Source organism: Dermacentor variabilis, chromosome 4 (assembly GCF_050947875.1).
Source record: "Dermacentor variabilis isolate Ectoservices chromosome 4, ASM5094787v1, whole genome shotgun sequence".
NCBI classification, from domain to species: Eukaryota; Metazoa; Arthropoda; class Arachnida; order Ixodida; family Ixodidae; genus Dermacentor; species Dermacentor variabilis.
Window position 1 is genome coordinate 4647912 of NC_134571.1, and position 72089 is coordinate 4720000.

General features: G+C 49.2%; 2 long non-coding RNA genes and 1 pseudogene across 2 annotated transcripts; 1 reads left to right on the forward strand and 2 right to left on the reverse strand.

The window, feature by feature from the left end:
* Positions 1-24188: 24188 nt before the first annotated feature.
* LOC142578592 (uncharacterized) lies at positions 24189-25958 on the forward strand. Its single transcript, XR_012827265.1, has 2 exons — positions 24189-24628; positions 25831-25958. It is a non-coding gene; the product is annotated as an uncharacterized LOC142578592 (long non-coding RNA).
* Positions 25959-59052: 33094 nt separating this feature from the next.
* LOC142580654 (U2 spliceosomal RNA) lies at positions 59053-59201 on the reverse strand (annotated as a pseudogene).
* A 5550-nt stretch (positions 59202-64751) lies between these two features.
* On the reverse strand, positions 64752-66663 carry LOC142577699 (uncharacterized). The gene is made up of 3 exons (XR_012827048.1): positions 66539-66663; positions 66310-66405; positions 64752-65738 (listed from the first exon to the last, which is right to left on the reverse strand). It is a non-coding gene; the product is annotated as an uncharacterized LOC142577699 (long non-coding RNA).
* Between the last annotated feature and the right edge of the window lie 5426 nt (positions 66664-72089).

Consider the following 72089-nt stretch of genomic DNA (forward strand, 5'->3'; position numbering starts at 1 on the left):
GCATTGGTGAAGTTATAAATGGTGAAAGTTGCAAAAGCTCTCCGTCCACTACTTTATGGGCTCCATTCACTGAAAGATGTCTGCAACGACGAAAGCGTCAAACAGGGAATGACACCCCACTGCACAATGTTATTCGTGTTGAAAATTTTTACCACCATATGTGATGGGCAGCGAAACCGTCTGTTTACTAAGACTGAAAGCATGAAAAATGCAACAGCATAGATGGTGTTGTTTCACAATATGCAGCCTTTCATGCGACTTCTGGCGAGCTAGCACAAGCACTGATACATAAACATGAACAGAGGTAAGAGGCAAAGTTACTGTGCAGCCCACATGACGCTTTTTAAAAAATGTGTCTGTCAACCTTTCTGTTTTCATAGGCGATCAAAATTTGTTTTGAGCAAGTTGGTTAATCACATTGCGGCAACAACACAAGAAGCGAGGACAGAAAACACAGCGAGTAGGCAGATTGAGAAGACGAGGTAGACCAGTGAGAAAGGTTTTAATGAGATGGAAGAGGCCAGCCCTGCAGTCTACAGGAGTTAGTGCTGTGAATGAGATTGGTTAATGAAAATGTGTAAAAACACTTTGCTAAATGAAAACTAGCAAAAAGAAATTCTAATATAAAATAAAAGTACAAAAATAAGAGTAAGCGCAAATGCGCATGGAAGCAGGCACGTATTCACACACAAACGCGAAGACTAAGAAAATCTCAAATATAAAGAAATGTGGGAAATAAAAAAAATTGACAAATGCAAGAAAACATACACACATTTACAAACAGACGCGGGTAGGGGTATTATAGGAGCGGGTTCACAAGCTGCTATGCCTACCTTCTCGCATGCTTTTTTTTTTTACCGTTCTCTTAACACTGTCTTGGGAATTTGTAATTGCAACATATCACGAGGATCAAAAAGCAGCGCGAAGATGTGTTGTGGGAAACCATATCGAGCACTGGCAACACAACTTATGCGTGACTGTGCCATAGAGAGAGAGAGTAAACGTTTATTTTAAAAGAGACTGTTTGGTTATAGTGGGTGGAGCCCCTCCTCCAGGGCCCCACTGGTTACAGCGGCTCGCCGGGCCTGGTCAAGGGTCGCCAGTTGGCTTCCCAATTCCACTTCCGCGAGTCGCGCCTCCCACGACCAGTTATGTGGAGTGTTGTCTAGCAGCGGCGAGGTGGCAGCCGCCGGACGTGACGCGCACTGGAATGTTATGTGTTCCAATGTCGGTGTTCCTTCGCCACGGGCATGTGTTGCTGTATTTGTCTGGTTACATTTTGTGTAGCCTGTATAAATGTGGGGAAGTGTTTGTTTGCAGGCGGCGCCAGTCCCGTGCTTGCCTCCTGTCTAGGTCTGGGTGAGGAAGGGCTTTGGTTCGCCTACTGAGCCGTTGTAACTCGAGGATTTCTCTTGGCGCACCGGGTGTCATAGCGCGCATGCTACAGCTTGCGCGCGCGGTGAGCACTGGTGGACAGCAATCAATCGACGGTGGTACACAACGCTCGAACACCGCCGGTAGACGCTCGGCTATCTCACTGCTGACAACGATCGTTCACGCTAAGTTGACGGCGACAAATCTTTGCGTTGGAGGTTTATTTTGCAAATAATTTCTGTTGAGACGCTCGTAGGTTTGTTTCATGCACGCACGCTTTTCTTTCTCCTGAGAATGGTATTGCTCCATCACTTCACCCCGTCCGACGAGAAACGCAGCGACATAGTATACGAACATAATCGCCGCTGACAGTAGGCACCAAACTTTGGCAAACTTTTCTCGTTGTAACTTCACTCGGGAGCGAAATAAAAAACGCATGGAACAAACACGCAGGTTGTGTGTTTCCAGCGGTCGCCGCGGGATCCTGTTTTGAGGCAAAGCGTGGCGCAGCGTCAGCGATGCTCGCTGCAATATTTCTTCGCCGGATCACGGCTTAGAATAAACGCCCCCTTTTTCTAAAGTTGCATCCGACTATAGTTACAGTGCCGACTCCAGAACTGTAGCCACTAATTCATTTTCATTTCATTTCATTCATGAAATGAAAATTTTCATTCATTGATACTGTCAGCCCAACTTTGGGCTATTACAGGAGTGGTAGGGGACAATACAAGCAACAATATATTTAGAGGATAAAGAAAAAAGTACATTTTAGGGAATGCACTGATAGTAATATCATGGCAAATACAGCATGCAATACAATGCCGGGGTGATTACAGCATTAACTTTTGGCAGAGTCATGGTATGCGTACACATGTGCTTTTGACATTTTCAAGAAATTGGCGTATAGGTGATGTCCTTACTATTGAGTATGATAGTAGATTTCATTGTTTTATTGCTCTCGGAAAGAAGCTATATTTAAAACAATCATTGCAAGTAGTAGGAGGAGAGATATACATGCTATGGCGATGACGAAAATAGCTGCTAGGAGAGAACTGAATATAGTCATCTTTATCAATTTTAACATGGCCATAAATAGTAAGAAAAAGAAACTTGAAACGGTCATACTCCGTTCTCGACTCTAGAAGTTCAGCAAGTTCACACGACTGGGCAGGAGAGTGGGAACGACGATATTTGTTAAAAATAAATCGTGCCGCTGAATTTTATCCAGCTTAGACTGATTAGATGAAGTGTATGGGTCCGGCACAATTTTTGCGTACTCCATAACCGGTCGAATAAAAGTTTGATATGCCAGGCATTTTACTTCAGGGGTAGCGTTATGCACATTTCTTCTAAGCGACCACAAGGCTTTCCGGGCCTTAGTAGATACGTAATCAACGTGTTCATTCCAACGCAAATAATAATAATTATGGGGTTTTACGTGCCAAAACCACTTTCTGATTATGAGGCACGCCATAGGGGGGGACTCCGGAAATTTCGACCACCTGGGGTTCTTTAACGTGCACCTAAATCTAAGTACACGGGTGTTTTCGCATTTCGCCCCCATCGAAATGCGGCCGCCGTGGCCGGGATTCGATCCCGCGACCTCGTGCTCAGCAGCCTAACACCATAGCCACTGAGCAACCACGGCGGGTTCCAACGCAAATCCGAAGTAAGCTTTAAACCCAAGTATTTAAATGTTGATGCTCTTTTTAACGCGACACCTTCAGGGGAATAAGCGTAATCAATAATACTTCGTTTTCTTGTGATAGACACGTAAACCGTTTTTTCAGAGTTGAAAACCATTTGCCAGGTGTCACACCAATTGTTTTACCTTTTGCCAATTTGAATTTAAATTGGTCTGATCGGCAGGCGATTCAATGCGGTTATATAGTCCGCAATCATATGTGAAGAGTCTGATGGGAACTGTAATGTCTTACGGCATGTCATTGATAAATAATAAAAATAACAGGGGGCCCAATACACTTCCCTGGGGCACTCCAGACTCTACAGGCGAAAAGGAAGACCGGTGCCCCTCACATGCGACAAATTGGTCTCTATGGCAGCGCAAATGGAAAACCACTCGGATAAGCGAGAGTTTTTGAATATAGTTTTAATCTTTAATAGCAACTTTGGGTGCGACACCTTATCGAAAGCCTTGGCCAGATCTGAGAATATTATATCTGTTTGGGCCTCGGTTATTTATCGTATATGCGAGATCATGAACACTCTCTATTAGTTGAGTCACTGTAGAGAGTCCCTGACGGAACCCGTGTTGGCATTTGTTTAGGATATGGCAGTTGTCAAGGTAGACCAATAATTGCTTAGATATTATATGTTCAAGTAGTTTCGAACAAGTGCTAGTGAGGGAGATCGGCCTATAATTTTTAACGTCTGATTTGCTGCCACTATTATGAATTGGGATAACTTTAGCACGCTTGCATGCGCTGGGAAAGGAACAATGGCCAATAGATGCCTGAAAAATCATAGTTAGAAATTTTAGGAACCCACTCTGCGTACTTTTGTAAAATTCATTAGGAATTCCGCCAGGCCCCGTACTTTCTTTAGTATTCATGTTGAGTAAGAGAGTTGCTTATTCCACAAATATATTTACACTAATAAACGAACCCGGTTGCAATTACAAATACCCCACTCTTTTTCACGCAGATTACATAATCAGTTCAGTTTCATGCGCATATACGGTAAAACAAATGCATTTAATTCATCGGCACTACCACGTGCCATCCGTCTCTGGAATGACCTCCCTGATAACATAGCCTCCATATCTAATCCTGACACGTTCCGCTTTCAGTTACTCATGCTTTTCCCATTTAATACCGTTAACGAGTGACCAATCTAGTGTATGTTATCGTGCATTTTTGCCATGTTGTATATCATTTTCATGAACAGTATTCCTTGCTCTGTTAACAGTAACAAGTGTTCGTGTGCCTTCATATATTGCTTTGTATTCCTAGTGCCTTCAATATTGTGTAACACGGTAATCTTCTTATAGCACTGTTCCTGTTGGCAATTTGTACTTTTTATACATTTTACTGTTTAGTATGCCCCCCTTACTTTATGCCCTGCCATAGGGCCTGTAAGGTGCTTTTGAATAAATAAATAAATAAATAAGAGGTTAAATACACCCTGTTGGTCAATTTTTATATCTTAAAAAGGCGGCCTTCCAGATTCATCTGTAAAATCGGGCAGGAAGCCGTTATCGCGTGTGAAGGCTGAGGAGAAGAAAGAGTTGAAATCCTGTGCCTTCTTTAGAGCCTATCTCCAGTTTCATGCGAACGAGACGCAGCGGAGGGGGGGGGGGGGGGGGGGGGGTTAATATATCACCAAAATTTTCCGGGGGCGTTTTTCAGAAAAGATTGTAATGTGACATCACAGAACCTATATTTATATTCTTTGATTAGCCCTTTTAATTCGCGACTCATACTAGAAATACAGCTTTTGTCAGTTGGCCGGCAATTCCTTGAAGACGGCTCTGGCTTCCGTTTTAGCTTTCTTTTTGCGTGAATTATCTCTCCGGTTATCCAGGGATTTTTTCGTTTAGTTGTTTTTAAACGTTCCGGGACAAAGCTTTCCACACAGTGCTCGATCATGTTTGAAAAGAAATTCCATAGCTCATCCACGCTTCCACCAGAGTGGACAAGACCTAGGAACATTATCTAACGAGACTTCGACGTAATCTAAGATAGATGCATCATCGGCTAATGTAAAATTCAAGGCCGGTATTTCGATGCATGAAGCAGTTTGCGCACAGACAAACTTAAAGGCGTCACTACCATGTTATGGTCAGAAATACTATCCTCGATGTCACAGCTCATAATAAACGAACATAGGCGATTTGAAACGATAACAAGATCTAATATCGTTGAAGTTTCCGCGCCCACTCTTGTGAAGCCGGACACAATTTGAGTTAGGTTATAATTACATGCAATATTTAATAACTGATCACAACTCCATACTTCGGTTCCTCCTGTAGAATTCGACACCCCAATCGATTCCAGCCAAATTAACATCGCCCGCAAGACATATGTTGTCATCTGGATGCAAGTGGAAGTTCATAAATTTTTCCAAGTTTTCTAGTACCTCTACAGAAGAGTTGGGAGGCCGGTACACATCACCGATTAGCAAATTACGGTCATTCAAGGTAGTTTTAATCCAGACTGTTTCGAGATTGCTTGTATCATTAGGTACCGCAAAAGGAATGTCGCTTTTCACAAGTATAGCTACCCCACCCTCTCTAGTGCGCCGATCCTTTCTTATTATGGAGTATCCGAGGGTCGCTACTTCGACATCAGTCACATCCAGATGCAGCCATGTTTATGTTATTACCATTGCATCTGGATCGTGCTCTATTACAATGCTTTCTAGGCTATCTTGTTTGTCAAGTACGCTCCTTGCATTCAGGTTAATGATCTTAAAGCATGCAGATTTATTTTGGTTGGGTCCGTCGGTACCCGAAGCGGAAGGAAGCGCGGCCGCAGGAGTTTATCGCCGCGTATCGGCGACTGTTAACATCATCCCAGGCGTAGAGCACATTGTTAACTTTTATCGTCTCAAAAGCCCATGTCACCTGGGCTCCGGTTTTCCTCTCCTCAGCTGTCGACTTTCACAAGTTTTTCCGAGCAGTAGCAACTCTTTTAGAAAAATCTTCTTGCGCACTGAACGGGGCTCCCTTTAATTTCGAGCAGTTTTTAAATATTTTAGATTTTTCCCTGAAGTCCCCTACTCGGAGTATGACTGGTTGACTTGTTTCTGGGTCCTTCTTGCCCAACCGATGAATTCTTTCGATAGATTTAGGTTTTTGTTTTAAATGTTTCCAAACAAATCGTCATTAACTTTTCGTCGGAGTATTTCCTCAGTTTCAAGTGTGGCCTCTTCTATTCCTCTAACAATAATGTTATTGCGCTTTGAACGATTTTCGACATCGTCAATTCGTTCTGACATTTGAAGGAATTGATCATCAAGTTTTCTCACACAACCTTCAACATGGTTGATATGGTTTATATTGCATGGTTATCTGCAAGCCTTTTCTAAATCCATGTCGAAAATGTAGAAAAGATTATTTTATATACATATTGCACTATGTAATTGGTAACGACATGTTCCATTATGTAAGCGGCGAATGTTACAATCACAAGCATTTAATTAATCGCCTTTCTTAAACATGGATGCTCATGAGACAAGAGGCAATAATTTTGAACACGTTTCGAGTGAAAGGTAACCAGCTTGGTGAGAATATATTGCATATTTGTTCAGCACAGCGACGCAGAAACGCATTTCTTATTTCATCTGAGCTCAGAATTTTGTATCACACAAAGAATGCCTTCGGAGCTTATAAAGCCTGCAGGAGTTTGAAGACAAAAGCTGAATGCAATAGCACCTGCAGAAAACACCAACTAAAAACAGTGATTAAAATAGCTTACAATCTCAGTTCCGTTCTTGATTACGCAACCATTTACCTGATGACTCATTTGATGGATTAAAATTTCCACAGCGTCAGAACATGTCAGTGTTATTCTTGGCCACGTCCTAGATAGGTATCGCTTCTGCTGACATACCTCTTAATGGAATTGTGCACCATATCAACCAGCTTTCTTGAATTTCTTCAATATCTTAGATTTGCCTTTCCCCATGCTAGGGAAACTATGCGTGCCAGGGAATGTTCTTCGCGAATCCCCCAGAATGGGAATGCAGCCTGTGAGGCAAAAGAAGTAAATTTAGGCACCTCTCTCTGCTCCTTACCATTCTTCTCTCGAGGAGCATTGCTTTCTCCAAGCGACGTTTTACGCTGTGGATCAGCCCAAACTGCGGTTTGCGTTTAGACATAACTTGCGAACGATGTTGTGCACAAACATAAACCTTGTGTGACATCAAAGTTGCAACCTGTGCGGTGAATAAACGTTGCACGACACTACACGTTGCATATGATGAAAATAAAGGCAACTGCATGCATCGCATCTTGTTTCTTTGCAGCATTGCACTACCCGCTTCAGAAAAGCTTCGTTCCGCATAGCTCATACAACTAGTGCTTCGTATCTGGATAATTCTTTTCCTGTCCCCACCTGAGGACCTGATCTCCGTGCGCTTTCTTGCCGGATGCGTAAAAACAATGCGATTCGCCCTAATTAACTATGCAACGATATTGTAGGAGTGAAGCCCTGCGATAAAGAACAAACCTGCCACAGTGGAATTCGTTCATCAACCGCCACGAAACTAATTTCTTAGTTTAGGTTCCTAGTTGTTCTGATTCAATTCGTGCACATCATGTTTCTACAAGTATACTCGCACTAATCAGCTCGGAAGAACTGGCGCACCGCAGCAGCGCCCTCGAACAATGGTTAAATAAATCAAATTAAACTCTCACGTGCTAAAACCTCGATCTGATTATGAGACACCCTGTAGTGGGGGACACCGGATTGATTTTGGCCACCTGGGGTTTCCTTATCGTGTTCCCAATGCATGGGACACGAGCGTTTTTAAATTTCGTCCCCATCGCAATGCGGCCGCGTTGCCGGTATTTGTCCCCGCGACCTCTTGCTTAGCAGCACAGCACCACAGCCGCTAAGTCACCGCGGCGGGTGGTGATCACGGTGCATTCTGATGGCTGGGATGCGTGCGCTGAAGCAATAGGACAGCACAAACGCACCAGTTCATCTACTCGAGCACTTCAGACCTTGAAGGAGGAAGACGAAGTGATTCTTTGATAGAACGCTTCTACGTTTGTCTCCGCTTTTTCGCTTTGTTTTCCTGCATTTCTGGGAGCTGCCGCTCCCTCCTTGCGGCAATGGATGAAGAAATCTCCGAGGACTTTCCTGATGTGCAGCCGTCAGGTCGGCTAGCGTCCAGGAAACGTGGAAGTGCGTCAAGCGCTACAGACAGCGAGGCCACTGAGATATGTTCGGACAGCTACGACTCATCGGACGATGACTTCCAGGTCGTGATGAGTAGATCAGCGAAAAGAAGACTACTGCAGGCATCTTCGTCGCCAAGTGCTTCTACCGTGAAGAGTGCACCGCTGCGCTGGCCGCACACTGTGCTCTTCATGCCCGTGGACCCGACGACCAATTTGCGGCTCCTCAACAGGCAGGTCCTCTCTTCCTTACTTGAGAGAATCGCACCAAATGAGATTAAAGACGTGCGAATAAACTCGCGGAAGAATGTCCTGGCAGTTGATGTTTTACATCGCAGCGCCCTACAACACCTACGTAATATAACTGATATCGACAATGTAAAGGTGCGATCAATGATCCCCACAGGCGGCGATGGTACTGCGGGCGTCATTTATGACGTCGACGTTGCCATTTCTAATGACGACTTGCCAACGTTGATAAAGCCAACGACAGAAGGCACTTTCATTACCAGAATTTCTAGATTGGGAAACACACGCTGTGTGAAGATTTTGTTTGAAGGAGACAGCCTTCCTTCCCACGTCAAAGTAGGACATGTCCGCCATCCAGTACGACCATTCGTACCGAAGCCCCTCCAGTGTTTCAAATGTTGCAAGATTGGCCACGTGAAGGGTGTCTGTGTGAACAACGTCGTGTGCCCGCGGTGCTCTGAGTCTCATTCAGAAGACGCCTGCAACGCACATGTTCTAAAATGCCCTAACTGCAGTGGTCCTCACAAGGCCTCATCAAAGGATTGCCCGCGGATGCGGACGGAATTCACCATTCTAAAACGAATGGTGCGGGACAATTCAACGCATCGAGAGGCTGCTACCGCTGTACGGCGACGTCGGCATCGACACAGAAAACGTTCGCGAAATTCCGAAACTGCAGATAGGTACACGCCAGCTACCGTCAGAAGGACTGCCGCATCACCACACTGCGCCACCAAGACAGATACAAGGAAAGAAAACAAAGCGGGGAGGCTCGCCCGTTCTGAAGAATGGCCTGAGCTACCGAGCGCACATCTCCCTGCTAAGTTACCTCAAAACGCACCGACTTCCACGGCTTCTGCACCTGTTGAAGCGACGCTGATTGATGATCTCCAGGTCATCAACATTCTGCGGTCGCTCATGAATGCCATTCGCGTTATACTTACCAACATGAATTCTTCGTCTGCGCAAAGCGCACTACAGGTGCTGGACACTTTGAGTCCAGTACTTGCAGCTCTTGGTTAAAATCATGGCTCTCCAGAAGCCGTCGTTTCGTGACGAAGTCCGAAACGCGTCGATATTTCAGTGGAACGCCAGAGGACTGAAGTCACGCATGTCGGACTTTCGACAGTTTGTGTTCACGAATAAGTTCCCAATCATCGTCATCTGCGAGCCCTTATCAGATAACATCAGACTGTCCGGGTATGAGTGTTTCATGTCAGCCACCCACGGAGAATGCAGCAAGATCATCGTATTCATGCGACGTGATCTTACGTATGTCCATCACCCATTGTCGCCTGACCAAGAAAACCAATACGTATGTCTGACAGTAAAGAAAGGCAAGCTCACTTTCACATTAATTGGAGCCTACATATCGCCCTCAAGTCGGCTGGACTGCGAGAGATTACGGCGAATCACGACGGCGACTCCGCAGCCTTTGGTGATTACTGGAGATTTTAATGCCCACCACCATCTCTGGGGAAGTTCTAAGATAAACTCGAGAGGCAGAAAATTAGTGTCATTTGCCTCCGAACAAGAACTGTGCTTGTTAAATGATGGAAGCCCCACCTTCCTGCGTGGAACTGCCTACTGTAGCTGCCTGGACCTGACCTTTGTTTCACGCTCTTTCACTAGAAAGGTCAGGTGGTTTCCGGATATTGAAACGCGGGGAAGTGACCACCTACCCACTTATCTTAGGGTTGAAGGGTTGACGGACTCCAGGTTAGCCGGCGTCACACAATGTATCGACTGGCCAATGTTCAAGTCAATTGTCGAAGACGGCTGTCGTGATGACTTGTCCTCTAGCCTAGAGGACATCATAAAAGGTGCCCTAGAGGTTGCGAAACATTCGCTTCTGAGAACGTCTACACGCACCGAATACGACATCGAGCTAGAGAAGCTTCGTGCAATTCGTCGTCGTGCAGAGCGAAGATACAGGCGCACGAAGTCTGTACATGACTTGAGGTTGGCCAGAAGAACTCAAAAGAAGATTCAGCGTCGCATGGACAAACTCGCATCGCAAAGATGGAAATCATTCTGCGAATCTTTGGATCCACGAAAACCTTTGTCTCACATATGGAGAACTGTTCGTGGTCTCCGTGGAACCCCTCAGCAGCGCCACCCTTTTAAGTCTTTGGCCCTTCACCAACAATGCAGCGAGATTGACGTAGCGGAAGCTTTCTGCAGGAGGATTGCTGGCGAAACTAGTTCCGCTAGAACATCGACGCTCCACCACTCACCGGTTTCACGCGACCTCCGCATGGATAGTCCTTTCTCCATGGACGAGCTCGAAGCTGCACTGGCCTTGTGCAAGCGTTCATCTTCACCAGGACCCGACGGTATAACCTACCGTGCCCTATGTAATCTTGGCGAAGAGGCTCGAAAAGAGCTCCTGCTCTTGTTCAACAGCTCCTGGCAGACAGGTACGGTTCCGCAGGAATGGAAGACCAGTCGCCTAATTCCACTACTCAAGCCTGGCAAGTCGCCTGTAGACATTGCATCATACCGACCAATTGCGCTTGCCAGTTGCATCGGAAAACTAATGGAGAGGATGGTTCTAGCACGGCTAGAATGGTACCTCGAACATTACCAGGTATATCCAGATGCAGTGGCCGGCTTCAGGCGTGGCCGTTCTTCCATAGACAACGTTATCGACTTAGTGACGTACGTCGAGCACCAGAAGTCCTGCAAAAGATTATCTGCTGCCCTGTTTCTGGATGTTAAAGGAGCGTACGATAACGTAACGCACGAAGCGATTTTCAACGCGTTAGAGGCAGTAGGACTTGGCGGCAAAGTCTATCTCTGGATAAGTAGCTATCTACATAAGAGATCCTTTTTCGTGCTTACCGAGGATGGCCCGACCTCACAGCATTACAGTAACCGTGGGGTGCCTCAGGGCGGAGTACTCAGCCCAACGCTCTTCAGTCTAACACTCATTGGACTCTCCGACATCCTGCCAGGCACCGTTAGGCTCTCCATCTATGCCGACGACATTTGCATTTGGACGTCGGCTGTGACGCGACTGCAGCTTCGCGCGCGGCTTCAAAAGTCAGCCACTTTAACATCATCCTACCTTAGAGAACAAGGACTTCGTATATCATACGAAAAGTGCGCAGCGGTGGCATTTACCAGGAAATCAATGTCTCCATACATGATATCCGTCGACAGACACATGATCTCGTACAACACGAGTCACAGATTTTTGGGGGTGGTCCTTGATAAAAATCTCTCCTTGACCCCTCATGTGAATTATGTGAAAAAGCGCCTGACAGGAATTTGTCATATGTTTAAGTTCCTTGCAGGAAAGACCTGGGGAGTACCAATACACTCTATGCTGCAACTGTACAGGGTCCTCTTTATTGGATTCCTACGGTACAGTCTACCGGTCATGTCCAACACCTGCAGAACTAACCTGAATATAATTCAAAGCATCCAAGCCCAAGCCCTCAAGATATGTCTCGGTCTACCGCAGAGTGCGTCAACGACTGAGGTTATTGCAGTCGCTCAAGATTTCACTATTAAAACGCACATTATCATTGAAACAATGCGTGTGCACATACGACACTTTGCCCGGACCCCTACCCACCACCTAGCAAGTCTCCCAGTAGATAGGCCCCACACGACATTCAGTGCGACTGTCTTCGCGCACTGTGCCTCTTTCAGGTCAGGTTACACACCTGCGGCAAGGCCTTCCATTCCTCCATGGTGTATGCGCCGTACTCAAGTGAACCTTACAATCCCAGGCCTTCAGAAGAAGTCGGACTTGCCATCATCAGCGCTCAAGCAACTAACTTTACTTCTCTTGTACGAGAAATACAGCGACTGCACACACGTCTACACTGATGGATCAACTACATCAACCAGTTCCGGCGGCGCTCTAGTTATACCAGCAATGAGAATAACCAAGCGGTTCAAGACTTCCCATGTCACTACGTCCACAGCTGCAGAGCTCGCGGCTCTCCGCGACGCGCTTCAAGTGATAAACGCTGAAAGTCCTAGAAAATGGGCCGTCTTCTGCGATTCAAGGCCGGCCTTGCAATGTGTGCAGTCGTTTCTCCGACATGGAACTCACGATCAGCTCACGTGCGAAATCGCGGAACTTGTTCATCACTTAATAGCAAAAGGACATGATATCTCTTTTCAGTGGATACCAGGTCATTGCGGTATCCTTGGAAATGATGACGCCGATAAGGCAGCTCGGACGTCAAACCAAGAAGACCGCTGCGTCCCCATTCCTCTCTCAAGGACCGACGCCGCGAGGCAACTTGGCATTCTAGCACGCACGATCTCCTTGGCAGAGTGGAACACCGCACATACAAGGCGCACAAGACTGCACAGACTAAACCCGTCACTTCAACTCAAACCTCCAGCGGGTCTACACCGACGTGAAGCGTCTCTTCTGTGTCGGTTATGGCTTGGAGTTGCCTTCACGAATGCCTACTCAGCACTAATTGGAATGGCTAATACTCCTGCATGTGATGTTTGCGGATGCGAGGAGAACATTGACCACTTATTGTGCCATTGTCCACAATTTCAAGCACAAAGACAGTCTTTGTCCAACACATTGAGGAAACTAGACGATCGTCCTCTGAGTGAACAGACCATATTAGAGCACCGTCCCGACCGATCATCGGCTCAGAAGGCAGTGAAGGCACTTTTGTGTTTTCTCAGAACTTCTGGTTTGCTCGAGCGACTCTAACTGAAGTGCTCTCCGTACGCGTATCTACGCCTTCTCTCTCCCTTCTTTCTCTTCCCCTTCTCCCATCCCCCTGTGTAGGGTAGCCAACCAGACTATTGACTGGTGTTTGGATCGCACCGCTCGTACGATCTGTTGGGAACTCGGCGCTGACGCCCGTGGTTGTACCTGGGTCGCAAGCCCCAAGGGTAGCGTTGGCCTGGCGGCCTGGGGTACAACTGGAAGCATCCGAAGGTCCCGGCAAAGCATGAGTCGACTGGTAACAACAAAACAACTTGTTTATTTTAACATCGCAAAGAGTTGGCGGTCAGGTTGACCGAAGTAGAGAGACGGGAGAGCACTTTACTCAACAGAAGAAATCGGAGCCCTCCTTTTGGCGTCCGGGGCAGCTGTTTTTATACTCTCGCAGTTGAGGGCAAGAAGGAACCCCTCAAAAGACGAGCACGTGAATGTACAATGGGCTAATGGTGACGCACACTGTCGTAGCGCTGCCGTAGCACCATGTCGAGCACGATCTCGTAGCACCCTGTTGTAGCGATGCCGTAGCACCATGTCGAGCACGATCTCGTAGCACCCTGTTGTAGCGATGCCGTAGCACCATGTCGGGCACGATCTCGTAGCACCCTGTTGTAGCGCTGCCGGTCGGGCACAATGACTGTAATGAGAGGATGATCCCTGCTTTCGCATCGCCTGGTTCTGGCACAATGACTGGAATGCGAGGATGATCCCTATGCGGTCGCATCGCCGCAGTCGCGCCAGGAAACACCTGGCGGGGAGCGTTGCGGCGACGACGATCGGGCCAAAATGTCTGCCGCCCCGCCGCAGTCGCGCCGGCAAAACCACGTGTCGCAGGCGAAACGCAACAGACCGCCCCGCCGGGGGAAGGAGATCCCGATGGACAGGGGACTGCATCCGCTGTCCGGAGGGATGTCGCTCGATGATGCTCATAACCGAAGTCGGGCGTCCCTCGACGTTTCTTGAGCGCAGCGCACAGAGAAGGCCTCGTTCTCTCGTTCAGGTTCGCACGGGACACTGCAAAGTGACTTCGGGAGAGTTCACATTTTTGTTCTCGTTCCCGGCAAGCGTTAGAACTACGCTGAAACTCAACCGCTCAGTCAGCAAGCACGGCACAACCCTCACTAAGCCCTGCCAGGCTCTTTCCCCTTTTTATACCACTGCCTAGTTCCTTACAGTAGTCTAGCATCACTCAGAACGCGTCCACAAATTGAAAAATTGCACTAGAAAGCATATCGTCACTTTGAAACACTAAACAAAAGCAATATGTTAAAAAAAATCCTGCCTCAGGAAGAAAAACATCAGTAACAAATTTTGAGGCTGATTCCTACGTTAGGGGCTTCGACTTAAGCCATCGGCGTTACCGTTGAGACTCCCCTTTTTGTAACGCACCTCAAAGGAATATTGTTGTAAAGCGAGGCTCCAGCGCAGGAGGCGGCCATTTTTGGGAGAGATGGTCTGCAGCCATTGGAGAGGGCAGTGATCCGTCTCAATGATAAACCTCGAGCCGGCTAGATAGCATGACAATTTCTGAACGGCCCACACGAGACACGCACACTCTTTCTCGGTGGCGCTATACGCCTGCTCACGACTGGACAGCTTACGACTAGCATACAGGACGGGGTGTTCTACTTCTCCATTTTCCCGTTGGCACAGTACAACGCCCATGCCTCGCTCACTAGCATCGCACTGAACAACGAACCCTTTTGTATAGTCTGGCGATCGTAGCACAGGCTGGCTTGTTAGGGCACTCTTTAGGGCGCTAAAAGCTCTTTCCTTTGTCTCGTCCCAGACGACTGTTTGAGGCTCTGTCTTTCTTAGAGCATCCGTCAGGGGAGCCGCGATATCAGAGTACCTAGGGATGTACCTCTGATAGTAGCCGGCGACACCCAAGAACGACCGAATATCGGTCTTGGTGCGCGGTTGCGGAAAGTCTCGCACAGCGGCCACTTTTATTTCAGAGGGGCGGCGACGACCCTGACCAATCACGTGACCGAGGTAGACAACCTCGGCCTGTGCTAACTGGCACTTAGGAGCCTTGACTGTCAAGCCCGCTTCGCGCAGGCGGGTTAGCACTGCCCGCAAGTGTGTCATATGCTCAGACCAGGATGCGGAGAATATCGCTACGTCGTCTAGATACGGTAAAGCGAATTCTTGCTGTCCCCGCAACACTTTATCCATGAGACTTGAAAAACAGTATGGCGCGTTCTTCAAACCAAAACTCAACACTTTAGGACGGAATGTTCCCATTGGTGAAATGAACGCCGCATACCTACTAGCCTCTTCTGTAAGTGGAACCTGCCAATAACCCCTGACAAGATCTAGGGTGGAAATAAACTGAGCGCTACTAACTTTCTCAAGGCGCTCCTCGATGTTAGGGATCGGATAAATTTGATCCTTAGTGATGGAATTAAGCCTGCGGTAGTCGACGCAAGGACGAGGTTCCTTGCCCGGTACCTCAACTAAAATCAAAGGGGAGGTATAATCACTCTCACCTGCCTCAATAACACCGAGCTGTAGCATTTTCTTTACCTCAGCCTCCATAATATCGCTCTGGCGGGGTGACACCCGATACGCCTTGGATCGTACTGGCTCTGTGGAGGTAAGTTCTATATCATGAGTAAGTACAGAAGTCCTACCAGGCCTCTCAGAGAACAGACCTTGAAACTCTTGTAATAGCTGGTGTAGTTCGGTTTTCTGCTCAGGCGACAGCGGTGCTTTACTGATAAGGTCACTAATGACTTGACCGGTGTCTTCCCTGTTCGTCACTGAGCCTAGTCCCGGAAGCTCGACCGGAAGCTCTTCAGGAACGTTTACCATCATGCACACCACTGCTTCCCTTTGTCTATAAGGTTTGAGCAGATTACAGTGGTAAACTTGCTGTGCTTTCCGCTTTCCTGGCAGACTTACCACGTAGTTAACGTCCGACAGTTTCTGAACAATTCGTGCTGGGCCCTCCCACTGCACGTCTAGTTTGTTGTTTAGCGATGTGCGCAATATCATGACCTCATCGCCCACCTCAAAACGACGGGCCCTGGCTGTCCGATCATAATAAACCTTGGCCCTCTGCTGGGCCTTTGTCATTGCTTCACCTGACAACTCCTGTGCCCTTCTTAAGCGTTCGAGGAGCTTAAGCACGTACTCCACCACGACTGGGTCGTCGCCCCTACCTTCCCACGATTCTCGAAGCATGCGAAGCGGAGATCGAAGCGAGCGACCGTACACCAGTTCAGCTGGCGAAAACCCCGTAGCCGCATGCGGCGCGGTCCTTAAAGCAAACATCACCCCAGGCAGACACAGCTCCCAGTCAGTTCGATGTTCAAAACACAACGCTCTCAACACGCGCTTCATGACGGAGTGGAGCTTCTCAACGGAATTCGACTGTGGGTGGTACACTGAGCTGTGTAACAGCTTTACCCCACACCTTTCGAGAAAAGTTGTCGTCAAAGCGCTAGTAAACACTGTGCCCTGATCTGATTGGATTTCCGCAGGGAAACCAACTCGCGCAAATATGGACAGTAGTGCATTAACTATCTCAACTGAGCTGAGTTCTTTAAGCGGCACTGCTTCAGGGAACTTTGTCGCTGGGCAGATCACAGTCAAAATGTGTCTGTACCCCGTGGCTGTTACCGGCAGAGGTCCCACTGTATCAATAACGAGCCGTCTAAAAGGCTCCGTAATGATAGGTACCAATTTCAACGGCGCCCTCGATTTGTCCCCTGGTTTGCCCACCCGCTGACAAGTGTCACATGTCCTCACGAAATGGTCTGCGTCCCGAAAACACCCTGGCCAATAGTACTCTTGCAAGAGACGGTCCTTAGTTTTCTTAACTCCTAGGTGTCCGGACCACGAACCCCCGTGTGACAAGCGCAACAGATCCTGACGATAGCATTGAGGCACGATCAGCTGATCGAACTCCACTCCTCTGCGGTCTAGATACTTCCGGTACAGGACTCCACCTCTTTCCACAAAACGCGCATTTTTCCTGGCGATACCTTCCTTAACATTGCAGCGTATGTTTTCCAGGCTGCCATCCTTTTTTTGCTCGGCTAACAAAGCCGACCGGCTGACTTTTAGCAACCTATCAAGTCCGTCTGACGTAGGCGCGATGAGCAAATCAGTAGATAGCTCTTCTAACTTTCCCGTGTCGGGCGTTTCCTCTCCAGTATCTGGCGCCTTCAACGCTACAGACTCAATTTTATTCTGTTCGGGCGTGCTCTGAATATCAGCTTGCTGCGCCTCTGACCCTTTTTCGTTGTTTGATAACGTCGGCCCCGCAACTACCGCCTTTGCAGCGAGCTCCCGAACCTTCGATCTGGTTAAGGCCTGAACACTAGCTTCACCAAACAAAAGCCCCTTCTCGCGCAGGAGGTGATCGGACCTGTTTGAAAATAGGTACGGGTACTGGGGGGGCAGCATAGATGACACTGCCGCCTCCGTCTCAAGCGCTCCGAAAGGTCCTTCAATAAGCACTTTTGCTACCGGCAGACACACGCTATGAGCTTCCACGGCTTGCTTGATCCATGCGCACTCGCCCGTGAACATATGGGGTTCTACGTAAGACGGGTGAACTACATCCATCGTAGCTGCGGAATCGCGAAGCACTCGGTACTCTTTCCCGTTCACGAGGAGGTCTCGCATGTAAGGCTCGAGAAGCTTCATGTTCTCGTCAGTGCTGCCTATTGAAAAAAACACAACTTTTGGTGTTGTTTCCGGACACTGCGCCGAAAAGTGACCCGGCTTCTGGCACGTATAACAAACGCGCGCTTGCCTCATCTCGAACCGCTTTCTGCGTTCGGCTTCGGCTGCTGCCGTCTCCTTAGGTTCGGTCGCACTGCTTCCACTCGCATCCGCACTACGCGTGTTCCCCTTTGCTCTCATGGGTGTGAACTTCGGCCTCTCAAACTTCGAGCCAAATTCACCCTTTTGACCGTCCTTAGCTCCGCGAGCCCGACGCGTCACAAACTCTTCGGCTAGCTCAGCGGCTTTAGCCACCGTACAAACGTCTGGCCTATCCAAGACCCAGTATCGCACGTTCTCCGGTAACCGACTATAAAACTGTTCTAGCCCGAAACACTGCAGAACTTTATCGTGGTCACCAAACGCTTTCTCTTCTTTGAGCCACTCCTGCATGTTCGACATAAGCCTATACGCAAACTCTGTATATGACTCACTTCTGCCTTTCTCATTTTCCCGAAACTTCCGACGGAACGCCTCCGCAGACAGCCGGTACTTTTTTAGCAGACTCGATTTTACTTTGTCGAAATCCTCTGCTTCCTCTCTATCCAAGCGAGCGACTACGTCGGCCGCCTCGCCGGGTAACAAAGTGAGCAAGCGCTGTGGCCACGTTTCCCGAGAGAACCCCTGCTTCTCGCACGTTCGCTCAAAGTTAACCAGGAACAAACCAATGTCCTCTCCAAGCTTAAACGGCCGCATCAGGTCAGTCATTTTGAACAATACTCGTTCTCCTGCACCGTGTGCCTGACTTCCATTACGAGCGCGTTCCATCTCAATCTCGAGACGCTTCATTTCCAACGCGTGTTGACGGTCGCGCTCTTCTTTTTTTTCTTGTTGCTCTCGCTCTTTTTGTTCTTTAAGTTCGCTATCCTGTCTTTTTGCAGTCTCCCTCTCCTCAATAGTCTCAAGGCATTCCGACAGCTCGTCATCCTCAGCCTCTAACTCAAGAATAGCCTTTAGCAGTTCAGGTTTTCTTAGTTTGTCTGAGACATCCAGACCCAACTCTCTTGCAAGCTCCAACAATTTCGGTTTGCGCAACGACTTCAAATCCATGGCTGCTCTGAATGCTGCTTTCTCTACTGCTTACTATTGTCTTGCCGCAAACTAACCCGGCAGCAACGACAACCACAATTACCAGCTCTGTTTCTGACACTAACAAAAGCCTGGCAAAGCTCAGAAGAAGAAAGTCCCGCACTCACCAAACCTCGCAGCCAAGAGTTCCGCGCAGTCGTTCCGCTGCAGGCAACCAGTCATCACACAGGGCTCGTTGCACTGCTCCCGGATCGTCGTTGAGCTGCTCAGTATACAGTCAACTGCATCTCTTCGCTGCTGGCCTCCGTTGTCGCGATCTCACCGCTGGCAGACAGTTGTTTGAAGTCGGAGGCGATCCCACCGCTGCCACCAGATGTTTTGATCCCACCGCTGCCACCAGATGTTTGGATCGCACCGCTCGTACGATCTGTTGGGAACTCGGCGCTGACGCCCGTGGTTGTACCTGGGTCGCAAGCCCCAAGGGTAGCGTTGGCCTGGCGGCCTGGGGTACAACTGGAAGCATCCGAAGGTCCCGGCAAAGCATGAGTCGACTGGTAACAACAAAACAACTTGTTTATTTTAACATCGCAAAGAGTTGGCGGTCAGGTTGACCGAAGTAGAGAGACGGGAGAGCACTTTACTCAACAGAAGAAATCGGAGCCCTCCTTTTGGCGTCCGGGGCAGCTGTTTTTATACTCTCGCAGTTGAGGGCAAGAAGGAACCCCTCAAAAGACGAGCACGTGAATGTACAATGGGCTAATGGTGACGCACACTGTCGTAGCGCTGCCGTAGCACCATGTCGAGCACGATCTCGTAGCACCCTGTTGTAGCGATGCCGTAGCACCATGTCGAGCACGATCTCGTAGCACCCTGTTGTAGCGATGCCGTAGCACCATGTCGGGCACGATCTCGTAGCACCCTGTTGTAGCGCTGCCGGTCGGGCACAATGACTGTAATGAGAGGATGATCCCTGCTTTCGCATCGCCTGGTTCTGGCACAATGACTGGAATGCGAGGATGATCCCTATGCGGTCGCCTCGCCGCAGTCGCGCCTGGAAACACCTGGCGGGGAGCGTTGCGGCGACGACGATCGGGCCAAAATGTCTGCCGCCCCGCCGCAGTCGCGCCGGCAAAACCACGTGTCGCAGGCGAAACGCAACACTGGTTAACATCCCTGCCTTTCCTGAATTCTCCTCTCTCTCTCTCTCTCTCAGACCTTGCGCTATATGACGCCCCTTGCCGGAGGCCTTGAATATGGCAGAGACTTGCGCCAATTAGGGGGGTGGGGGGGCGAGGTAGAGAAAGGAGAGAGCACTGATCACAATATTCCATACTGAAAAATTGGAGGCAGAGGGGAAATCTTAGCAAGTGCGCAGAAAAGGTCTGCCTCCTCCTGACATATTGTTTCAGTAGTTTCTGAACAAGTTTAGCTTCGCATCGACTACTGGACGAAAACACTTCCTCGAGTCACATGACTGTGCACTGAGCTTCAGGAGCGGCATTCGGGAACCACGCTCAACTACTTACGCTCAACACTGGGCAAAGCCCCGCCAGAAATTTCTCATTAGCTCCGAAGGTCACCTGGGGCGCGACAGAGGCACTCAAGAACATCGTCGTTGCTGAGGAATTCGGGAAACTTTCATGACTTTTGTCGGAGACACGAGAACCGCTAGTGTGTGCCGCCTTTTTCAGCACATGTGACCGACTCGCAGGGTCGTTGACTCGTGTCATTTCAGTCGGCGTACCAAGCGAACTTGCAGACGAAGTTTAGTTATCCTGTGCAAGACAAACGCGGTGGTGTTTACGCTTTGTAAGCGCATGCTATAGCCACTAGTCTAGTAAGGAATGGACTGCAGTCGGTGGGTCATATGCTGGACGTACTAACAGCGCGAAAGTAAACATTGTGGAAATGACTGTATACGAACGTCAGGCGCGTAGTGAGTCATGGGATGGGCTTGTGCATAATGACTAGCAAGGGTCCTGAGCGTTCGCGGAAGCTCACTAACTATTTGGTGGCTGCACGTAGTAGAACAGAACATGCGACAGAGGCTAAACAGTCAGAAAAAGTTAAGCGCACGCAGATATCAAAGACTGCGTGAGCACAGTATCCGTTTTGCTTTGCGATGAGGAAGAAAAGTATATGTTTGGGACGTAGTGTGGGTTTTGCTGTTTAGGCTTCCCTATTCAACACTCGTATCTTGTTCTTAGTAGAATTGAAATATGTATGACTTTCTCCTTTCTGCGTCTTGTCGATGCTTGAGCCCTTCATTACACTGTAAATTAATAAAGCACGATATTTTCTGTGTGTATGCAAAAACTCTTTTTCTCTCTCTCTTTCGGTTCCGCGATTAACACGTCCGCCTGTACACGAAGCGTACTCTCCTGCACAGTTATCTGGTCGCGCGGCCCTTTTTCGTAGGCTTTCTTTCGGGCTTGTGAAGAACTCTTATGTAACATGTACTGCGCAACCGAAAGCTGGATCAGGAATTCGCCATGTTGGTCTATGTGGTATCCTGTGTTAACTTCTGGTTTCGGTTTTGGGTCTTTACATCAGGGCGCCACTCAGCGCCAAACGCTGTAAGTTGCCTTCCTGCTTCCCCTCGGAGAAATAAAAGGGCATTTCTTTGTCTGGTCCCCGACTGGAGCAGTCCGGCTCTTCTGTTGCGGCGCTGCGCGCCCCGGCCGTTTAGGCCTCATGCCGTAACCCTTTCGTCCGGCCGCCCCGTCGAAGCTACAACAAACTGGCGACGAGGTAAACCATTGCTCTGCTTCCTACGTGCCCTTGCCGTACTTCTGCTCCTGCTTCCGGCATGCAAGACGCCGCAGCTACGTCTCCTCCGTCAACTGCAACTCCTCCGCCTTTGTTTTCGGTGCCCGGCATGGCTTTCGTGCCCCACATGCCGCCTTTCCTGGCGCTACCCGGCACTCCTGCGGTGCCGTGGCTCACGTGGAAACGGTACTTTCGCACGTTTCTCGAGGCAACCGGAGGCGAGGCACTACAAGACGAGAGGCCATTTTACTGAGCAACTTAGGCTTCGAGGGGCAGCGTCTTTACTACGACCTAGCGTCGCAAACGGCCCAGACGGCTACTACGTTCGAAGACGTTCTCCGCAACTTGGACCAGCACTACGAAGAAAGCACCAACCCCCCCTGGTGCACCGTATTATCTTCCGGGAAAGGAAGCAACTACCCAGAGAAACCTTCCAGGACTTCGTCACCGCGCTACAAAGGCTAGCGCCTGCTTGTGCGTTCGGCGCTTGGCACGACGAGTCCCTTCACGACCAAATCCTCCAAGGCGTCGCATCAACAAGAATTAGAGAAAGGTTACTTTACGAAGGAGCGTCCCTCACGCTCAAGAAGGCCCAGGAAATCGGACGAGCCGTACAGCAAGTCCACAAATACCTTCAAGCCTTTAACAGCTCGTCTGTTCAGCGCGTCTCGACGCAACGCCAAGATGGCGTCGACAGCCATCACCTTCCTCGCCCGGACGCGCAAGATGGCGGTTCCCGCCACCCTTCTCCCTCGACCCGGCGGTTTCAAAATGGCGCTCGGCGGCATGGCGGAAAGTCGCGACCTGGGGAGGCTGGCCAACATGGCGCGCGGCCCGAACTCCGCGAAGCCAGTCGACACATCGCAGGCTATTGCTACCGATGTGGTTCACCTCACCAAGTCGCATCCGATCCAGGCTGTCCAGCCAAGCATGTTTCCTGCTGTGCGTGCAGAAAAGTAGGACATTTCGCTTCAGTTTGCCGTTCGAGCAACGGAAAGCATCGACAGTCCCCTGCTCGTACGCAGCTTGTTTTCGCTGCATGCCAACAAGTGTCAGAAGTTCCAGCTGACCCAAGCGTTCAGCTTCCGTCTCTTCCGCATAACGCTCCCTCGGAGTTCGCCCAGCCGTACTCAAGACAATCGGGACTTGCAAATGATTTCATCCACGACGTTCATCTTCGAGCGTCAGTGCAACCAGTCTCCGCGAAACTGCGTCCTCAACCTCGGGTTCACCGTGAGCAAGTCTGCACCGCAAACGGTATTTCGCCGCGGGAAAACAAAGTTCAGTCAGTTGTTAAGGCACCGCAGCCAATTGACAAGAAGTCGCTGCATTCATTTCTCGGTGTCACGCGATACTACGCTAAACTGATCCCGCAGTACGATGAATTGGTAGAGCCGCTTAAGAAACTGCTAAAGCAAAAACAACCGTTTGTCTGGGATCAGGATACCGAGTATAGCTTCCAGACCATTAAGGAGGTGATTGCATGCGAATTACGCCAAAAGTGTTCAGACGTACGTGGACCGTCGTCGCGCCGCAAAATATCTTCAATTTCGTCCAGGAGATCTTGTTCGAGTACGCAACTCGAGAAAGTCCGATCCTAAATACTCGGGTCCATTTAAGATTTGCCGTAGGGTAGGTCGTAATACTTTCACGCTTGAAAATGGCAAACGATGGAATGCATCCGAACTTGTGAAATGCCCTGCACTACAGGATTTTCTTGGAAAATTCACTGAAAAGAATCACTCCAGTGACTACCCTTCCCTTGATTGTCTCCCACCTTTTCTTCCAGTTACTACTGGTATAAGGGATACATTACGTTTCTTGTAGCGTAATCGTGCAGTACGCACATAATTACTGCGGTGCTGACCGCCATACTAATTTGTCTTTCATGCCAAAAAAGGTTTTTAACATTAAAGTCGTTACCATTCTTACGGGGGGACTATGGAGTGTAAAGTGCTTTTACGCACAATGCCAAATCCACGACAGATACAGAGACTGTCTCGAGTCAGGCTCAGGGCGAATGAGCCACCCATCAGTGCTGTCCCAGGGGGCACACAGATGTTTGTTACTATCTACTTTTGTACTTCGTGAATTCTTTGTGTTATCGGTGTGTGCAAGGCTGCATCTCATCATCCTCCCAAGACGGGTACTGAAAGTGCAGAACTGGAGTGCAATAATTCATTCAGTTTTCATGTTGTGCGTTTTTAAAGGGGGAAGCCAAAGATATCATTTTCTATTGTGTAAAGATGACATCACTATCATGTTACAGTGCTAACATGTGTTCTTTGACTCGTGACTTTTGTTGCGAGGAGAGCGAGTAGAGCAGTTTTTCCTTTCAAGGGAGAGGTGATGTGGTATCCTGTGTTAACTTCTGGTTTCGGTTTTGGGTCTTTACAGCAGGGCGCCACTCAGCGCCAAACGCTGTAAGTTGCCTTCCTGCTTCCCCCATAGAGAAAGAAATTCAACAAGAGGGGACACTCTTCAAAAACTGGCAACAGGAAACACGTCACGCCTAGTTTCAACAACAACCGTCAGTTGACGCGAGCATCAGAAAAAAAAGAATGTGAAATAAACTTCCAGACAACGTTTTATTTTTTTTATTCCTTCCCACTAAAAGTGAAAAAGTTTTGCGTGTAAATGAACTTATACTTTGCAACTTTTTGTTTCGTTGCCTAGCAACAAGCTAGCGGCACGCCAGACGCGCGTGCATACGTCATGCGCCAGACAAGCCGCAGGAGTGAGCGAGGCTGGTCGTACGTACGAAGCTCGCGTGCTCGCCGACCCGTCTGTTTTGGATATAGCCCATGTTTTTGGGCTCCCGGCCTTCTCTATGCTTTTCTTGCGTATCGTCTGCATTTCGACACGGCACCACTGCACTACCGGACTACGGCAAGGTGAGAAATTGTGTTTGACAGTGTGCGGCGCATTTTAAGCACATTTAGGCTTAGTTCGAGTGGCGCAGTTAGCGAAAAACAGCTCCGCCGTCCTGGCGCAGTTAATTTGAGTTAATGCCTCGTCCTGGGAGACGTTTGCGGCGCTTTCTATGAGCGCCAACATTACTGTAACTTATTTCGGTAGTTTTGGAGCACGCTTGCCGCACCCGGCTTATTGACGCAGTAAGCGAAAACCGGCTCGGCCGTGTGACGCATTTGCGCGTGTACATGCGTGTACTACGTCGTAGCGCCTAAGACAGACAAGTTTTCGCGCATTCTGTGGCCCCCAACATTATTGTAACTAACGTCGTTATATTTGGGGTAATTTAGAAGCACGGTTGCCGCGCCCGGCTTATTGACGCAGTTAGCGAAAAGCAGCTCGGCTGTGTGCCGCAGTTTCGCGTGTACTGAATCTTACTGGTAGAAGTTCGTTACGCATTCTCTGACCCGAAAAAGTATTGTAATTTATTTGGTAACTCTTTAGGATATCTTGAGGCTTGCTCGCCGCGCCTGGGGTTGTGAAGGTATTATCAAAAAAGCAAGCCGGCCATAGTGAGTTGGTTTTGCGTGTACTGAATTTTAGTGGGACAAGTTTGCGAAGCATTTTATAGCCCTGCAACAACATATACCTTATTTCGGTACTCGCGCTTCTCGAAAACGCGACGAGCGATTGCCGAGAGTGATAACACGGGAGTGTTGCATGCGCCGGCAGGACGCGTAAAAGATAACAAGGAGGAGCTCAAGAACATGACATTTATGTATTCTGAGCGACTGAAAACTGGCTATGCACCCACGAGTCTGACTTCAGTGCGATTAGAAGGCATTCTGCGAGCGTGTAACATGGTCTGGCTGAGCCTGTGTTGTAGCCACCTTTGTGTACTTGGCGTACCATCGTGTCGACTGAGGCCAAGTTGCTTTGGAAACGCGCAGTCACCCGTGTATTTGTGCACTTGAAGTGCAGGAAATAATGCCCGGGAAAGGAGGGCTGCTTGAAAATTTTGTAGCATTGTTTGGGAGGAGTCTTTGCTGCGAAATATACGTAAAAGTGAATTTATCTGTAATGCCGCTCATTCACCACTTACGCACGTTTCGCCTCTACACGAAATACTCCTGTTAGGTCAATATACCAATATGATACATGCTTGTAATTTACTTTCTTTCAGCTGATGGCATCCGGTGGAGCATCGTACGGCAACGACTGCTGCTTACCTGGTGCCACAACTTTGGATGAATGCAGAAGCCCGGAACGAGCATTTATATAGAGCAAAATAAATGTTTCATCATTTCAGAAGGCGTCTTTCGTTTTCTTTATGAAATTGCACCTGACAGATTCGGTGCAGTCTTGTAAAAGTCAATCGCAATCATTTCTACTTAATAATGAAACGATTCCACGCCAAGGCCACGCGAGGCTCAGCAGAAGCGAAAAGAAAGAAAAAATGAATGCCGCGCCGAGCAGCGGAGCCGGCGCGGCGTGTACCAAGTGGTGTTCAAAACGCGCGCGCCCAAAACCGAAACCGGAAGGAGTCAACAACAACCGCTTGGTGTGCTACAGTCAATTCGGCCGCTGGGCTCTATGGGAGTGTCCGCTCTTGTTGAAATTTCTTTCTCTGTGCTTCCCCTCGGAGAAATAAAAGGGCATTCTTTGTCTGGTCCCCGACTGGAGCAGTCCGGCTCTTTATTGCGGCGCTGCGCGCTCCGGCCGTTTCGGCCTCATGCCGTAACCCTTTCGTCCGGCCGCCCCGTCGAAGCAGCTTCGACCTCTAGTTGACGTCGATGAAAGACAATTCCCTCTTAAGCGAGTTTTGGATGAGAATGGGGTTTACGGGCGTCGTCGCATATCCGTCTTCGACCTGAGGCGCAGCGTGTTAACGACGTCTCCCAATGCTATCTGACACGAGGGAAGAACGCGAGAACGCTCTCCCATTGCAGGGTACCGATACTACCAGTGACACCGTTGTCGCCCCACATTCTTGTACTGCGTTATCTCCGCGATCGGTTAACCTACATTTATAGGTAAGGGAACGGAGCATTCTACTATAGACCTTGCGATATCAACGAGAGATGTGTGCTTAGCCTGGTCACGCGAAGTTCGCAGGTGGGGCTCAGATCACCTACTCATTTCGTAAACACCAACACATACTGTGGGCCGCCAGACTGCCGTGTACAGAGTGACAAACTGGGACAAGTTCTGTCAGCTGATTTCAGAGGCACTATCTAAGACATCGTGTTCCAATTGATGAGTGAGTGCTTACGAGAAGCTACAGTATAACGACGGCAGAGTATCAGCAAGCCAAATCCCGACCTTAAGCTTTCGCGGCTTCGTGCATGTCGACGCCGCGTTTATAGGCGGACACACTGCTCTCAACAATACACCGACTGGACTGTGTATAGTCGCATTGATGCCACCATACGGCAGCATACAACACAGCTTCGCCCCAAGAGCTGGGCAGCCTTATGTAGTTCAAGGCATACTGTAAGTGGTTTTGGAAGTGCACGGTGCCTACTCAAGGCTCTCCGCACTCCCGAAATCCGCAAGAATCCTACTGCTGCATTGTGCATAGCGACAAGCCAGCCATCCAAAGTTTTACCGAAGGTATTTGCAGAGCTTTTCGTCTGTCTTGTATCCAGTGACACCAAAAATGGCGACCTTCCTTTTTCGACAAGTTAGAGTACCATAACCGATCCCTACAGTCCAGCCTGCTAGATGGATGAGGCAGGTTTCACTTTTTGGGAGCTACGACACGGTCTCAGCCTCTCTAAACGCCGCACTGCCCCAGGTGAATACGGCGTGACGTATCAAGGATTGCGGAACATTGATAAGGGCTTTCATTAGCGTATACTGGACGCGTATAACGAAGTATTCATAACCGGTGTACTCCCTGCTGAATGGAAATGGTCCGTGGTAATACGAGTTTTATAGGAAGGGCACCCTGCAAGACACTTCAAGTCCTACCGGCCAATATGCCGAACTTCAAATCTCATCAATTTAATGGAGCGAATGGTCCTGCTTCGCCTAGATACCAGACTAGAGAAACTGAATTCTTTCCCTGAGGTCATGAGTGGCTTTCGTCGCCACCGTTCAGCTCTGGACGGCATCTCAGACCTTGTATCAGTGCTTGAATTTGCCAGAAGAAACAAGAAGTCTGCATATAGCTACGCGCTCTTCCTAGACATGCGGCAAGGTCTCGACTCGTTGCCGCATAAAGCGATTATTTTCGCTCTTGCAACCGCGGGAATTTCGGGTCTTCTGCTCCTCTTGGTGCAGAATTTTCTATCGCAGGGATGGATGAAAGTGCGTATCGGAGGAATAACGAGTGAATCCCGCTCTGTGAAGTGATGTGCCCCACGGCGCAACGTTTTATCGCCGTTTCTGTTTAACACCGTACTCGCCGCGCTTCCAAGTCGCTTGTCTTGGTACAGTGACTTCCCTGTGAGAAAAGCTATCTAAGCAGATGACATTGCTCTGTGGATAAGCGGCCCTTCGCACCTTGGTCAGCGGCTTCGTGCAAGCTTGCAAAGAGCTCTTAACGCTACTGTGGAGTACTTGGGTGAACTTGGTCTGCACATATCAGCTGCTAAGTCGGCTCCAATAGCATATCACCCTAAACAACGCGCTCGTCGAACAATGAGTCCACTGTAGCTGGACGAAGTACCGTTAAGCTGGGTGCGACGACACCGTTATTTGGGCTTAATTGGGGATGATCGCAGCTCTGGCGTCCTGCAATTAAATTGGTACCACGTAAATCGCAAGCCTTCCTTAAGTATGTGGCCGCCGTGACTGCTAGAGGTGCTGCCCGCGACCAAACAACGGCTCTGCAGGTGTATCAGTCATCTCTACTCTCAGGCATGATGTAGACGTTACCAGTCCTGAGCGTACCACCTAATTTGTTTGCCTGACTGGAACGAGATCATCACGATGCAGCACTGAAATGCGTGCAAGAGGAGCTGACTACGTCGAAGATTGCCATCTTTACTGACTATCGCGCCGCCCTTAGCAGATTACAACGCAGTCAAATTGATATTCCAGTTTTGCGCAACATTCCTAACTCTGCAAACAAAATTTCATCACGTCAGGAAACTCGTGTTGCTCAATGAATACCTTCACGCGTAGGAATCGCCGAAAATGAAGAGGCTGATCAGCTGGCTTCACCTTGCGCTCATAACAACCACGTCTGCCCTGAAATGATGTGCAAGCTTGATGACACTCGCCTGCTGATTCGTCGCCTTCTACTCAAGCCACACCCAGGCCAGCGCGTCGCAAATGGAACGTTCCCGCCCCGTGTTCGCAGTCGAGGCCTGCCTCGTCGCGCTACAGCGCAGCTACTCAAGCTAAGGTTGGCTGTGTGAACGTTTTCGAACGCTTATACGAACGATGACGTGTGGCCAGCACATGGTGTACGTCTTGCGGCTGCTGCGAGACACTTCAGCACCTGATATTGGAGTGTGCCCCTTTCAGTGCGCAGCACACGTCGCTAGTGAAGGACTACCATCTCCTTGGCCTGCGGTGCACGACACTTGACGAAAGTTTGTACCCCGTGGTTGCACATCTCGACGCAATCAGGCTCATCGCGCTCTACTTACGTTTCTATAATTTACTATCTTAAGTTCATGTTTCTTGCTCAGACACAATTTCTCCTATTTAACCTTCTGTACTATTTAACAACCTGCAGTGACCGACCCTACTGCGCGCGACCAGTAGTGTGTGTTCTACTTTATTCTTTGAGATTTGTCATCCTGATCTTTCTTTACTCCTTGCTCCCCTCCTTCCTACCTTCCATTTTTATGTTTCTGGAAGCGTAGGGAGGCGTTGTGCCTCTTCCGGTGGGAGTTGCCAGCCTGCTCCTCGTTTTCTCTTTTTTGTCAAATATATATATTTTCAAAACAAATAACAACAAAGAATGCTAGCTACACATAAACCCGATACGGAAAATGAAAGGGGTTATTTCGCCAAGCAAGACATCATCTTTAAAAAGCCCGCATACGGATGCGCAAACGAATGGTGATTGGCGTGCAGCCGGCAGGAGGTTCCCCGTGTTTTACGCCTGGTCAGGAATCGGCCTCCCGATCGTTGGCCTCCTCTCGTGCCGGTGCGCGCCCCGACGGCTGGACGTGTTTTCGGTGAAAGCGCGCACCGTCGTCGCTTATCGCAACAGGAAGGCGGTCGTGCCGTGCGCGCTTGCGAGTTGCCGGTCATCGACACCGCGTGCGGACAGGACAGCGGTAGGCGTGCATGCGGCGCAAACATTTCGACAAGATTGAGGGCCAAACTTGCTTTGTGGGTGAGTCTGCGAATTTACGCTTTGAGTTGAGCACGCCAGACCAAGACAGATAGCGTTAACTTGCAAGTTTACTTTTACGCCTACACGCATACGCGACAAAGCCGCGAGCGTCGGAAGGGGATAAAATAGTCGACCGCGCTCCACGCCGGAAGACGCCACGTGCAAAACTAAGCTGCGCTAATCACTGCACAGCGCGTAGATCCGAGAGCAGCGGCCGCTGACCCCAATATGACGAAAAAAGTGCATTTCTACTTGTCTGCTTTCGTTACTGTGCTGGAATTGCATTTTTGTTTCAAAATACTGTCGCGAAAAGAGTATAGCACGGGCCTCTTTGCTTGCTTTCCGGGAATTTTGTGGGCTCCTTGACGCGGGGCAAACCTTTGTACACAAATAACCTCGACGGCGCCGCGGACAGTGCTGCCGCGCTGTCGCCGCCACCACCGCGCCTGACGTCACACGTGCACATGTCGCGTCGTCTTCCCACACTCGGCTGTCAAAAGCTGATTAGTTATGGTCAGAGTGCTTTTATGTACGGAGTGTTGACGCGACCATTTCTTGACGCCTTGAACTCTGCCGCTTATAGACCTTTGCACCGGAAGCCTCGAACCAGAGAGTGGGAAACGGATATCAGGCCCCCGGTAGCAAGAGTAGCTAGCGCCTCATAGTTGCCATCTCTTGCTGGACTGTCACGCGCGCAGTTCCCGCATTGGCTGCTCGACGTTTTCGCGATTTTATGCTTATCCGCACAGGCTATGCGAACATCCGGGCAGCATTGCGCTGTGTACGGTTGTTCGAACAACCAGAAGAAGCGCAATGCAGCAAGTGCAGTGCAGCACGCACAATGTTCTGCAAGAGGACTGCGGCTGCATCATGTACCTGTTGTATCGCTTTCCTTGCGACGCGGTACTGAAGCATCGCTGGATTAGCGATGTAAATAGTAGAGGATTCCTCCCTGCGGAGTCGTCGCGCGTCTGCTCGATTCATTTTATCGACGGGAAGCGGACATCTGAGAATCGAGAGCCGATGCTTCAGCTCGGATACGCGAGGTACGTAAGATGCGCTGTGTGTGTCTCCATCGTCAGCCCCTAATGTTTAGATGGGCTATAAATATGCAAATATGAACGAACGGGGTCAATTAAGTTTTGGCCTTGTTGGGTCTCCTTTTTTATTGAAATGAAAATAAAAGAAAGAGACGTAGTCACCTTACAATGGTGACGGCTACTCCTTTTCTCATAGCAGAAACAGCAATATGAAAATATAATGCAGAAAAATGAAAAAAAATTATGAAAAAATGACTTCATAGGCTGAGAAAGCCACAGCACAGTCCTATACGACTATGAACATCACAGTGTAAAAGTCAATTGCAAGTTGCACCACAATTAGTTCGTAAACAGTTACAAACACACACAAACGGCCATGATGTAGACTTCGATGAGCATATAAACAGATGAAGAATTACAGTGCTAAAATATTTCATGCACAACAACAAAAATTGTATAACACGTAATATACAAGCACTAGTAATTACAAATAGAAGAATGTTTTAGTGACATCGTGTGATTATTCAATGCAATGCCTAGTATTTGTTGAGGACGCCTGTGTCTGCACAAAAATTTTCAATTGCGTTCAATGCTTTTCGCTGTGCTATTTTCGATGGCCATGGGCCCAGCAATTTTGCGAGTGAGAAAGGCCGGTGAGGATCGATGAAGTGTAGCTCTTGTTCTAGCTGCTGTCTTTGCATCTCGTATATGGGACATTCGGGGAGTAGATGGCGAACATCCTCATCGTCGTGGCCACAGGAGCCAGCCGGGGAAGGAGCCCGTTTGATGCGATGTCGGCTCACGGCGACAAGCCGACAGTGGCTGACGTCGACGCCATTCCGCAATCGTACGGACTGATTCGCAGCCACGGGCGCTCAAAACAGGAAAGCATTCGCCGTAATGCGTAAAGCGACACCTCTCAACACTGGTGATACTTGCACTAAAGGTCCAAAACGACGCTGAGAAGCCCTAAGATATAGAGAATCATGGGTGAAAGCAGCTGCAGCGCTGAGCTGACGCTTGCCGGCGCCATCCGGCAGTCGCGTGCAGTCGTACGGCCGCCGCCAGCAGGAAAGTTTCCGTCTCGATGCGTAGCCGATGCCTCTCGACACTGGTGAGAATAGCACGAAAGTGGCAAGACGACTCTGTGAAGGCCGAAGATACGGAGATACACAGATGTAGATAGCAACCAACGTTTTTAGATCTGTTTCTTGGTAGCAAGAGCAGCGCTGAGCCGGCTGAGGCTGGCGTCGCCAGTATGGCGTCGCCGCCAAGCAGACGCTAGGCGGCGCCAGTAGTCCAAATATGGTGGCGCCTGTGGAAGCCTCAGTGCAAAGGTCTATTGGATGATGTCGGCTTGCCTGATTGGTCGGAGTAACGAAGTACCCCATTGGTGGAGAAAAGTGTCTCTTGGATGCTGTGTAAACTTATTTAAGGAGTAGTTCGAGTAGTTTTGGAGTGAGCAAGTAGACAGCAGCAGACGGCGCATCTTCACCAGGGGAGACCAGGCCGGTCAGGCAGGCCGACGACGACGGGTATGACATCGTTCTGCTTGTAGATATTTTTGTACAGTGTAAACTTAAGGTAAAATACCAAGTGAATAAACCTAGTTATTGGAATGCCACTATCGTCGTCGTACCTGCGGATTTGGACTTTCCCCTGCCAGAGCTCATCCCCATTCATCTTCTGTCTCCCTGGTGAGCTGATGCGTCTGATATCTAACGGCTGCGTCACTTCGCTACAATACGACAAGCATTCGGAATTAGAATGAAATTTAGTATTCTCACATGTTTCCGTTTCAAATCGTTAAATACGTAAGGAGGCACACGATTCAGGCCTTCTGAGCATAGTAAACGTTAAAGAAGTAAGCATGAGTTTATTAGCAACGGTAACAAAACACCCAACTTGTATATGCTCAGAAATGTGAAAGATATACACACATAGAATACATAACTATCCATCGATTAAATAAATATGTTATATACAAAATCGAACTCGAATGCAAAAGGAAGGAAAGAAAGCGATAAATAAACATTTGGCATACTTCCAAGGCCCGAGGACATTACAGGAAGGACTAGTAAATACAAATATTTGAACGATGAAACAGAAAAAAGAATACGGTTATAACAAGTAAAGAAAAACACGTTAGCAACCTTTTGCTAACATGAATGGCAGTCTTGAAGCTGTTGATGTCGGTGATGGCGGCGATGGAAGCGGGAAGGCGGTTCCATTCTTTGCTAGCCTTTGTAATGAAATATTCGCTGTAGTTATTAGTCCGACAAGATGGCACACTAACTTTATGTTATGGTCTGAATGCGATGACAGCGGAAAAAAGAACGTCTTGTAGAGTCGAATTATAACGATAGATTTTGTGCAACAATGGAAGACGAGAGCACTCGCTGCGCAAATATACCAAGGCAGATGTTGCCTTCGTCGATGATACGCTGGCATTCCGAGAGTAGCCTGACCGAATGAAACGTGCTGCGCGCTTCTGAACGGATTCAATCATTTCTGAAAGTGTAGTGTTTTGGGGTCCCGGACAGGGCATACGTAACCTAATTTATGGTGAACAAGAGTTTTATATAGATGTAGTTTTACTGACGAAGCATGCAGTTTGCGTTGCTAGTAACATAGTTAACATGTATGCGCCAAGAAAGATCAGAACTGATGTGGATGCCGAGGTACTTGTATGAAATCACAGGATCTAGTAAGATGCCGTCAAGAAAATACGCGCTGCTAAGATGTGTGGCTCTATGGAGATATTCCCATAATAAGCATAAAATAGTGTCATGCTGAAATCACGTCTTTAACAGAAATCTTTTTAACCTCTTCAAACCTTGACCATAAAGGCTTGAATGCTGCCTAATCAATCGCCGACAGTATGTTTCTGTCAACGGTCATGATTCACCCTTATTTAACGCAGCATCAGGAGCTCCGCCGATCTCTGTTTTAGGTCCTTTACTTTTTCTAATATACATTAACGACTTTCCCGATTGTGTGCCATCTTCAGTTCACCTATACGCCGATGATTACGTACTGTATCGTGAGATTCGTTATGATAAGGACCAGGAAATTCTACAGTCTAATCTAAATAACATCGCCGCTAGGTGTAAAAACTGGCTCACGGAACGAAACCCCAAGAGTTGCAAGCTGATGACTGTCACAAGACGCGATTTGTGTGTGGCTGCATATGTGCTTAACCACGTCCAGCTAGAACAAGTTTCATCCTGCCGTTATTTAGGTGTAACTATATCCCTGGAAATGTCACATCGACTCAATAATCAATGCGCTCGGTAGCTGTGTGAAAGCACAGTCTACCAATCCGTTCATCTTTACCATGCAGACACTCACCGTCGTCGCCAGCCCGCTCCTGGTGGCTCTCCTGCCTGCTTACGCCGGACCTACACCGAATCCTGCCACCAACTACTTCGAGGATGGCTGTCACAACTGGCGCCATCTATTGACAGATCTGCACGTCACTGTCCCGCCAAAAGATATCTCGATCTCCGATCCTACCTGGACAATCCCATCGAAGCAAACGTCAACCTCAGCCGCCATAAGAGAGTGCCACCCGTCTGCGCCGCTCTGTGGGCTCGGTAGCTGTGTGACAGCACAGTCTACCAATCCGTTCATCTTTACCATGCAGGTTGGTAATTCCCAGGTTCTGTTTTGTAAAAAATCAAAGAATTACTTTTTTAGTACAGTTGCCGAGCCCGCAGTGCTGCGTTGTTATTATTGTCGAATGTTCGCGAGTGATCCGTTCTTTAATACTTTTGGCAGGGGATATTGAAACTAACCCGGGACCCACGCTAGATTCTGTGCTCGCTGTACTACGAATTGTGTCCGCAGGCCAAACCAAACTAATCTCCGAACTTCAGACTGTTAAAAATTACCTGCTGTCTACGGACGTAACACTGACTGACATATGCAAGCGTTTGACTGACCTTGAAGCACATTACAACTGGCTCTCAAGCATGCGCACTGAAATAGATGACCTGAAAACTTTAAGCGCTGAACTAACCCGTCAGTACCACGACCATGAATCCCGTGTGAACGACACCGAAAACCACTCGCACCGAAACAATCTGATATTTTATGGCATTCATGATCTCAATTCCAAAAAATCCTTGGCTGATTCTGAAGCAATAGTCATTCGTCAGAACAGCGATAACCTTCAACTAACAACCGATCCTTCTCATACAGAACGCGCACACCGCCTTGGACGCCCTTCGCCTGATCGCGTCCGGCCTTTGATCGTAAAATTGAACTCAGGTAAAGCCAAACAGTCGATGTCATCAGAAGGCAAGAAATTTAGACACAAATTACAGCGTTGGTGAAGATTTCTCACCTTCAGTCCAGCATGCCCCCCCCCCGAGATCATATAGTAACCTTCGCCAAAACAATATCTACAGCATTTAAATTGAGCTTCAAAAAATTGTTCATTGGTTCAAAACGTTACGTATTTGATGAATCCTCCCAGACAGTAAAGGAACAAACGTAGCAATCACCACGATGTCAATTATCCTCAAACACACCCCAAACAGCACCGCAAACTACCCTATATCTTTCCGTAATTTTTAACAGCATTCGCAGCTTTATTTCAAAACGTGAACTCGTCTTTAATCTTGTTTCATTTTCCAGCAGCAACTTACTCGTATTAACATAAACATGGCTCAATAGTGACGTCACTGATCACGAGATCCAGGCTTACTTGCCAAATTTTCAAGTATTCCGCAAGGGCTGCGACGGCAGAAAGGGAGGAGGAGTGCTCATTGCAGTTAGCCAGGAACTACCATCCACTTTGGTTAATCTTTCATCCGATCTCGAGATACTATCAATAAAATGCCAAGCTACACCACAACCCGTTTAACTGGGAGTGTGCTACAAACCCCCGCAAGGAAACCCTGATTTCCCTGGCATTCCGTACTAAATGAACTTTCAACCAAGCACCCTAATACACGCATTGTCTTGTTTGGTGACTTTAATTTTCCAAACATTAATTGGCCTAACCTAACTGTTCCTAACTAACCTAACCTAACTAATCGGTTCCTCGATATAAGTCCAGGAACCGATTGACCACCGATCACTTGGCAGCAGCGGCAGCGGCCAGATTGCAGCGCGCTAACAGGACGTATTCTTCGCACACGCAGGTCTGTTTCTTTTTTTTTCCATTCTTGGTATTTCTTTTTCATTGGCGGCGGCGGCGGCGGCGGCGGCGGCGGCGGCGGCGGCGGCGGCGGCGGCGGCGGCGGCGGCGGCGGCGGCGGCGGCGGCGGCGGCGGCGGCGGCGGCGGCGGCGGCTGCTGCTGCTGCTGCTGCTGCTGCTGCTGCTGCTGCTGCTGCTGCTGCTGCTGCTGCTGCTGCTGCTGCTGCTGCTGCTGCTGCTGCTGCTGCTGCTGCTGCTGCTGCTGCTGCTGCTGCTGCTGCTGCTGCTGCTGCTGCTGCTGCTGCTGCTGCTGCTGCTGCTGCTGCTGCTGCTGCTGCTGCTGCTGCTGCTGCTGCTGCTGCTGCTGCTGCTGCTGCTGCTGCTGCTGCTGCTGCTGCTGCTGCTGCTGCTGCTGCTGCTGCTGCTGCTGCTGCTGCTGCTGCTGCTGCTGCTGCTGCTGCTGCTGCTGCTGCTGCTGCTGCTGCTGCTGCTGCTGCTGCTGCTGCTGCTGCTGCTGCTGCTGCTGCTGCTGCTGCTGCTGCTGCTGCTGCTGCTGCTGCTGCTGCTGCTGCTGCTGCTGCTGCTGCTGCTGCTGCTGCTGCTGCTGCTGCTGCTGCTGCTGCTGCTGCTGCTGCTGCTGCTGCTGCTGCTGCTGCTGCTGCTGCTGCTGCTGCTGCTGCTGCTGCTGCTGCTGCTGCTGCTGCTGCTGCTGCTGCTGCTGCTGCTGCTGCTGCTGCTGCTGCTGCTGCTGCTGCTGCTGCTGCTGCTGCTGCTGCTGCTGCTGCTGCTGCTGCTGCTGCTGCTGCTGCTGCTGCTGCTGCTGCTGCTGCTGCTGCTGCTGCTGCTGCTGCTGCTGCTGCTGCTGCTGCTGCTGCTGCTGCTGCTGCTGCTGCTGCTGCTGCTGCTGCTGCTGCTGCTGCTGCTGCTGCTGCTGCTGCTGCTGCTGCTGCTGCTGCTGCTGCTGCTGCTGCTGCTGCTGCTGCTGCTGCTGCTGCTGCTGCTGCTGCTGCTGCTGCTGCTGCTGCTGCTGCTGCTGCTGCTGCTGCTGCTGCTGCTGCTGCTGCTGCTGCTGCTGCTGCTGCTGCTGCTGCTGCTGCTGCTGCTGCTGCTGCTGCTGCTGCTGCTGCTGCTGCTGCTGCTGCTGCTGCTGCTGCTGCTGCTGCTGCTGCTGCTGCTGCTGCTGCTGCTGCTGCTGCTGCTGCTGCTGCTGCTGCTGCTGCTGCTGCTGCTGCTGCTGCTGCTGCTGCTGCTGCTGCTGCTGCTGCTGCTGCTGCTGCTGCTGCTGCTGCTGCTGCTGCTGCTGCTGCTGCTGCTGCTGCTGCTGCTGCTGCTGCTGCTGCTGCTGCTGCTGCTGCTGCTGCTGCTGCTGCTGCTGCTGCTGCTGCTGCTGCTGCTGCTGCTGCTGCTGCTGCTGCTGCTGCTGCTGCTGCTGCTGCTGCTGCTGCTGCTGCTGCTGCTGCTGCTGCTGCTGCTGCTGCTGCTGCTGCTGCTGCTGCTGCTGCTGCTGCTGCTGCTGCTGCTGCTGCTGCTGCTGCTGCTGCTGCTGCTGCTGCTGCTGCTGCTGCTGCTGCTGCTGCTGCTGCTGCTGCTGCTGCTGCTGCTGCTGCTGCTGCTGCTGCTGCTGCTGCTGCTGCTGCTGCTGCTGCTGCTGCTGCTGCTGCTGCTGCTGCTGCTGCTGCTGCTGCTGCTGCTGCTGCTGCTGCTGCTGCTGCTGCTGCTGCTGCTGCTGCTGCTGCTGCTGCTGCTGCTGCTGCTGCTGCTGCTGCTGCTGCTGCTGCTGCTGCTGCTGCTGCTGCTGCTGCTGCTGCTGCTGCTGCTGCTGCTGCTGCTGCTGCTGCTGCTGCTGCTGCTGCTGCTGCTGCTGCTGCTGCTGCTGCTGCTGCTGCTGCTGCTGCTGCTGCTGCTGCTGCTGCTGCTGCTGCTGCTGCTGCTGCTGCTGCTGCTGCTGCTGCTGCTGCTGCTGCTGCTGCTGCTGCTGCTGCTGCTGCTGCTGCTGCTGCTGCTGCTGCTGCTGCTGCTGCTGCTGCTGCTGCTGCTGCTGCTGCTGCTGCTGCTGCTGCTGCTGCTGCTGCTGCTGCTGCTGCTGCTGCTGCTGCTGCTGCTGCTGCTGCTGCTGCTGCTGCTGCTGCTGCTGCTGCTGCTGCTGCTGCTGCTGCTGCTGCTGCTGCTGCTGCTGCTGCTGCTGCTGCTGCTGCTGCTGCTGCTGCTGCTGCTGCTGCTGCTGCTGCTGCTGCTGCTGCTGCTGCTGCTGCTGCTGCTGCTGCTGCTGCTGCTGCTGCTGCTGCTGCTGCTGCTGCTGCTGCTGCTGCTGCTGCTGCTGCTGCTGCTGCTGCTGCTGCTGCTGCTGCTGCTGCTGCTGCTGCTGCTGCTGCTGCTGCTGCTGCTGCTGCTGCTGCTGCTGCTGCTGCTGCTGCTGCTGCTGCTGCTGCTGCTGCTGCTGCTGCTGCTGCTGCTGCTGCTGCTGCTGCTGCTGCTGCTGCTGCTGCTGCTGCTGCTGCTGCTGCTGCTGCTGCTGCTGCTGCTGCTGCTGCTGCTGCTGCTGCTGCTGCTGCTGCTGCTGCTGCTGCTGCTGCTGCTGCTGCTGCTGCTGCTGCTGCTGCTGCTGCTGCTGCTGCTGCTGCTGCTGCTGCTGCTGCTGCTGCTGCTGCTGCTGCTGCTGCTGCTGCTGCTGCTGCTGCTGCTGCTGCTGCTGCTGCTGCTGCTGCTGCTGCTGCTGCTGCTGCTGCTGCTGCTGCTGCTGCTGCTGCTGCTGCTGCTGCTGCTGCTGCTGCTGCTGCTGCTGCTGCTGCTGCTGCTGCTGCTGCTGCTGCTGCTGCTGCTGCTGCTGCTGCTGCTGCTGCTGCTGCTGCTGCTGCTGCTGCTGCTGCTGCTGCTGCTGCTGCTGCTGCTGCTGCTGCTGCTGCTGCTGCTGCTGCTGCTGCTGCTGCTGCTGCTGCTGCTGCTGCTGCTGCTGCTGCTGCTGCTGCTGCTGCTGCTGCTGCTGCTGCTGCTGCTGCTGCTGCTGCTGCTGCTGCTGCTGCTGCTGCTGCTGCTGCTGCTGCTGCTGCTGCTGCTGCTGCTGCTGCTGCTGCTGCTGCTGCTGCTGCTGCTGCTGCTGCTGCTGCTGCTGCTGCTGCTGCTGCTGCTGCTGCTGCTGCTGCTGCTGCTGCTGCTGCTGCTGCTGCTGCTGCTGCTGCTGCTGCTGCTGCTGCTGCTGCTGCTGCTGCTGCTGCTGCTGCTGCTGCTGCTGCTGCTGCTGCTGCTGCTGCTGCTGCTGCTGCTGCTGCTGCTGCTGCTGCTGCTGCTGCTGCTGCTGCTGCTGCTGCTGCTGCTGCTGCTGCTGCTGCTGCTGCTGCTGCTGCTGCTGCTGCTGCTGCTGCTGCTGCTGCTGCTGCTGCTGCTGCTGCTGCTGCTGCTGCTGCTGCTGCTGCTGCTGCTGCTGCTGCTGCTGCTGCTGCTGCTGCTGCTGCTGCTGCTGCTGCTGCTGCTGCTGCTGCTGCTGCTGCTGCTGCTGCTGCTGCTGCTGCTGCTGCTGCTGCTGCTGCTGCTGCTGCTGCTGCTGCTGCTGCTGCTGCTGCTGCTGCTGCTGCTGCTGCTGCTGCTGCTGCTGCTGCTGCTGCTGCTGCTGCTGCTGCTGCTGCTGCTGCTGCTGCTGCTGCTGCTGCTGCTGCTGCTGCTGCTGCTGCTGCTGCTGCTGCTGCTGCTGCTGCTGCTGCTGCTGCTGCTGCTGCTGCTGCTGCTGCTGCTGCTGCTGCTGCTGCTGCTGCTGCTGCTGCTGCTGCTGCTGCTGCTGCTGCTGCTGCTGCTGCTGCTGCTGCTGCTGCTGCTGCTGCTGCTGCTGCTGCTGCTGCTGCTGCTGCTGCTGCTGCTGCTGCTGCTGCTGCTGCTGCTGCTGCTGCTGCTGCTGCTGCTGCTGCTGCTGCTGCTGCTGCTGCTGCTGCTGCTGCTGCTGCTGCTGCTGCTGCTGCTGCTGCTGCTGCTGCTGCTGCTGCTGCTGCTGCTGCTGCTGCTGCTGCTGCTGCTGCTGCTGCTGCTGCTGCTGCTGCTGCTGCTGCTGCTGCTGCTGCTGCTGCTGCTGCTGCTGCTGCTGCTGCTGCTGCTGCTGCTGCTGCTGCTGCTGCTGCTGCTGCTGCTGCTGCTGCTGCTGCTGCTGCTGCTGCTGCTGCTGCTGCTGCTGCTGCTGCTGCTGCTGCTGCTGCTGCTGCTGCTGCTGCTGCTGCTGCTGCTGCTGCTGCTGCTGCTGCTGCTGCTGCTGCTGCTGCTGCTGCTGCTGCTGCTGCTGCTGCTGCTGCTGCTGCTGCTGCTGCTGCTGCTGCTGCTGCTGCTGCTGCTGCTGCTGCTGCTGCTGCTGCTGCTGCTGCTGCTGCTGCTGCTGCTGCTGCTGCTGCTGCTGCTGCTGCTGCTGCTGCTGCTGCTGCTGCTGCTGCTGCTGCTGCTGCTGCTGCTGCTGCTGCTGCTGCTGCTGCTGCTGCTGCTGCTGCTGCTGCTGCTGCTGCTGCTGCTGCTGCTGCTGCTGCTGCTGCTGCTGCTGCTGCTGCTGCTGCTGCTGCTGCTGCTGCTGCTGCTGCTGCTGCTGCTGCTGCTGCTGCTGCTGCTGCTGCTGCTGCTGCTGCTGCTGCTGCTGCTGCTGCTGCTGCTGCTGCTGCTGCTGCTGCTGCTGCTGCTGCTGCTGCTGCTGCTGCTGCTGCTGCTGCTGCTGCTGCTGCTGCTGCTGCTGCTGCTGCTGCTGCTGCTGCTGCTGCTGCTGCTGCTGCTGCTCTTTCTGATTGCTCTTTTTGAAGAATTTAAGCGGGAACTGAGGGCGGAACTGAAGGAGTTCCGGGACGGCTTTGATCGTGATTTCCGGAAAGAAATGCGGGTAATTAATGCTAGCCTGGCAAGTATCAATAAGGCGCATGAGGAGGTGATTGCCGAAAATCGGCTCTTGAAAGAGACGAACACCAGGCTTGAAACACGCTGCAGTGACCTGTCTCAACAGGTCAAAGAGCAGGAAAACAGGCTTGTGCAGCTTGAGCAATACTCCCGTCTTGCAAACCTTGAGATTAAAGGAGTGCCTTTCCGTAAGGGAGAAAATCTTACGGAAGTAATCACTAAAATTAGCGAAGTCATTCAAGAACCCGTAAATCCTGCCGATATCGAAGTCGTTCATCGAGTTCCTACAGCTAAGAATCCCACTACAAACAATATTGTCGTGCAGTTCGCTAGTCGCAAGAAACGAGACCTGTTTCTTGAAAAGGCCCGCCCTATTAGACTTACAAGCAGTGCTCTTGGTTTTGATTCGCAAGCTCCGGTCTTCATCAATGAGCATTTGTGTGCATCTTTGAAACGCCTGCTAGGCCAAGCAACTGCTCGTAAGCGCGAAGTAAAGTGGAAGTATGTGTGGGTGCGCAATGGAAAGATCTTTGCCAGGCACTCTGATAATACACCTTGCGTTAAGATTCTGCGAAGCGAGGATCTTGCCAGAATTTCTGCGCATGCTTAAGATAATGTACCTTGTGGGCTGTTTTGTACCATTGTTATCATTATGTGACGTGAAGCTAACTGCGGCCGCTCTGGTCTGTTCTTGTTTGCGCAACCGAGAGTGTGTACTTGTATTTTGTGTAGCCATATACACCCCCAGTTATGAAGCCATCACGTTATTCCATATCAGTTTTATATGTGAAGCACTTGCGTGTTCCCTTGCCCTTTGTCTACAAATTATTACTTCTCTGCCACTCCCAGTGCTGTGTCTGTTCTTTTCATCATGGCTGCTGTAAATTATTACGATCGGGTCATGCCATGCGACATCAGCAACAGTGCGAGCGCCAGCAATTCTTTTTCCGCAGTGCACATTAATATTCGTTCAATGAAAAATAAGCACGATCGGATTGAAAGTTTTTTAGGTAACCTTGCATTGACGTTTGATTGTTTGTTATTCACCGAAACATGGTGTGAGCATGAAGCAGACCTACTTAAATTAACATCGTACGCCAACTTTTTCCTAAATAGGCCTTCCCGCGGAGGAGGAGTAGCTATTTATGTTAGGTCTTCTTTAAGGTGTAGCATCATTCCACAATTTACCGTTATAACCAATGACTATGAAGCACTCGTGCTACAACACAACACTTACATTCTTTCTGTAATTTATAGGCCCCCTGGTGGAAACTGTAACACCGTTTTCAAATTTTTGAATGCTCTTCTTTATTACTGTTCACAATATAACTACACCCTATTGCTCGGCGGCGACTTTAATATTAATCTAAACGAAGTGAACGCTGATTCAGTAGAATTTCTTATGGCCATTGAATCCAATGGGTTCACCAACACCATCACATCTCCAACGAGAATCACGGTCTCTTCGTCAAGCATTATTGACTTGTTTATTGTTAATATAGATATCATCGTAAAATCTTCGGGCCCACTGTCTTGTGATCTAAGCGATCATTGTCCAATTTTTATAACAATAGAAAAGCATCAACCTGCACCTGTTCGAAGCAGACCGGTAACCTTTCGGGCAATTACTGATAACAAACTACAATCATTCAGGCGACTGATAAGTGAGACACCATGGACACAATGTCTCAACTATCGTTCAGTGGATGAGGCTTATAATGCGTTTATTGATAAATTTAAAGTGCTTTATGACTCAAGTTTCCCATTAAAAACGAGACAATTACCCCAAAAAATTAAGAAACCATGGGTTTCACCTAGCCTTTTCAAAATGATTAAAAGAAAAGATCGCCTGTACCACAGTTTCTTGGTAACCAGAAATCCTAATGATTACGTTGTGTTTAAGCAGTTTAGGAATAAATTAAATAATGACTTGCGCAAAGCCAAGCGTGACTATTACTCAATTTTCGCGGGAAGAAAGAATAATTCAAAGCTAATTTGGCGTGCAGTAAATGAGGTAATTAACCATAGAAATATCTCGAATGACATTGGCGAATTGATTATCGACGGGTCGCCAAAATCAGGCGTACTATTAGCCGATTGCTTCAACAACTTCTTCACCGAGCAAGCAACAGCAAAATATAACGCAGATGCGTGTTCTGTTATTTCAAATGAAACAACCAGCTCAGTATTTCTTAGCCCAACAGATCCATCAGAAATATTTACCGTTCTCATGTCCTTAAGAAATAATTCCAGCTCTGATGTAGAAGGCCTCACAATTAAACCAGTAAAGTTTGTCGCTGACTTTCTTGCACGTCCTTTGTGTCATATTATTAACCTTTCGCTAGAATCGTGTGTTTTCCCTGCAAGAATGAAACTGGCCAAGGTTACAGTCATTTTCAAGTCAGGCTCGAAAAACGCCATGAGTAATTATCGCCCCATCTCTATTCTTCCTCTTTTTTCGAAAGTGCTAGAAAAAATTCTGCTCAAACGTTTGCAGAACTTCGTTGATGCTAATCAGTTAATATCACACTCTCAATTCGGTTTCCGCAAAGGTTTTTCTACAGAATCAGCTTTATTAGTCCAAAAAGAAATTATTTTACACAATATTGAAAACAAACTCTTAACACTAGGAATCTTTGTGGATTTCAGTAAGGCCTTCGATTGTCTAGACCATAATATTCTCTTAGACAAGTTAAACAAGTACGGCGTTAGGGGAAGGACACTTCAAATTTTCAGTTCATATCTTAAAGACCGTGAACAAATAGTGAACATAGATGGTTTTTGTTCATCCAAACGTTATCTGAAATGTGGCGTCCCTCAGGGCAGCATATTAGGACCTTTTCTTTTCAATGTCTATATAAACGATGTGATAACAATTTCGACAGAAGCTGATTTTGTAGAAGCTGATTATGCCGACGACGCTTCCCTATTTATCTCTGGTCTTTCGGTTACAGAAATAAATTCAAAAGCAAACAATGCCCTAAACAGCCTTTTAAGTTGGTCTAAATTAAACAATCTCAAAATAAATACAACTAAGTCAAAAGCTGTTATTTTCCGCGCTATAAATCGTCACATAGGGACTAACTTAACCATTAACCTAGGCAATAATATTATTGAGGTCGTTAGCCACCATAAAACACTGGGTGTTGTATTTGATGAGCACCTTCGATGGACTGAGCACACTAATTACGTATCCCTAAGTTTATCTAAAGCTGTTGGAGCACTTTCCCGGTGTCGTGGCATTCTTCCAGTGCACATTAAAAAACAGATATATGTTTCATTATTTCAATCACACATTGCATATTGTCATCTTGTTTGGGGCACGGCATCACCGACTAACATGAATAGAATTGTGAGCCTGCAAAAGAAAGCCATTCGTATCATTGCAGACGAAGAGTACTGCGCACATTCCAAACCGCTTTTTATTCGGTTAAAAATTCTGCCCATCAGTGCTATGCTACCGCACATTATTGTATCTTTATTCACCGCTAAAACCACGTTTCGTACTAACTTCCTTATCAGAATATCAATGCTCAAGGAACGTGTACTGGCAGCCAACGCTCGACAATTAGAAAAGTGGTGTCTTCCCAAAACTCGAACGAATTACGGTCAACAAATGTTAAAGTATGTAATACCTTACACCCTGAACAATAATACAACCTTAATTGATGGCCCCGCAATAAATAAACGTGCTTTAATTGAATACTTTGAAACAGTATAGCTTAATCGGCAACAGATTTATATCATGCAGTTTACATTGGGCATTTGGCGTTCTTTTGTGTGGACTAGTGTGGAATGATTTTGCACACATTGTCCAATTTCACTTTCTTTTTCTCGCTCCCCGTTTTTTATAACAGCTCATTCTTCTTAAAATATTTAACTTGTAGTTAAGCATGTGTGCACTTGAATGGTGTGTGTGTGTATATATACCATGTACGCGTGTATATGTATATGTAGGTGTACATATATGTATATATATAGGGGCGTATGCGCGCCACTTCTACAGGTTTTTGCGTGTGTACGTGTGAATATAACATGTCAGTGTACAATATTGGTTTGTTATTGGTGTATGTATGTGTAAATATTTTTTTTGTTGTCGTTCTTCACAGCTTGGTGCGAACAGTTTCTTTTTTTCTTTTTTCTTTTTAGTTCTTTTTTTTGTTTCTCAAGTTGCTTTTTTTTTTCCTCTTCTAGTCCGACATACACTGCTGTTTTGCCGCTGTTGCCACTGCTTGTAGGGCCTCAGGCCTCGTCAAGCTGCTCAATGAGCAGCTTTTTGTCTGGGGTCCATTTTTCCTTTCCTTGAGGAAAATAAAACTGATTCTGATTCTGTTGACGGAGGATGCCACAGCGAGGCAATCGAGTTTATAAATGTTTGCCTTAATTTTAACTTTACTCAAATCATATCCAAACCAACCCGCGTATCCCAAGATTGTGAAAGCATTTTAGACTTAACACTAACCAGTATCCCTGAAACCATGAAATCCATCTCATACTTGCGAGAAATAAGTGACCACAAAGTACTTCAAGCCGACTTTATAATTACTCCACTAAAACAACAAACCACCAAAAAGATCATACGACTCTACGATAAGGGAAATTACCCCGCTATAAATAACGAACTAAATCATATTCTTCTAATATTCCAAGAAAATTTTCATTGTCACTCGGTGCATGAGAACTGGACGTTATTTAAGGATAAAATAGTTATAATACTCAACAAATTAATCAAAAGTTTAGTTCCTGTGCCTGCTCTCAAAAACCATGGGTTACTATCACTTAAAAGTCTAGAAAACAAGAAAAAACGCCTGTTCCGCTCCGCCAAGCTGCGCGATAATGAAAACGCGTGGCTGAAATATTATACAGCCGAAAAAACATATATAACGGCAATACGCAACGCTAAGCATTCTTTTTTCCACGCTGACTTGCCAAAAATGCTGATTACCAAACCAAGAAAATTCTGGCAGGTTATAAACTCAAACCACGCCTGCATTGTCGCTCTTACAAAAGAATCTGGTGAAGTGGTCACCGACTTTGAATGTGCTAATATGTTTAACACCGCCTTTTCATCCGTATTTAGTAAATAAACCGACATGCCACCCCCTGTACAGTCCAGTGCCTTCGGAACTGTTACGCCGTCAATTTTCTTTGTCGCATCTGGAATTTCTGCCATAAGTAACAAACTTAAACTATCTTCATCAGCCGGGATCGATAACATTAATTCAACATTTCTAAGGAACACTCAAAACATTTGTGCATCATTTTTGTGTTTACTGTACTCACAGTCACTTTCCACGGGCAAACTTCCTGCCCATTGGAAATACGGAAAGGTCATTCCAGTCTTCAAATCAGGTTTCAAAGAGTCACCTCTAAACTACCGACCCATTTCTTTAACCAGTATACCGTGCAAAATCATGGAGCATGTCATTTACACATATATCATGGACTTTTTCGATTCGAATAATTTCTTCAGTCCTGCGCAGCATGGATTTCGCAGGGGTTTTTCGGGCGAAACTCAACTGGCCATTTTTGCGCACGACTTACATGCTAACTTAGATTGCAATTTTCAGACTGACGCCATTATCCTGGACATCGCGAAAGCATTTGATAAAGTACCCCATAAGCGCCTTTTACTCAAACTTTCAGTTAAATCTTCACCCCGACATCATAAATTGGATCCATGAATTTGTAAATAACCGCTCTCAGGCTGTTTTTGTTAACAATGCTACCTCTGCTTCCCTTCCAGTAACATCAGGCGTTCCGCAAGGGTCCGCCCTTGACCCATTTGTATTCCTTTTATACATTTACGAATTTACGACCTACCAACTCATGTATCTTGTAATATCCGAATGTTTCCCGACGACTGTGTTATTTATCGCACTGTTGCCAACGCTTCTGATCAATTAACCCTTCAAAGTGATCTTAACCATGTAAAGCAATGGTGCGACGATTGACTAATGAAACTTCACACAAACGCAAAACCTTGTCTTTCAGCCGCCGCCGCTTTCCACTTGTTTTTTCTTGTGCGATTAGCAGCGTTCCTGTCGAAGCAGTTCAATCATTCAAGTATCTGGGAGTCACTTTCTGCCATGACCTTTCTTAGGCTTTACACGTCACTAACGTCATATCATCTGCAAATAAAAGACTTAGATTTTTGCGACATCATCTACATAACGTGCCTAAAAACGTAAAATTGTTAACTTATAAAACTCTCGTGCGAACGAAATTGGAATATGCTTCACCAATTTGGAAATCGCGACAAGCTTACATTCAAGACGCCCTTGAGTCACTTCAAAACCGTGCTACTAGATTCATTCATTGTTCGTATTCTTATGATGCGAGCGTATCATCATTAAAAGCAGAATCTAATTTACCCCTTGCCTCATGTCGCCGCCGTATCGCGTCTTTCTTTATAAATTTTTTCATAGCTCGGTGGGTATCTCGCCATACATTGTTCCCCCAACACGCGTATCCAATCGCACTCTTCAAGTCGCGCGCCCACGTGCACGCACCGTTACCTTTTTGACGTCATTCTTTCCTCGTACAGCTGCTGACTGGAATGGCCTTCCGGGCCACGTCGGTGCCATGCCTTGTCCATCCACCTTCGTAGAAAGCGTCACCAGCCACCTTTTACCATAGATTAACACATGGTTTCTGCTTATTTTTGTGTAGCCCATCCCACGGGGTCCTTAAGGAATAAAAATGAAATGAAAATGAAGTGAAATAACGCAAATCGTATGTTAGGCTACCTGCGGTGAAACTTTAGCAAATCCCCTTCATCAATGAAACTACTCTTGTATAAAACACAAGTTCGATCGAAGTTGGAATACGCTGCTGCTATTTGGTACCCATACAATGCTACTCTTGATAATTTGCTCGAAATGGTTCCAAATAATTCTACTCATTTCATTTACTCAAACTGCAATCGTACTTCTAGCGTAATTTTTACGAAACGCAACTTGCGCCTACCATCTTTATCACTGCGCAGAAAGGCTTTTCGCTTATGCCTATTTCATAAAGTATTTCATCATGATATTCTTAGCAGCGAGCTCATTCTAGCACCTACTTATCTGTCATCTCGAGTTGATCACCGTTATAAAGTAAGAGGCACTTTTTGTCACACAAAACAGGTTTTTATATTCATTTATTCCACATACAACGAACGACTGAAACCACCTTCCTGATGATATCGTGTCAATCGAAGACAGCGCACTTTTCCGCCGAACCTTGTTCTCTTTTTCTTAAAAAAACTGTGACCATGCAGGTGGCCACATGCGCTGTATTTGCGCAAGCACTGTGGCGCCGCATTTTCCTTTTGTCCAGTTCAGATGTCGCTAGGTTTATATAATTTGAATGCCATAGTACTATTGTTATTGGAGTTCTTAATGATTACGTCCCTCGCACATGTCGCTTGCATTATATAAACTTGTAGGAATCGTTGTTATGGTTTTTCGCATGTACCCCACTCCCCTCTACAATGCCTTGGCGTTTGAGGGTATGTGAAATAAATAAATAAATAAATAAATAAATCGGCAGATATAAATCAATGCCCGCGTGTCCTCTATTCAACAAACCTTGACCGAACAGCTTTGACGCCACAACTAAAAATGCACACGAATTTAAGGTGAACATCCGTAAAACAAACAATGAACGAATAGAAGTAGCGGAGAACATGAATAGCCGCATGCGAAGAAACAATTTCATCATCAAAGGCCTTCTTAATGCTGAGCACAAGGGATACGCGGAATCTGAGCGATTCTTAAATTATTTTTAGATACTCATCTAGTTGGCGACGTAGAAGGAGCCCACCGCCTAGGCCAGCACCGTGCTAATAACTATCAACCGATTATTGTTAAGTTTCTCAACTTGAAATCCAAAACAGAAGTTCTGAGAAATGCATCCAAGTTAAAGGATTTCTCTCCTAATAGTGCTACACAAAAGGCAATATCTGCGCGATTTCGCTGAGGAGCACCGCAGAGAAAAAGCGGTTTACTTTGCAGTACAGCAAACCGCACATGAAGAGCGACACTAGGATTTTGCCTCGGAGCGTGGCGTCAGTGCCGTCGCTCTCGTACAGACCGCATAGTCTGTACGGGAGAGGACTCTTGCGCTAGTGTTTACAGCCATTGATGAAGCTCAGCAGCATGCGAATCACGGTGGAAGAAATAGGAGGGAGCATACCGCAACGCTATTCAAGCCGATGTGGTGGCCCAGCACGTGGGGAAAACTTCACAGCGCGCAGTAGGTTTTAGTGCTCCCGGTTGATTTTTTCTGTTTTCGATACACATTCAAAATCATTTGAAACTCTCCAAACAAACAAAAACATGGCTACCACCGCGGCACTTTCGCTTAGTGCCGCGCTCAAGTTTCTCGATAGTGTCATCGAATCGCGGTTATGCGCTATGCGTGTCCGTTCGGCGAGCCGCATCAGGGAGAAAGCCTTTCAAGCGCTTCCGAAGTTCAAGAAGGCAAATGTTGCAGGCCTGTCCGAAAGGTGCGCGGCGTTGCTGCACTACTGACTGCTTTTGCGGTAAGTCTGCGCTGCGGTTCGTGTTGCAGTAAATTGCATAGTAATGCCTGTTGTCATTTCTGAAGCTAAGCGCGCATGTCCTTCGCTTATAAAGGGAGGCTAAAATATTATTTTGCAATCTTGCCAGTTCTTGTGTGAGCGATAAAACGAAGTTTAGTTTACAAGTTGGAGTGCACCTTTCGTTCGCCGATACATGTTTTACCCGCCGCGGTTGCTTAGTCGCTATGGTGTTGGGCTGCTGAGCACGAGGTCGCGGGATCGACTACCGGTCACGGCGGCCCAATTTCGAGAGGGGCGAAGTGCGAAAGCACCCGTGTGAGTGAGTGAGTGAAGAAAATTTATTGCGGGTCCGGCGAGGACGCGAACTCGTCGCGCACCCGGCTAGTCCCACGTCGGGACCGGCAGGTCTAGGCCACCGGCCCGGTCTCGGGCACGCCGGACAGCCAGGATTTGCTTTTCTAGAGCGGGGCTACGCAGAAGTGAGTCCCACTCCTCCTTGATGAACTTGGGGGTATGTCGACCCGCACTCCTAGAGCATGTGCGCTAGAGTGGAGGTCTGCCCGCAGGAGGGGCAGGCGTCGTCGCGATACACGTCCGGGTAAGCCTCGTGGAGAAGGGACAGACACGGATACGTGCTGGTCTGCAGAAGCCTAAGCGGAACGGCTTGCGCCCTATTCAACCTCTGCAACCGCGACCGCGCTTCCTCTGCAAGAAGCACCGACTCCCCTCCTCCGTATGGCCACAGGGACGCTCCCGCTAATAACAACGAGATTAATAAATTCTTCTACATGTCTATTTCCATACATGGTATTTCCACCCCCTCACCCCAAGCTGAATAGGGCGCAAGCCGTTTCGCTTAGGCTTCTGCAGACCAGCACGTATCCGTGTCTGTCCGTTCTCCACGAGGCTTACCCGGACGTGCATTACGACGACTCCTGCCCCTCCTGCGGGCAGACCTCCACTCTAGCGCACATGCTCTGGGAGTGTGGGTCGACATACCCCAAGTTCATCAAGGAGGAGTGGGACTCACTTCGGCATAGACTCACTCTAGAAAAGCAAATCCTGGCTGGACAAGTTCAAGAAAGCTCTAGAAAGCAAATCCTGGAACAAGACAAGTTCGAAGTGGCCCCTGGGCCCCGAAACGTCCATCCCGTCCATAACGAGGGCAGACGCAAGGCCAGAGCAGCAGCCATCCTCAAACAGATCAAGCAACGAGACATTAGAGCAAGCTTCGTCGACGCCGCGAAGTACAGCGATGGGAAGACCTTTGCCATCGTTGTGGTCGACTCCAGTGGCAAGATTTCCAATAGCGCCTCCATTCGCACTTCAGACACTGGAGTCGCCGAGCAAGCCGCCATCGCCCTCGCCCTGCTTGACGGTCGTGGGTCCGAGATATATACCGATTCGAAAACGGCAGTTATGGCTTTTCAGAAGGGTTGCATCGCCAATCAAGCTGCTCGTCTTCTTAGCAGCTCGAGTCGATATGCTCTCACGCATCATTCAATCCACTAGTTTCCCGCTCACGTAGGGTCGGTCGACCCTACGTGATACCTGTTGGTCTGCAGAAGCCTAAGCGAAACGGCTTGCGCCCTATTGAACTTGGGGTGAGGGGGTGGAAAGACCCTTATAGACTTGTAGAAGAATTTATTAATCTCGTTGTGGAGTAGCGGGAGCGTCCCTGTGGCCGTAGGGAGGAGGGGAGTCGGTGCGTCTTGCAGAGGAAGCGCGGTCGCAGCCTCGTGAGCAGACTCATTGAGGTTCGGGGGAGCACCCTCCTCAACCGACCCTGCCGTAACAGGGTCGGTCGAGGGTGCACTATGCCGCAACAGGATGTTCTCGATGAAGAATTTCGTCACTTCGGCCACAGTATCTTTGAGTAAGGCTTTCGTTTCGGCGTAGCGGGTAAGGTAGTCGGTAGCCACGATGATCCACCTATTCTCAGACGTTGACGTCAGAAATGGCTCCAACAAGTCCATTTCGGTCTGCTGGAATGGTCAGCAAGGTGACTCAATTGGCTGCAGCAATCCCGCTGGCATTGTTTGTGGTGTATTTCGTCGCTGGAAGCCTCGGCATAACCTGACGTAGTGGGCAACTTCAGCGGTCAGGCACGGCCAGTCAGACTTTTCTTGTATCCTCGATAGCGTACTGGAGAATCCGAGATGTCCAGCTGTCGGGTCAAGATTAGGGCGTGTAAAACATCTGAATGCCGTCCTGAGAGCATGGCAAGAAGGTAGTTGGCGCGGACTGGTAAGAAGTTCTTTTTACGAGGACGGCGTTTTGCAGGACCAACGAAGACAGTCCTCGCCTAAATGCCTAGGGACAATGTCAGTGCTGCCTTTTTAGTACTTGACGAGGTTTGTTGGCTCCGGGTCTGATCGATGCTGTTCAGCGAAGTCTGCCGCGCTTATTCCCAGGAAGGCGTTGTCATCCTCGTCCGCTTGTGGCGGTGGGTCAATGGGGGCGCGTGATTGGCAGTTGGCATCACAGTGTTTCTGTCCAGACTTGTAGATGACGGTGATGTCAAACCCTTGGAGGCAGACACTCCAGCGAGGCTTCCTGACGGAGGTATATATATATATATATATATATATATATATATATATATATATATATATATATATATATATATATATATATATATATATATATATATATATATAGCAACAAACATACTTCATTGTCTTTCTCTGGTGACCGCTTTTCAGGGGCTCAAAAATGTTAAACGTTATCACTCGGCGCACGACACACCTGCATGAATCAGAAGTTTCTAGAATGTTATTTGTCTATCTGTTGTCTGTTGTCACCGAAAGCTTGTGTAACCTGATTGTAGGCACGACGCGAATTAAATTGTTCTTTCTGGTACCGGCGCTTACACTGGAACCTTCGTCGAATCATGCATACAAATCTACGCGCTTGACCCGCAGATAAGATTACGGCGATCACCGAGCGTTCGCAGCTATCGTTATGCACTGGGTGTAAATTACTTTTGTGGGCACAGGTTCACCAAATAAGAAGTTAGTTTCGTCATTCACAGCTTTGTTGCTGTGTTCTTCCCCGTCACAACTACGTGATATCCGGTGGAGGTGCTTGTAAGTTCATCTACCGGATGTACCGGACGCCCCCGCAAAGCCGTGACCCGCCCCACACCCGCAACCCATATACAACAACTTCAACCCGGACCAACAAGCAAGCCACTGGCTACAAAATCTGCACCGTGGGACGACCAAGAAGATCGTGGCCAGCAACCCTAATGGCGGCTCCAGCGTTCGGCTGAAACAGCCCAGGCAGCCACCGACCTTTCATGAATCATCGTTTGACGACCCGGAAAACTGGCCGGAAACATGCGAAAGGGTTTTACCATTCAACAACTGGAACTCGGCGACAAGCTACGCCATGTTTACTTCTGCTTGCAAGACATCGCCGGACGCGGCTCGAGAATCGTGAGTCCACCTTCACGCCGTGAGACCAGTTCCGCAGTTGCCTCTTGAACAACTTCACGACCGTCATCCGCAATGAGAGAGCTGAAGCGATACTGGAATCCCGCGAGCAAATCCCAAACGAGAACACTGCGATCTAAACGCTACTAACGACCCACCTGTTCCGCCACGCCGACCATGACATGTCTGAGGAAAAGAAAATTTGCTTCCTGATACCTGGTGTGAAGCAAGAGCTTTTCTGCGGATTGGTTGATCGCTAGATGCGCCAGATGCATGCCAGATGCGCTAGGCGCGTCAGATGTATGCGTCATGCGCGAGACACGCCACCGAAGTGAGCGAGGCGGGCTGCGCATGTCATATCGCCTGCTCGGCGACCCGGTCTCCCTTTTTCTTCTTTAAGTGTGAAGCATTTCTTGGAGAACATTTGGCACTTTGACAGTATCTGTCTCTCCATCTGGCCGCCTACGTCTTGGTGCTCTCATGGTCGTTTCGTTAACTTCGTGCGTACTAAAATTGGCATAGCATGACGAGAATGTATGACGAACATAAAAGATCGGTCATGACATGAACATCATGACATGCGTGTCATGTAGGTCATGAAACAGCCGCGTACGTCTTGGTGCTCTGATAGTTTCCTTTAGCTGGTAGGCTCCCCGCACACTGCTTCGCATGACATCGATTCCCACAGGGAATGAAATCTACAGGCTTTCATATATATATATATATATATATATATATATATATATATATATATATATATATATATATATATATATTGGTGTTCCTGCTGCGAGCGTCGGCGTACCTCGGCGTCGTAGATCGGCGTAACCAAGTGAATGAGCACACCGAACGATGAAAGCCAACGCGGAGCGCAGCGGGGTGTTCAAAAAGACGCTAGGACAAAAGCGGAGAGGAGGGTGCAGCAGAGAGCGAGTGTGATTGTGAAGAAGAAGAGGCGGCTATTTTCTGCAGCGCCTTAGGGAGCACGACTCAGCGGGACCATGAAGCGGTAAGCGGAGTAGGGTATGACGAAAGTGTGAGAAGAGTTGTGCGGAGACGATGGCTAGCTACGAGATGGCGCCATAGTAGCGCAGGTGATCTGGGAGGTCTGTCTGCGGCGGCTGCTGTGAATCGCGCCCACACGCCACCCTCGAGCTGGCTCTCTCGATCTCCAGTTAGCAAGGTAGTCCAGCCGCACTTCGGTCCATCTGCAACCTGCCGCACGAGACAGATTGTCCACGCCAGCCAACATATCGCGAAATTAGAACACGTATAAGCGTAGTGTGCACCGATGGACGCGCCATTGGTGGCGGTCTTGCGCAGAACACACAGGAGAGGAGCCAGCCGCACACCGTAGTTTGTTGTGTCCTTGATAGTGCTTCTCTGTCTTATTCACGTTTTCAGAGCAAAATAGGCAACACCCTACGCATGTGTGGGGTGGCCAAAGCTTCAAGGAATGACGAAGAAGAATTGTTGCACGGTGGGGGCTCAAATACCGGCGAAAATGTGCCAGCGACATGGTCCTATATAATCATTCCCCGCAAAGCCTCATCAGCGGGAGCAACGGTAGCAATGGATCGTCGCTTCAGAGCGAAATTTCTTGTTCGCATCCTTTCCTTTGTCACTTCGGTGTGTTTTTCCACTCGATCGCAGTTAGACGCGTAAGCGACGAAGTTCGTCTGCAGTGCAGCATGCGTTTAAAGGCATTTCGCTAATGTTCGGAATGCCGTTTGCCGCTTATAGTGTTTTCCGCTTCTTTACCGCGTTGGGCTGCACTAGGCACTAGGCACTAGGCACTCCAGGCAGCACTACTGCACGAGCGCGTTTTGTTGTATGTTAAAGCTACACAACTTTGCAAGAACTGAAATTGTTAGTTTTATGTGGCCCGGTAAATTCTCGCACCAGCTGTCGCGCACTTGTTTTTACATCTATTTTATGCGTGGCTTCGCACAGGTTTAACTGTTGCTAGTTGCTTCATGCATAACTCTTGTTGATTCTTTTGAGCTGCGAGGTTCTCACCCTGCCTCGTTTCTAAAGGGTATAAATCACGCTGTGACTTATCGGAATGATACCAAGCAAGTGCTTCTTTAACAGCTTTATTCTTTTCGCTCGACGGCATCTTAGATATTGTGGTTTTTTGGGAAATCTGTCATCTTTCTAACCCCTATCCCCCATCCCCAGTGTAGGGTAGCGAACGGGAGACTCATATCTGGTTAACCTCCCAGCCTTTCCTCTTCATTCTCTCTCTCTCTCTTGGGAAATGTGTTTAGAAAATAGGTAGTTCAGGACGAGAATTGCTAATAGCTGTTGCATATGGTATTTTTCTTCTATTTTTCGCTGAAAACTTCGCGTCACGTTTGGAAAGTCATCACATCTCGATGCTGTCTGAGTAGACTTAACAGGCAGAGTGATTTGTTTGTTTCACAACGTAGGGGTCGCTTCTTGCATGTGAATTTTGTACTCAACAGGATTATTTCTTATTATGCTTACGCCGCAGAGGATTAAACCCGGCCTTGCCGCCAGCGCTCATCGACTTTGACAGGCGCTGCTCTACCTTTAAATATATCATGGGGCACCTCTCTCTAGTAACGTTAAAAAGGTACTGAAAAGTTAGCAAGACTTTAGCTTTGTACGTTTCCAAGCAGCTTCCTTGAGGTATTTAAAATTCCAGAAACTGCAGCGGGAACGGCATGTTCATCAGCGGTACAGCGCTAACACGCGCTTTTATTAATCCGTGCGTTTGGTGACTTCGTTGACTAGTGTACGCGTTTCCATCAATAAATTCGCAATCACTCTTCTTGAGGCGACTTTGACTGCACTTATTCAGCGATGTCACATGTATTCATCGGTAGAAAAATCACAACGGCATATGCAGACATCGCACCGTGAGGATTTGTTTGATATAAGTCTGCGCTAATGACGGGTGCTTATTATTGAGGTGCAGAAACAGCATTACGGCAAGGGTAGCATTAAAAAAATCACGATCGAGGCATCGCATTAGTCAACAAAATTTATCGGCTAAATGGAGTTCATGGCGTTTGCCTGCGGGACGCAGCTGGCACGTATGTGGACAATGTTGTCCCGCACACAGCTAACATCGTGTTCGTACCCGCTCCCACAGAGGTCAGCGCCTTCCCTACAGCTGTCACCGCAGAAGAAGCAGTCTGGCGCCCGAACAAAGGAGAAATCGCAGCCGCGAACTTCAGCCATCCTTGCTGCAAAGGGTTGTCGTCTGCTACTGCTCCCGCGCGTATTGTTGGAAGCGCCCGCTAGGTGGCTATCAGTGGCACCTCTATAGGCGGTGCACGAGGCGTATAGAGCTGCGCTCAAATTTTGCAGTAGGTGGTATCTTAATCGTCGGTGAATTTTATTGCGATTGCAATTTTATGGACAATCAAGGCGCTTTTTGGCGGCGCCGTGATGTTCCGCATAAAATCCAAGGGCGACAACACGGTTCCGGGCGTCGTACGCTGCGAGTGAAAGCACGCGAGCGGGGAGCTGGCGACCGCGGCTCAATCTGGCGCGCGCGAAGGAGAAAGCGGCGGACAAACGCGCCGTCTTCCCTCACGCGAAAGGCCGTGGGAGGATGAGAGGGAGGGAAGGGGAGAAGCGGCGTTGTGCTTCGGCAGCAACATTTCGCGACCGGGTGCAAGGGGAACTCACGATCGCGGCTCAATCTCGCACGCCAATATGGCCTCGAGCTCCACCACTGGAAAAGCTGGCGCCACCGTCGGCGTGACGTGCTAGGAGGGATCACGTGGACATAGCGGCCGCGTCGGCTGCTTCGGGAGCGCCGAAGCGAGCTGAAAACGAGTTTGAATTCTCTCGTACGCTGCGGTCCTCATTTAGTGACGAAATTTTCCCGCTTCGAGTGTCTCCTTTACAACGCTTGAAAGCACTACAATAGGTAGTGGCTGGCTTTGAAGGCGCGCAACATAATAGGCTACTGCTCGGTGCCGCAGGGCCGGACGCTCGTAACGGAGGCCGGTGTCAGCCTTATTCACACGTCCGCAGGACAAGAAGCTGCGTGAAGCTTAGCTCGCGAAAGATAAAACCCGCAAACAGTCGTCGGCTACAACTCGGGTATGCAGCAAGCACAGACGCGAGGAAGATTTCTACTACGGCGCCCGGTCTGCGATGTTCTGAAAACGCGCACTGAGACGCTCGCCCGAGCCCGCTGCCCGACTAATGTCATGATGGTGTGATCTATGAATTTGTCCATGCTATAGATACTGGCAAGTTCAGTGGAGTGGAAAGGCAGCGGTTAGAAGCACATTTAAAAAAAGCATGGCATATGGTCATGTTTGTGTTATGAATTAATGCACTGGATAACAAAAAAGGAGCAGCGGGAAATTGCACGTTGAGAGCACCGATAAACATACAGTGCGACGCAACTCGTGAAATAATATTGAAAGGTCAAAGAATTTAGAAGAAAAAAAGATTGAATCGTCGCGACGGCACATCACAGTCCCCGTAGGCGTCGAAGTCTCTACAATGAAATTATTTTTGAACAGCTCTGATAGCGCCCACGCAACAATGGTTGCTTGTATACTGTCAAATGCTAATATTCTGCGGCCTAACGCTCATGGCATGGTGCGAAAACGCGCGCGCGGAGAAAGCGAAACAGTGCGCGGACAGGCATGCAGACGCGCAGTCGGTCGCTGCGAATCTGCGCGATCGCTGCATTGAGGCTTCGTTCTATTATGCTCCATATAGTTATACAAACACTATAAGAACATATTTCACATAGTTTGCTCTCAGCGTTTACCTACCTTTCACGCAAGAAGCCGGTTCGGGAGACCCCATCGCGGCTACCGCGCTCAGTGGCGTTCACGTATTCGGTAAAGAGATAGCGTCTGTAAACGATTGTGTGCTTTCAGTTTGCCCAAGAGTATTATTTAGACAGTAAAAAACTTCTCTCGTTTCGAAAGTACTTACAGAAATGTCCGGGAGAGCTCGCGCGTGGTGTTTTCAGTGAGCGCTGACAGCAAAACCTATGAGGAGCGCGCCGCGTGATCCCTCATACTACGCCAGCGAGGCGCTTCCGATAGATGGCGACTCCGTAACTCCTCGCCGCCAATATACATGGAGGAAAGAGGGGAGTCAGCACGGGGAAGAAATGAGGGGAGGGGGAGGACAGCTTCGACTCCCTCCGCAAGTGCATACTTTGCACGGCCGTGCGGGGTCTCTTGCACCGAATCTTGAAAGGTACCTGCAGACGGCTCACACCTTAATGCGCGCTGTGTTCTAGCCGCTCTGGCGTTGAAGTGGTAGACGGAACGAAGATGCCTTCTTTCGCTGCTGCTGCCGCGCTTTCTCAATCCTGCGTTTTGACAGCGGGTGTCCGAGCTCATCCAGTGTGATGTGCTCACGTTTGCTTGTGCGCGCTGACACCATGTTTGTTATTATGCAAAAAAGGTGAGGCGTGCAGACAGGACACAAGAGAAGTGGACAACGCGAACGGCGTTCGTGTTGTCCACTTTTCCTCTCGTGTGTCCTGTTCGCACGCCTCACCATTTTTGCACAATGAATCCTTACCAACTAGCTCAGCTTTCTGTCGTTCCATGTTTGTTCATTCAGTTAGTAAGCAAAGGCTTCCAAGTTTATAAGGCCGATAACACTGCCATACTTACTTCATATAGCTGTCTACTAATTTGCTATCGCAATCCATGCTTCGCCTTTCGTACGAAACTGCCATTTATTTTTTATGTAGCGTGGTTTGTTCGGCTTCCGGCGCATTCTTGTGGTCCTTCTGTAATTTGGCATAGCACCCCTGCACTAATGGACAACGACCAGGTGATAAACATTGTTTAGCAGTCTGCGACGCATTTTAAGCACTTCAGGCTGACAGCGCGCAACTGAGACTTGTGGCGCAGTTAGCGAAAAACAGCTCAGCCGTCCTGGTGCAGCCAATTTGAGTTAATGACTAGTACTGGGAGATGTTTGCGATGCTTTCGATGGGCCCCAACATGATTGTGACTTATTTCGGTAGTTTTTACAGCGAAGCTGTTTACCTCTAGCCCCATGTATAACCCCCGCATGAGTTCCCAGGGGGGCACGTACTCTTACCGGCTTGCGTCCGTATAACGGCGTGTGGTCAGGAATGCGTGGGCCGATCCCGGAGACAGTGTAATACCGGGCTGACCTGCGGCGGAGGAGGAGCAGGCTTCAATCCACCACCTTCCAAAAATAAGTTTAATATCTTGGATCTAAGCAGAACCACATAAATTCGGCGTTGTAACAGAAAGTATATACGTATAGATACATGTATATCGCAAACGCTGCTCGGCACGCATCTTGCGAACAGCAGGGTGGCCAATTACATTGGTTAGGGAAGTCTTAAATTCAGAGCATGTCTGAAACTGCTTCATGATTATTATACCACAGGCTGGCCACACCAGCGAGGTAAAACAGAACGTGGCTCAGTTTGGCCGCTTAGTACTACTTGTTACGGACGCTTAGCCTGTCGTACGCCGTGAGCGATTCGCCCACATCAGTGTCGTCCACTCCAGTGTAGATAGGAGCATCGCAGTGATGAGGCACCCCGGTACACGCAGTGGGTGCGGATGGAGGCGTTTGCTGGGAGGCGTCGTGGGGCATGGTAGATGGTAGGGTATGAGACCGGAGTTCCAAGATGGTTGCCGGACGTCACCAAGCACCACCACCAATTTTAACGGGGTTTATTTGGCAGAGCTCGAAGCAGCGCAACGTCATCTGTCAGGCCAGTGACAGCTTCCAAGCACGAGAGCCGTTGCCTAGCAATAGCGCTTGGCCCACTAGCGTTTTGATTCATTAGCGCCACTAGCGTCGCTCTTCTTCGTTACAATCACCGCCGGGAGCGATAAGGGAGCCGACTTGCGATCTAACAGCTCGTCATGATGAGCAATTCATAGTAAGGCTTTAGACAGTCGACATGGACAATCTCTCGTCCATGGCTTCGCATGTCTGAAGATGGTTGTCAACTGGTTGTATTACATAGTTTACATGAGATGCGTATTTGAGGACACTATAAGGGCCATCATACTTCGGAACAACTTTTGAAGAGAGGCCAGGGGCAGTGAAAAGGACTGAGAGCCACGCGAGCGCTCCCGGATCGAAGGTGACCGTGAAAGGTGCGTCACCGCGAATGCTCCTCTGGCGCTCTTGATCATCGAAAGTAAAGGCCCGAAAAGGGTCGTGGCACTCTTCATGTCTGACCGTGGCAGAAATAGACACGCACTCGGATGTATCCGGCCGGTATGGCAGAATTGTGCCGGTGGTGCGCGCAGGGTGCCGACCATATATTAAGAAATAGGGTGAAAATCCAGTTGTGGCCTGCGTAGCGGTGTTATACGCGTAGGTTACGAAGGGTAGGATGGCGTCCCAGTTCGTGTGGTCGGAGTCGACGTACATTGAAAGCATGTAGCCGAGCGTACGGTTGAAGTGTTTTGGTAGGCCATTCGTTTAAGGTGGTACGCCGTAGTTGTGCGATGAACAACGTGGCACTGTTTGAGAATGGTCTCAACTACTTCCGACATGAAGACGCGTTCGCGATCTCTGAGCACTTCTTGAGTTGGACCATGCCGCAGAATGAATCGGCGAAGCAGCTATGCGGCGACGTCGCGCGCTGTGGCTGCCGGGAGGTGTTACGGTTGGCGTGTAATACCCCAGCCAAAAAGACCCTGCTCAACCGAAACGGAGGATGGATTCCTAATTTCCTATGCTTGTCTAGGCTGGTTGACGGTCTGGCAGGCGCCCCGCGGTGATGAGAGGCCCCTTTGTGTGTGCGACCAAGACTGTCCAACTCTAGGGGAGAACGCTATCCGCGAACCAAACCGGACCCGCGGGATGCCGCAAGAGGAGGCAAGCCCGTGCCAACTCACCTGGGTGAAGGGATCGGCTGCCTATCCCCGACCAGACTCAGTGCATGTCACGTGACGTTGACGTGAGCAAGATCCCGCCTACAATTTTAGTGGGCCTATTTGAGGGGCCCCGCAATGAACTTTTTCAATTCATTCATTCTCTTTTCATTTTTCACCCACCATCGAATAAACAGTGCAAGTTTCGCAGTAGAAATTGTCTTGTCCCTCCCTGCCTGGTCGCCATGGTCTACCAAACGCCACGCTACCCAATAGTAACGCCGGTCGAGGTTCGATAACAGGCGTCGCAACAGAGCGCGGCCGTTTCGGCGTAGCGTGTGAGATGATCGACTGCAACAATGGCCCAACGGTTACCACCTGATGCCAAAGGAAGTGGTCCATACAGATCGATTCCAACGAGGCCGAACAGCCGGTTAGGGCAGGGTAGAGGCCGCAGACCAGATGGCGAGAACTGGGCTGAAGATTTCCGGTGCTCGCACTCGGGGCATGAGCGAACGAACTTTTCAACGTAGTTGTACATTCCTCGCCAGTACTAGCGTTGTCGGAGGCGCTGGTAGGTTTTAAAAAGTCCAGTGTGTGCACACTGTGGATCAGAATGAAACGATGCGCAGATTTCACAATGCAGGCTTCGAGGTACTACTAATAACGCCTGGCGGCCGTCAGAGGTATAAGTCCGTTGTTGAAGCAGGTCGTCACGAACGGCGAAATGGCGAGCTTGACGGCGCAACGCACGAGTGGTTGGCTGCGATGACGGGTCAGTAAGGAAATCTAGGATGGAGGCAATGCATGGGTTCTTGCTCTGTTCGGAAGTGATGGTCTCAATGTCAATGGGACCATCGCTTCTAAACTATGACATGCTTTTTATTTGATTGTTAAACTTTCATTAGATTGTAGATATTTATTCTACTACCAACGTCGTACGAGCCCATTAACTCAAGTGTGAAGTAAATTTAGTTCACCTACACCCAGCAGCTTTCCTTTTCCAGACACTCCCCCCCCCCCAAGAACAAGTATCCTAAAATCTAGTTCTAAGAAAAATGTGAATAACGCAGTGAAAAGTCGCTTGACTTATCAAGCATCCAAGGAAGACGTTTGTTTTTTCATGCGCAACACTACTGTATTCTTTCTATTTGTTTCTGTGGTTCTTCCTTCGCTGTTTTCTTTCGGCTTCCTAAAGACTCCGCACTACATAGAACAAGAAGGTAGCCAAATCAAATACCAAAACTTTGTGTCTTCATGTCATGAAAGTGTGATGTGATGAAACTGTGATGTGATGATGTCTTTGTGTGATGAAAACTTTGTCGAAATTCAGACTCGACGACTTTAGTTGTCGACGCGAGAACTAAAATGAATTAAATAAGTATTTTGGAAGTTATGCATAGCCAAGTGCTCTATATTTTTGAAAGTTAAAGGGCATGCACTATCAAAAGAGGGCAAAGTGAGACAAACAATATTTTGGGTTAAAGTCTCTACCTACCCTTAAATAACTGCGCTGACACGAGTCTTAAATTCAAGACGGAAACAGTAATTTTATTCGACATTACATGAGTAAGGATTGCGGACATAAGGACATGAGTAAAGATTGTAAGGAGTAAGGAATATATTCACATGTGAACGGCCAACCTCCTATATGAACACAACAATCAAACCCCGGCCCTCAGTCCCCAGCAGCTGCGAAGCAACTGACCACGGCGGCGGTCAGACCTGCGACGCAGCAGAGGGTGCTAAGAATCACTGGCTCCGGACAGGCCGCCATTGGAATATGAACCCGGCAACGTTTAACGCTAGAACGTTATCTAGTGAGGCGAGTCTAGCAGTGCTATTGGAGGAATTAGAGGGCAGTAAATGGGATATAATAGGGCTCAGTGAAGTTAGGAGGCCGAAAGAAGCCTATACAGTGCTAAAAAGCGGGCACGTCCTGTGCTACCGGGGCTTAGCGGAGAGAAGAGAACTAGGAGTCGGATTCCTGATTAATAAGAATATAGCTGGTAACATACAGGAATTCTATAGCATTAACGAGAGGGTGGCAGGTCTTGTTGTGAAACTTAAAAAGAGGTACAAAATGAAGATTGTACAGGTCTACGCCCCTACATCCAGTCATGATGACCAGGAAGTCGAAAGTTTCTATGAAGACGTGGAATCGGCGATGGGTAGAGTGAAAGCTAAATACACTATACTAATGGGCGACTTTAATGCCAAGGTAGGCAAGAAGCAGGCTGGAGACAAGGCAGTGGGGGAATATGGCATAGGCACTAGGAATAGCAGGGGAGAGTTATTAGTAGAGTTTGCGGAACAGAATAATATGAGGATAATGAATACCTTCTTCCGCAAGCGGGACAGCCGAAAGTGGACCTGGAGGAGCCCGAACGGCGAGACTAGAAATGAAATAGACTTCATACTCGGCGCTAACCCTGGCATCATACAAGATGTGGACGTGCTCGGCAAGGTGCGCTGCAGTGACCACAGGATGGTAAGAACTCGAATTAGCCTAGACCTGAGGAGGGAACGGAAGAAACTGGTACATAAGAAGCCGATTAATGAGTTAGCGGTAAGAGGGAAAATAGAGGAATTCCAGATCAAGCTGCAGAACAGGTATTCGGCTTTAACTCCGGAAGAGGACCTTAGTGTTGAAGCAATAAACGACAATCTTGTGAGCATCATTAAGGAGTGTGCAATGGAAGTCGGTGGTAACTCCGTTAGACAGGATACCAGCAAACTATCGCAGGAGACGAAAGATCTGATCAAGAAACGCCAATGTATGAAAGCACCTAACCCTACAGCTAGAATAGAACTGGCAGAACTTTCGGAGTTAATCAACAAGCGTAAGACAGCTGACATAAGGAAGTATAATATGGATAGAATTGAACATGCTCTCAGGAACGGAGGAAGCCTAAAAACAGTCAAGAAGAAACTAGGAATTGGCAAGAATCAGATGTATGCGTTAAGAGACAAAGCCGGCAATATCATTACTAATATGGATGAGATAGTTCAAGTGGCTGAGGATTTCTATAGAGATTTATACAGTACCAGTGGCACCCTCGACGATAATGGAAGAGAAATTAGTCCAGAGGAATTCGAAATCCCAAAGGTAACGCCGGAAGAAGTAAAGAAAGCCTTGGGAGATATGCAAAGGGGGAAGGCAGCTGGGGAGGATCAGGTAACAACAGATTTGTTGAAGGATGGTGGACAGATTGTTCTAGAGAAACTGGCCACCCTGTATACGCAATGCCTCATGACCTCGAGCGTACCGGAATCTTGGAAGAACGCTAACATAATCCTCATCCATAAGAAAGGGGATGCCAAAGACTTGAAAAATTATAGACCTATCAGCTTACTGTCCGTTGCCTACAAACTATTTACTAAGGTAATCGCAAATAGAATCAGGAACACCTTAGACTTCTGTCACGCAAAGGACCAGGCAGGATTCCGTAAAGGCTACTCAACAATAGATCATATTCACACTATCAATCAGGTGATAGAGAAATGTGCGGAATATAACCAACCTTTATATATAGCTTTCATTGATTACGAGAAAGCATTTGATTCATTCGAAACCTCAGCAGTCATGGAGGCATTGCGGAATCAGGGTGTAGACGAGGCGTATGTAAAAATACTGAAAGATATCTATAGCAGCTCCACAGCCACCGTAGTCCTCCATAAAGAAAGCAACAAAATCCCAATAAAGAAAGGCGTCAGGCAGGGAGATACGATCACTCCAATGCTATTCACAGCGTGTTTACAGGAGGTATTCAGAGACCTGGATTGGGAAGAATTGGGGATAAGAGGTAATGGAGAATACCTTAGTAACTTGCGATTCGCTGATAATATTGCCTTGCTTAGTAACTCAGGGGACCAATTGCAATGCATGCTCACTGACCTGGAGAGGCAAAGCAGAAGAGTGGGTCTAAAAATTAATCTGCAGAAAACTAAAGTAATGCTTAACAGCCTCGGAAGAGAACAGCAATTTACAATAGGCAGCGAGGCACTGGAAGTCGTAAGGGAATACATCTACTTAGGGCAGGTAGTGACGGCGGATCCGGATCATGAGACGAAAATAATCAGAAGAATAAGAATGGGCTGGGGTGCGTTTGGCAGGCATTCTAAGATCATGAACAGCAGGTTGCCATTATCCCTCAAGAGAAAAGTATATAATAGCTGTGTCTTACCAGTACTCACCTACGGGGCAGAAACCTGGAGGCTTACGAAAAGGGTTCTACTCAAATTGAGGACGACGCAACGAGCTATGGAAAGAAGAGTGATAGGTGTAACGTTAAGGGATAAGAAAAGAGCAGATTGGGTGAGGGAACAAACGCGAGTTAATGACATCTTAGTTGAATTCAAGAAAAAGAAATGGGCATGGGCAGGACATGTAATGAGGAGGGAAGATAACCGATGGTCATTAAAGGTTACGGACTGGATCCCAAGGGACGGGAAGCGTAGCAGGGGGCGGCAGAAAGTTAGGTGGGCGGATGAGATTAAGAAGTTTGCAGGCATGGCATGGCCACAATTAGTACATGACCGGGGTTGTTGGAGAAGTATGGGAGAGGCCTTTGCCCTGCAGTGGGCGTAACCAGGCTGATGATGATGATGATGATGATGGCTGGAGTGGAAGCGAGCGCGCTGGTGACCATGACAGCCCGTCGGTGGAGGCCGTGTGCCTGCATCTCACCAGTTGGCAGCCATGCCAAATGGGAAAGATGCAATTGGGAAACAGTACGAGAAGACGGCACCAGATGCACAGAAAGCTCAATTGAACACTCACGGCGGCAACAGCAGCCATATCGAAAGCTTGTGCGCGCGACAGTTAACTAGCGCCGCTGATATATCCCAGAGAGCCCTTCGCGGGCCTCCAGGCTTAGGGAGCCGCGAACGCCAGTGCCACCGTGAAGATGGCCGGCCCGAAGATCCCCGCCGTGGCATGGAAGGAACCTGCGTTCGATAAGACAGCGGTAGGGAAACAACTCAGCTGCCGGCCCTTTTATCGCTATTTGTGGTCGTCCTTCGCGTACATCCGTTACCTGACAGCACATGTGGCAGACATATTGTTCCGTGGACTGCACAGAATCATTGAAGCAAACCGTGATTTGCGGTCTCGCCTAGCATCAAATAAGCAAGCTTCTATGAAAGGACCCAAGAGTTGTTTACGCGGAAAGCTCAAGTAACTGACTCGCTTTAACCAACGACGTGACAGCATTTTTGGCTGACAATGCACGTAAGCCAGAAAAGGGGGGTCTTTTTTTTTTCTTTACACTGATTACAGAGCGTTGTTTCCCATATCAGTTGGTCACTTTCTAGTGCATCGTCTTGACAATGTCTGGTGATGCTACGAGCCACTATAGAATGAAAGCTTGCTCGTACGATCAAAATAACATTTTGCTTTCGAACATCCTATCTCGCCCGGTCACGGGCTCTGGAAATCGCGCTCGTGGCAGGCACTCAAAAAGCCCAGACCGCAATTTTCGCTTCCCATATAGCCGATCACTAGCTCGAAAGCACGTACCTTGAGACCCTTGGCAGTCGTCGTCCTTGAGACGGTAGACGACTCCACTTGGAATATTGTTCCTCAGGTCAGTCGTGGTCAGTATCAATGGTTCATCTGCAGTTAGGGAGAGAAAAAAGCCGGCGCACGCCACTTATAAGTGCTTCTGTCAAATCAATAACAGCACGTTCAAACATCAATACTAAGAATGAGAATGGAGCATGGCAATGCCCGCTATATTATTATATACCGTCAGCGTCCGTCGATATTGCAAGCACGTAAAATGCTGCAGGACTGTTCCGTTGACCATCGCATGCTTTGAGACAAAGGTCTTCGGAGATCCACGTGCTCTGTTCTGCCGCTGGGTTCAGTGCATGAAGCGACCTAGGGGAAAAGTGAACGCACAAACCGTCACTTTGTGAGCACACACACAAACAGGTCGCAGACATTCCGGTAAAACACGAAGTTCATACACCCTGTAGACTCGTATAAGGGCCGCACTTTTTTCATAATTTTGACGAGGTGCTGCCCTTAGACGGCACTGAATCTTTTTGTCAAAATGGTGCCGGCCCAGCCTTCAGTTGTGCTATAGAGGCTAGAAGGTTATCCTAGTGTCGTGAACGCGCGAGCCGACATGAAATACTTTGCTATGCTCCGGCAGATGGCGCCAGCGCTCGCTGGCGGGTTGCTCTTGCGGGCTCCGGCGCGCTTTTCAGCGGGCGCTCGCAAGGGACCGCCGCTTTCCGCCGATTTGCAAGTCCACAAAACAGGCATGCAATAATCTATGGGGGCCAGTCAACCTTACAAAATTAGCGAGCACGCTTATCGCAGACGAGTGATGAAATAAAACTTTGTTTTGGGCTAGTTCGCCCATAGCTGGTTATGACGGCAGGTAACTGAGATGAAGAGACAGAGAAACGAGAGGGTGCGCTTGTCATGTGTTTCTATGTGCCTTGTCTTCGTCTCTGTTGTGCTGCCATTTTAACCAGTGACGGAAGCTACGCAAGCAGCCGTAATAAAATGGTGTTGGTATTTTTTTTTTCTACGGGAGATGCGACACCAATCAGGCCACAAATGTGAAGAGAGGAAATTAAATGCATTCTGTTCGCCTCGTGCATATAGTTTATTGCAGCTTTACAAAATTGAGCACTATGGTCCGCAAAAACGCTGTATGGGGAGCGCTTTCAAAACCTATGCTACAAGTTTTTTTTTTTTTTTATTGCACAACGAAGGTAGGTATGTACAAAGGCGGGGAGCATTTTCGCGACTGTCGTTTTACTGGCATCGCCTCATTTTCAAGAGTTCCTGCTTTTCTCTTTGTGTGTTCCGTTCCATGTTCTTTGCTGTTGCAAAGAAGTGCAGCCTCGTCAGTGCATAGAACTTTATTATGTTTGTTGTCAAACTCTGCCCATGTTCCCTGCAACCCATGGACTTCTTTAAGCTTCGCTCCCTGAAGGAAACGCAAAAAGCAGACCATATGCTTCCAGTATGAAGCTGATTCCTGCTGAAATACACAGTAAATGTATCCTCAACATTACAAACAAGCTCCTCAACAGCTTTAGAAGGGTAGATCAAGCCCCCATGATCAAACTGCCTGGTTAATGTGGAATTTCCATCACAAACTGCTTGTAGGGGCAAAATACAAAGGCGAGAGGCGCACTCCGGGCGTGGAAATTTTGTTAAAGACTTTCTGACAATATAGCCACCTATATAATTTACTAATCTACTGTCACTCTGCTTTTCGGCGCAGTTGTCATAATCCAACTGCTTGCCTTGTATTTTTAACACAGATTCTGCGCACTCCCAATTGCCAATATCTCAGCGATAATTTCTGTTAAGTAGTGTTACGACTTTGAGGTGGTCCCGTAGCGCTCGTCACCCGTTTCGTGACAGAGCGTTGGTAGCGAAGACTCCGAGTCAGGCGTCGGTGAGAATAACGAAAGGGATGATATACACTATATACAGGTCATTATACAGGACAAGTTCGGATCGGCACGGGGTCCGAGAGCTAACAGCAAACGCGACTGTTCCCGCTCGGCGACGTCCGGTGAGACTCCAACGCGTGTCACATCTCACTCCACTCGAGAGTAGCACTGGGCTCCCGGTGGGTCGGCGGATCCGGTTTTCCCGGCGGCGGCGTTGGGGCTTATAAAGACCCGAGAAACGATTGTCACTCAAACGGCCCAATACAAAGCCAGCACTCGACGGTCGTCCGAGAGGTCCAACCAGCGACCGCGGTAACCACCCGGTTCAAAGTTGCCGCGCGCGGTGACCTCCAGGCAAAAGGAAATACGGCGCCGGGCTGTCTAGCACTTTGTTGCACGTTTGGACATGTCGCTTGCCGATGCGTCTCCTCAGGACGCCGCTGCCTGACGGCTCAGCATCTTGACTTGTCAAGGGAGAGATTAGGGCGCTGTGCCTTTCGGCGCAGCCCGAGGTTTGTCCAAAGGGCGTTCGCAGGATAAATTGTGCATCTTGTAGATTCGGAATCCGGGCTGGTGGTAATGGCACAACAGTGGTCAGCCTTTCGTTTTCCAATATCACATGGCTTTAAGAGTGCGGTTACAAAGTCTCCTGGTGAGTTCCCATTTTCAGGAGGCCCTGCAGACTGTAGAATGACAAGCTGTTTATTGCAATTAAAAACTGTTCAGGTGAAGGATGGTCGTTAAAACCAAAGGATTGCCTTACGACACCAAACATATTTTCCATTTTATCCTAAGATTAGCTATTAACAAGTACTGGTGGCCTATTGAGCTGCTTAAGTAGTCTAAAAGGGACAGAGTGTTTTTCTGGTCACACGCAGACCAAGGGCAGTTCCTGGGCTAAGAAATCCACCACCATGCTTGGCAGCATAATCTTCCCATTCTGCAAGGAAGGCAATGAACCCTTCAAGAAACTTTGCACTTGGAGAGTTGGGTCGGAGGCCTTTAGATGGTGTTCTTGAAGTCATTATAAATACTAACCTTTCCATAAGCTTCACAAGCTCTTTCGTCGGCTCAGTTGTTCTAAAGTACCTTTCCAAATGAACTTTACAGAAAAAAAAATCACCTTTAGTACCTCCACGCTAAATAGCTGGAAGGCTAAGTTCACGCGCATTTTTTCAAACGCATTTGAATGAATGCGCGAGGGGGTAATGTGTGGCATTATTTTAAGAGTTAATGAATCCATGTCCAAGGCATTGTCACAGAAGTTCAGCGCGTCGCATCGCCCCAAGCCGTGGCACTAGGGTGTCAACGTAAATAAAGGCTGGAACAAAGTGCACTACGTCGGTGCACGTGCTACCCAAAACAGACGACGACTAGTGTCTGCATTCCTTCGGCTGGCGTCAGTAACCCGCCACAGTAGCGCAGCGCCCTCTTCGAACTACGCCGCCAAGCATCCAAACTGGTTTCTTCGGCGCTTCGGGAAAGGGCGCCCGCTCCCGACACTACACTCTAAGAACAGTTTACACCCTTTGGCGTGCCCCTTCTGTCACACAACAATAATCGTCATCTGTCTTGATGCGTTTCCTTTATCGCTGCGAGCCCAGAACTTTCCAGTAACGAATGGCACGCGCGTTATCAGCATAGAACAGTTTACACCCTTTGGAGTGCCCCTTCTGATAACGCGCGTGCCATTCGTCACTGGAAAGTTCCGGGCTTGCAGCGATAAAGAAAGGAAACGCATCAAGGCAGATGACGATTATTTTTGTGTGGCAGAAGGGGCAAGCCAAAGGGTGTAAACTGTTCTTAGAGTGTAGGAGAACCTTTCTAGCCTCTATAGTTGTGCCCACCTCGGATGTACCATATTACATCAGACGTACAGTGGCTGGAATAGGGGGAGTGTGATTACCGCCAAGCGGCTCCTACGGGAACCACAGTGCAGCCTCATGATGCTTCCGCGAGATGGCGCTCGCCGTCGTTTACGCGTCAAGCTGAGCACATGGGAGGCCTATATGCCCACATTTTCAGCGCTTTTTGTGTCATTTTGAGTGGTTTCCGTACGCTGTGCGCTTTTTCTAGCTTGTTGAAAATGTGCATGTGATGAGCCGACGTCAAAGCCACTGTTTTGTGCCCGGTTGCACAACCGGGTACAAATCGTGCAAAGAGAAGCTGTCGCTTTTCGGTGTGCCCAAGAACGAGGAGCTTTTTCTGAAGTGACAGAGGAATATCCCCAAGAGCCGACAAGCCCCTTGAACGGAACGCCGCTGTTTGCGAGCTTCATTTTTATCCTCAGTTTGTGTTACGTCATTTCGAACACAACATACAAGGTGAGACGGTGCGTTTGGAAAAAGGCAGACCGGTCCTTCAGCCCGATGCCGTTCCAACGAAGATCCCGAACGTGCCTAAGTATCTCTCCAAGCCCGTGCCCAAGAAGAGAAACCCAAAAGAGCGACTGGACCCCCAGATCGTGCCTTCGAAGAGGCGGCGAACAGTTCCGTAGGCCAGCGACATTTCAGCAGAGGCACCCGCATCTGCCGAATCGGACCTACCAAGAACTTCGGATGCCAGAAACTTCACTCTCCCATCAGACAAATGGGGAAAGCATGTTTTTTGTGAAGAGCCGCTAACAGTGTCGTATAGTGTGTGCCTGCCAGGGCCGAACATGGGTCTCCTCCATGCTCAGAAGCTTGTTTTGTTCCGCAGCGAGGGCACCGCTGTCAAGCATCAGGTGTTCGTCCGGGCTGTGGAACTCACGGCGATAGACGAGAAATGCGATCCAGCGTCCGTGCTGCAGGAGGTTGATAGCATGCAGGTTTGCGCAGGAGCGGGTTTACTGACTGAGTTCTCCCATGTTAGCTGCTCAAAAATGATAAAATGGAGCGAAGGCTTTTATCATATACAGTGCAAAGGTGCCGTGAGCGAAAATGAGATGCGGTGCGTCGCCTGCAAGTATTTGAGAAGGCTTCTTATTGATCAACGGTGCCGGGAAAGAAGCGAAATGTCAGTTATGATTATGGAAAGAAGTTGAGCACAAGAACCAAAGCAGTGAGACGTCTCAGAGCCAAAGTAAAAAGCTTGGATAGAACCATCACTCAAATGAAGCAGGAGAATGAGGATATTGAAGAAAGTACTGTGCTAAAAAAGATCGAGAAGCTTCCACAAAAACAAGGAGTTTCAATCATGCAGTGTTCTGAGGTTGGAAGCCGCAAATCTGTCAAAGGGATGCGCTATAATCCAGAGTGGATGCTAGAATGTATTATAATGCACATGAAAAGTCCACGTTTCTACGAACATGTACGAAAACAAAAAATACTTGTGCTGCCTAGCCGCACTTGTCTCAGGAAGTGTATGAAGAAATACGAAATCAGATTTGGATTCAATGCAGCAGTGCTTTCTGGCATATCAAGAGAAACGCAACAGATGACTGAATTTGAGTGCCATGGTGGCCTTGTTGTCGACGAGATGAAGCTTGCAGGAAACTTCGCTGTTGCAAGCGGCTCTGGTAAAGTGGACGGCTTCGTTGACCTTGGCCCCTACACTCCTGAGGCTGACAAGACAGTTACTTGTGACCATGGACTGGTTATTATGTTTCAGCCTCTCTCAGGGTCATGGCATCAAATCCTTTGTGTTTTCGCTTCTAAGGGAAATGTTAAAGCACCGTTGCTCTCGAAGATTCTTTTGGAAGCTGTGCTTTCTGAAAATGCTGGTCTTAAAGTTGACTACGTCACCTGTGATGGGGCGTCATGGAATCGGGCAATGTGGCGCAATTTCGGCATTTCAGCAAGCTCAAAAGCTATCAAACCATCGACAGCCCATCCTTGTGGAGATGACAGACGCCTTTTCTTCTTCTCCGACTTTCCACACTTAGTAAAATGTGTC